At 36.4% G+C, this 72,089-nt stretch overlaps 2 protein-coding genes and 1 long non-coding RNA gene across 6 annotated transcripts; 1 reads left to right on the top strand and 2 right to left on the bottom strand.

Annotated features, from left to right (window-relative positions):
- Positions 1–24,526: 24,526 nt before the first annotated feature.
- On the bottom strand, positions 24,527–46,425 carry IntS6 (integrator complex subunit 6). 2 transcript variants are annotated; one of them, XM_074101498.1, is made up of 16 exons: positions 46,142–46,425; positions 45,971–46,048; positions 45,040–45,279; positions 36,988–37,168; positions 34,161–34,375; positions 33,620–33,802; positions 33,230–33,382; positions 32,257–32,487; positions 31,092–31,286; positions 30,698–30,907; positions 29,587–29,787; positions 29,002–29,325; positions 28,658–28,775; positions 27,975–28,213; positions 27,156–27,285; positions 24,527–27,047 (listed from the first exon to the last, which is right to left on the bottom strand). In XM_074101498.1, the coding sequence occupies exons 1-16, from the start codon at positions 46,256–46,258 to the stop codon at positions 26,818–26,820; spliced, it is 3,045 nt and encodes a 1,014-aa protein (XP_073957599.1). In that variant the 5' UTR covers positions 46,259–46,425; the 3' UTR covers positions 24,527–26,817. The 2 variants fall into 2 exon arrangements, with proteins under 2 accessions (XP_073957599.1, XP_073957600.1); XM_074101499.1 differs by lacking the exons at positions 45,040–45,279; positions 45,971–46,048; positions 46,142–46,425 and adding an exon at positions 43,473–45,019.
- A 3,473-nt stretch (positions 46,426–49,898) lies between these two features.
- LOC141437652 (snurportin-1-like) lies at positions 49,899–60,015 on the top strand. Of its 3 annotated transcripts, none has more exons than XM_074101103.1 (8): positions 49,899–50,269; positions 50,812–50,905; positions 53,130–53,300; positions 54,074–54,265; positions 54,832–54,962; positions 55,414–55,562; positions 56,509–56,660; positions 57,061–60,015. In XM_074101103.1, the coding sequence occupies exons 1-8, from the start codon at positions 50,118–50,120 to the stop codon at positions 57,481–57,483; spliced, it is 1,464 nt and encodes a 487-aa protein (XP_073957204.1). In that variant the 5' UTR covers positions 49,899–50,117; the 3' UTR covers positions 57,484–60,015. The 3 variants fall into 3 exon arrangements, with proteins under 3 accessions (XP_073957204.1, XP_073957206.1, XP_073957205.1); XM_074101105.1 differs by lacking the exon at positions 49,899–50,269 and adding an exon at positions 51,598–51,745 and having other exon boundaries at positions 50,823–50,905; XM_074101104.1 differs by lacking the exons at positions 49,899–50,269; positions 50,812–50,905 and adding an exon at positions 51,813–52,414.
- A 3,085-nt stretch (positions 60,016–63,100) lies between these two features.
- LOC141437653 (uncharacterized) lies at positions 63,101–65,251 on the bottom strand. Its single transcript, XR_012452405.1, has 4 exons — positions 65,174–65,251; positions 64,753–64,985; positions 63,371–63,525; positions 63,101–63,276 (listed from the first exon to the last, which is right to left on the bottom strand). It is a non-coding gene; the product is annotated as an uncharacterized lncRNA (long non-coding RNA).
- Positions 65,252–72,089: the final 6,838 nt, after the last annotated feature.

The raw sequence follows: 72,089 nt of genomic DNA, 5'->3' as shown, positions 1-72,089 counted from the left end.
TGCTTAATATACAAAATGTACACACCCAATATCATATTTTCTCAAGTTTTTCGCGATTCCTAAGGACAAAGAATCGAATTGCTTTAAAATTCCAGAGAAATTAAATGCTTTGTTTGGGAGAAACGTGTCAAAATGGTGTTGTAGAGCGCCATCCTGCTCTGTCTCGTTTTTTTCCGTTCTGGCGGTTCACTTTTATATAGTATATTTTATTATTCCTTTAGACATCTTCCCCGTAATCTGATTAGGTACAGACGGGTAAAAATAGATGCCAATGTAACAAATAGGTGAACCAGTCTTGCGAAAGAGTACTTTGTTTTGTTTTATCCATACTAATATTATAAATGCGAAAGTGAGTGTTTGTATGTTTGTCCGTCTTTCACTTCCAAACGGAGCAACGAGTCGACGTAATTTTTGCCATTGACATAGTTTATGGGCCAGAGAGTGACATAGATAACTTTTCATCCGGAAAAATGCACAGCGCGATAACCGAATTCCACGCGGGCAAAGCAGCGGGCAAAAGCTAGTTTAGTTTATAAATTAATCAATTTGATCGATTTTAATGAGTTACGGAAATGTCACTTAAATCGAATCGAAAGATGTTGTCACAACGCTTAAAAAAACGTAGTACGTAAATGTTTGTGTGTCATTTTTGTAGATTGATAAGAAAAACAAACATAAGTTTAATTGTACAATAAAAGTAACAGTATTTTACCTATAGATACTGTCAAAATCACTGCTTGTTTTTCCTTTTATTAATTTTTAACCGACTTCAAAAAAGGAGGAGGTTATCAATTCGGTTGCATTTTTTTATGTTTATAACATGTACCCTCAGATCTCTGTCATTTATGAAATGATTTGTTTTTTTTTTTGCGTTCGTCTAGGAATGTTTTTAATTAGGTCCCATAAGCACCAAATCAGGATCTGATGATGGAATCTTAAGGAAATCGGGGGAACTCTTTAAATATTGTAGGGACACCTATAATAAATTGGATATATTTAGTAGTAACTCGTGCATTTGCTCTTGAAAGTCATCATTTGGTGAAGGGGAACTGATGATGAAGATCACAGTTGACCATTGGTTGTTACATACTACTCAATAACAAGTATTTCACACGTTGCTAAGCAATTTATGCTCCTCGTAATGCATATGGTAAAACGGGTGGTGAAACACCAGACTCCTCAATAATGAACGTCTCTGCATCGGAAAAAGCAATCTTTCGTAAAAGGTGACGAGCAGTTGATATTAAACTATTGTATCTTAGATTATTTACATTAAAAAGCGTGAAAAAAAAATTATAGCAAAAAATTTAACCGACTACAAAAACCCATGAAAATTATTTTCTACCAGTCTGAAAAGTCGGTCGATGCCTCAGCACGAGCCAGCAGGAGTGATTGAAGCCCAATATAAAGTGCGTAGGTAAGGTAGATGACTATAGATCCACTCCTGCTGGCTCGTGCTGAGGCACCGACCGACTTCAAACTGGTAGAAAATTATTTTCATGCTTTTTGTAGTCGGTTCAATTTTTGTTCTAAATTTTTTATTAGACCGTAAATGGGTGTTGATGCGTCATTGCGTGAACTTACACAAATCCTAGTTTATCAATAGCATAAAGTCGTAACAACTCGATTCCCTCCGGGTTGCCTAAATCTGTTAAGTAACGTTAGTGACGATAAGTACAGAAAAGCTTACGTACATAGTACAAGAACTAAAAAACCCTGGCTGTATATTTTTGCAAATAAACACACAATCTAATAATACTAGACTAGATAACGTCGCAGTTAATATGACAAGAACAGCAGCTTCATAGCGTCCGATACCATTTTCGAAAGCCGAAAGCGTTCCAATTTTATTTTCACGCCTGCAGCTTTGCGATACGATGAAACTTTCAGCGCAGGCTTTCGCTATACGCGAGTACAACATAAATTGTAAACGCCACCCGCGACGGTGCCCTTATTCCCAACAATGTGCGCTCATTTTTCAGTGATCCTAAGTATCCCCAACAATGGACACAACTTCATGAAGACAGTTAATCTTGACACGATGCAAAAGATGATGGGAGCGGTTTAACGGGGTCGGCTAGAATGGCTATTCATTCGCGATACATGGTGCTTCTTGATTTAAAAATACAATTTATGGTATGAATTGTTTTTTTTATCAACAAATACCACCGATTTTTTAAATATTTTTTAAATAATAATAATAGTGAAGATTTCCATTGATCGGTGGTAAACTAATAAAGCGTTGCCAATTGAAAACAGTTCCATCGCTTTATAAAATAGCGTAAAAATTATAACATACCCAACTACTTCTTACTGTTGTAACCTGGGTAAGATAGAACAGCTGTGATCTTAGCCGTTAAGAATTTGAATTTATCTTAGATTAAGGTGCGTGCCAATATTTGATTTATTTATTAGATAACTTAAATATATAGGACAGACACCCCATTCGATAGTCAAGTAAATTACATTAATAATAATTTGACATAAAAAATCAAAATACATTGAAAATAACAACAGTAATAAAAAGCCTATATTGTTAAATTTAAAAATAAAATTAATAATAATAATCTATAAGATGTCACAAAAATAACAATAATGGCTAATAAAATAATAATTATACTCAGTGGCATAAAATTTAGCCCACTCTACGTACAAAATTTTCTATATACTTACTACTGCACTCGAGGGTCAGATTTTTTGCCGTTCAGTATAAAACCACTTATCACAAACTAACTATTACTTAATAATACCAACCGCATACGTTAAGTGAATAAAGTTAAATGAAAAAGTACAGCGACATAATCCCACGTCCAACAGGAACAGCAAACGCAATGAAATTATCTTCGCAGCTAGATTAATTGGAAATTCGATTACTAAAACACACACGAAACGAATTAAGCGGTCTGCTTATTTAACAACGAACATTATAACGATCATAATGCGTTCGCACTTCAACCATTCGTTTGAAGGGTTAAGAGCGAAATCGATTAATTATCTGCTCTTATAAAATTACTTCATTAAATTTTAATTTCATCTGCACTGCGCGTTGGAATTACGGTTCAAGCCCTCTCATTGTAAGAAGAGGCCTGTACCCAGACGTATATAGGTGGGAATGATGATGATTTTGAAATTTTAATCACTCTTTGGTTAGAATGTGTTTGAGTTGTCGGTTGGCTCAAATGTTTCTGTACGGAGGAAAAGAATACCTACTTCCTCCCTATATACCGGGTGTGGCCTGTAATATGAGCAAATAATTAAAACATAGTTCACACTCCTCAAACTGAACAACATTAGTTCAGCGACTTTTAAGAATAATTAGTTTTTTAATTTTTATTACACTTTTAAGTTTATTCGAAGAAGCAATGTAAAGCAAAATGCTTGATGTTTGTAGCGTGACAGGCGACGTCAGTTGTGTTCTAGAATGGCGTACATTGATAGCTTGATAGCAAGTATTTAATTTGCATGAAAAAATTAAAATTCAAAGACTCCATTATTTTTAAAAGTCGCTGAACTAATGTTGTTCAGTTTGACGAGGACAATCTATGTTTTAATTTTACCCAGTATACTGTAGTCTTTGACCTACTTACATTACATTTTTATACGAGTATTTATTGTTCCTGGGCATCTGGATCACACGGTTGCTTGTAATACCTGATGAGAGATTAGTAATAAGAACTTGTCGACTCTGCTGCAGCATCCATCCTGTAAAAGGCGCTGGAAAGCTTACTGGGAAAATGTAGAAAACAGCTAATAGCTTCACAATCGTAGTTTAGGACAGACATTCTATGGTGAAGTTTTTGTACAAAAATTTACATGCGTGGTTGGTCTCTAAATACTTTACTTTGTATTAACAAATAATGTACACATAAACACGTTACATGCATTTTTGACTAAGTATTTTGCAAAAGTCACAGTCACAGAAAACGAATGTTACGACTTTTCTCGAATAGGTACCTACTGACATATTTGTGCCTGTTAATAATAACACATTCTACACCATAACGAATTAGTAATACAGGTGCAGCACTAATTATTTCAAAGTTACACTTCTGAAATGAAATCCCTAGCAACTGCAATTCGGAATTTCTATTTTCTACAGCATTGTGCAACAGGGAAGTTTATTTAATGATCTCGCAATTCTCGCATTCTTCACCTTTGAACTTTTTTTAGGTAAATCGGGACTACCTACCGAAACTCACACAAATATCCAAATGAAGGCCCAAATTGAAAATGGCAGGACCTTGTGCAAGATCCGCCCGGATTGCTACCACCATCTTGGTCGCTAATCCTGCCGTGAAGCAGCAGTGCTTGCACTGTTGTGTTTCGGCGTGGAGAGTAAGATAGCCGGTGAAATGACTGGCACTTGAGGTATCCCATCTTAGGCCTCTAGGTTGGCAACGCATCTGCAATACCCCTGGCTTTGCAGATGTTTATGGGCGGTGGTGATCTCTTACCATCAGGAGACCCACTTGCTCGTTTGCCATACAGTCGAATAAAAAAAAAGATACAAAGAAATCCCTTAAAAAATCACCCTTTGTTATACAGGTAAGTACTTAAAATTATTGACAAAGAAATTAACTTCCATGCCTCTTTTTTTCAATTAATTAATTAATATTAATATTTCAATTAATTAATATTAGGACTTAATACCTAAAATTGCAACTGGGGACGTTTTCAGTCATAAATTTTATTTTATAATTCAAAAGGAATCACTACCTAGTATTTAGACTGATATCAAAGGAATTTTCTAAGTATATAGCTATTTAATGAAACATAATGTCAAGCTTGACTGTGTCCTAATGATATGGCGCGTTCAGTAAATAGCGATAGGAATTGATTCAAGCTCGTTTCCCCTAATTGAAACATGTCTCAAGTACACAACGTACGTATTTACATACAACGTAACCATAAATTTCACTTTGATATCCACGATTCTCTCATTACACGGGCTTTATAGCTGTTCCCAACAATAAAACTCTTGAATTTGCGCTGAATTGATGAGGTTCATATCGATTCACGTTCAATCCATCTGTTTCTCCGTCACTTCTAAGTTTAGATTCCACGTACATACAAAATAGGATACATTATTAATTTATAGCTGTAACACTCTTGACAATTGATCATATCGATTCACGTTCAATCCATCTGTACTTATATAACAGGCAGCTTAACAATCTAAAAAATAATAAAAAGCACAATTTCCGTATTGCTTAACACGTTGAAGTGAGCACCGTGATAATGGGCCAATTGACGGGATTCATGTTATGACATAGCTTATAATCACGCCCTAATTTTTTTGTCCATTTGGCGAGATGTAACTGGACCTCAATACAAAGTAGGTACAGTCACCAGCACCAATATCTGACACAACAAGCGCGCGACTCTATATCTAGGGCGGAAGGACGTGTCAGATATTTTCGCACGCTCCGCTGTGGCAGATATCAATGCTGGTGACTGTACTAGCTAAGTCAGACCGCCATATTACAACAGTTACTGCAGGCACCTACCGTCACTCGATGGAGATTTTATTTTGTTGAAGTCTGCTGCCTGTTCGGATCATCGTGTCAACTTCTCCTACTTAGTTACTTAATGTGAAGGTGACGTTTTGGAATCATAGTTACTACTAAAATCATTTTAACGGAACGGAATTTTGAATAAATTTAATTTTTTTATTTAAGTAGGTATACAACGCCATTAACAAGTTCCTTTAACTCTATGACCCAACTACGTTGAAAACAACTGTCATGTTAATAGTTAAAGTGTGCTGGTATATAATGAAGGCAGAGACTATGGAGCAGAGGCACTTGCGCCGATCTTGCCAGTGGCACTTGCAAATACATGCACTCTACATGCTCACAGCTAGACGGCTTTTGTAATTAGAGAGCTACGGAAAAATAGAAAGAGCCTCTTGGTCCTAAACTATGTTTTAGACTAAAATTAAGTTATGTGCTTAATTGTCACTTGTAAATATGTTCGACAATAGCATAAAGTGAACATTTTCTGTAAAACATTTCTAGACATAATGAAAACCTTAGGTACATATTTAACTTTATATTTTTCAAGGCCTCAAAATTATCCCTTTCATATCGACTTATCGTTTCCTTTTCTCCCAAAAAAACTATTTTAGCCGTTTTGCCTCTCCTACGCGCAAGTAGAAGACGAATAAATGTCTTCATAAATCAAAGGTGTAATACCTGATGAAAGCCTGACGAACTGTGCGCGGCTTCGCATTGAAGACGACTCCATTGAAGGGATAAAAGGATTATAGGGTTCGATCCGACGCCATTATTACTCCCGGTTGTATAAACAATGAACTTCCGTTCGCCGAGTTAACTCGTACCGCTTGCGATCAACTTGAGTGACCACTTAAACTTGCTTACAGCTACGTAACTGCCCGTCTTGTGCGTTAACTTAGAACGTGTGTTTGATCGTGTTAAGACCAGGTTGTTCAAAGCAGAAATAAATCAAGGAAAATCCTTTACACGTGAAGATTCATAGATTTTACAATTTTTAAAGATTATTAAAATTTTACGGAAATTTCTTTTAAAAATCAATTTTTCGAGACGGGGTTCCATAAACTTAAAGAAAATCCGCAGCGACTCTTCTCTCTCCATTCTTCTTCCTTATGTTTTTTTATCCTTCTTCTCTTTCTGTTGTTAACTGTTAGGTCCATGTGTTTTATGTAAGTATAATAAAGAGTTATTTATATAAGTATAGTAGTACAACACAATACAACTTATAATTTACCAGTTTTTATTAAGTGAAGTTTAATGTATACCTATCGTGTATTGAGCCATTAAATCAACCCAATAAAAAAAGCAGATTTGGATGAGTTAAATTAGAACAAAAATTGATTACTGTAAATAATTTCAGATAACCGGTCTTTAAAGTGTTGTTTTTCACACCCTTAAAAAATACTTATTAGTGTAAAAAAAAGGACCTCGTGTTTGAGGTGCTAATGCCCAATAGATGACACCCTACTGTCACATCTACTGCTAATAACATACAATAAAACATGGCAAATACTGGGACATTGGTAAGCGCTCACATGGAGGTAAATAGGTAAAGGTAGCTTAATGAGCATTGTACATATTTCACCATAAATTCCGATAAAGTATACAACTTCACTCTCTGTCAGATAATGTAGTAAACGCCAACTTTATGACCGAATCAAGTTATTATTAAGTCAAAAGTCTTTCGTGGGCTGGTGAATAATGTTGCGTCGACGAAAATAGCAGTTTGGGGTCGACTTCGAGGCAATATCGAATCTAACGGTCAATAAAACTGAGAGATATGATCGCCTTCAAATTTATCCGCGACCCATCAAATATCCCTTAAAAATTACACGGGTGACTGGCTTCCTAATATTATTTATAAAGGCATTTGGTGTCAGTGCTAATAGCGGGTACATTTTTGTACTACAAATCATGTTTATCAAATTATAACACAAAACCAGTAATGATTTTAGACCTTTTTACTTTTTTACAAGCCTTTATCGACCTCGTTTATTTGCTTGTTTATTTGTTTCAAATCTTGCAAGTTAATTCCGATCTACTTCCAGTGGTCGGATTAACTTGGAATTTGGTATACCTAACTAAATATGTAGGTTGTGTAGACGATGCGTGTACACAGTTTTAATAAAGAGTTTGTATACCAACGCTGTCTAGCAATTGGCGACTAATAAAATTGGAAAGCAAGCAGCGCGGAAAGAAAACATAAGAATAACGAGAGTCCTGTCATAGTCCTTGTCCGCGCTGCGTGTTTAATTTTGCATTATTATTAAAAAGTTGTTTTATTTTACTAATTTACACTCCAAAGATCAATATACAGTCTACAGGTTGAGTAGTAAAAGCTTATTAAATAGAGAATTTAGATTCAGCTGATCTATATCAGCTAGTTATTTTAAATAGGAAGGTACATAATATACTTAGGCCATGTTTTTGAACTGCAAAAGTATCCTACATCGAGGAAAGCTAGATTAGCTAGCACTTAATATTTAGTATTTAATACCTATAGGTATACTTCCTTATTAGGAAATTGGGCTCGCGTGGGATCCCAACCCTCTCAATCTGAAAGAAGACATGCCCAGCGGTTAGACATGTATGGGTTTTTATTAGATCTGGACGGGACGCCTAAGACTAACTCCGGGAAACCCGAACTAAACCCTCCTATGATTACATGACGCAAGACTTCAGTGCAGATCTTGCAATCGGACTTCCAAAACCAAGTTTGGATAAATTTGCTAGTCGCGCTCGCGCCTATGTAAAAACCCAGACCAACTCATCTTGACAGGGTGTCCCTATCAACAGATAAGTACGTCTGGAAAGACATCATTTTTGTAAGGACGGAAAATGTTTCATAATAATTCTTCACGTAGGTACATATTTCAAGTCAAAACATCAGCTTGCGTCCCTGGTGTCATGCCGGTTGAAGAACTGCTTATTCCGACCAGTGGGTTGTCGCAGAATTTCCCTATATTCCTTGATGACGTGTATGGATGTATAAGTTTAATTTTCTAAGTCAACAGGAAAGGTGCGTAAGTACGAGTACCTAAATAAACAAAAGAGTGAAGAAAAATGTAACGTCCCATTTTTTCGCTTGGTCTGAGTCGGTCACTAAGTGAGTGACGACTGCGTATCTCAGTTTCGAATCTGTGACGTCATTCCGTAGGCGTAGGGAGAGGATGACTATCTATCTTCAATGACAATTGCAGATACCATGACGCAAGAGCCTGACCGAGTGGTTGGAGAATCATCGTAGTGCATCTGTAAGTCTATGGTCTTTATTACATTCCAAGTAGTTATAGTGTAGAATAGAAAAAAATGCCTCATCCCTTTTCATTTTATGCGGATCGGATGTTCTCTATCCTCGTGAAAGTTCTGAATATTTTTAGCATCTCGTTGAATTATTTAAGTAACTAGTTTCACTGAATACCCCTATACATTTTTTATAATGATTGACATAATGTTTCCAAACAATGATCAAGATTCAACATGAATAATAAAGGCGCCATTCATTTTACGTAAGACGATTTTTGCTAGTTTTGCCCCTTCCTTCCCTATGTAAGAAAAATAAGAATCGGCCGACCTCCTCTCCCTTGTTTAATATTTATTATTATTTCGTTAAAATGTAATGGAAAACTGAATGCAATAATATTCAGTATAATTCACGGGCAACATAACGCGGGTAATTAAGTTAAACCATTTCAACTATTTGCAAAAATATTTGAAATTTTGTAAATAGTGAATTTATGTATTTTATGAAATACCTACTATTATAATACGCAAATAGCTATCCAATATATCCATACAATATTTTGGGGACACATCTGGAGACCCAGTTTTACAGTTCGGAATCATGGACTGAGTCTACCTCCCAAATGTTGAAATTGGAGAGATAACTCAGGGTACCACAGTAGATAGAAATGCCTATAGATGTGAAACTTAGTGAACAGGTTTTTCAGTTGATATTTAACCGCAGTTTGAAAGGATTTTTCGTAAATCCCATAGAATCTGATAATGTGGGACATTTACGTTTGTATGAGAAAATCTCATTAGGTACACTCGAACCAACTGTGTCATGTCGTGACCCATTATGAAACTTTTTCGTAGAAAAAGTCAAAGTGACATCGCATTGCTTGACAAGGGAATTAATTATGACACTTACTGTGAGAACGTTCTACGGTGGGTCAGGAAGGTCTCAAAGGTTTACTAATGTTTCGACGAAAAACTTTTGGCATCCTGATTCATTTCGCAACTTTTCATTTCCCAACTGTTCAATATTTCTGAAACTGTAAATATTTTAGGATTTTCATAAAACTAACCTAACCAAACCTAAAAGGTTCTACACGATGGTCCTGAAATAAATCCTGAAATATTTACAGTTTTAGACTTGCGAAATGAAAAGTTGCGAAAAGGCAGTATTTACCCGGGACTCGAATGGTTCGACTAAAGGTTCGACTGTACTATGAAGTATTGTGTAAATATTGAAATCTACGCAGACGAAGTCGCGGGCAGAAGCTAGTGTTAAAATAAATTGGGTTGAATGTAATTTAAATTATTTGTTTTCCCATCTATGCCACCGTACAAAGAGTAGAGCCTAAAAATAAACTAGTAAAATTTGTTATTTTCTTAGGCAGTTTTTCCAAAAGCAAGATACGTATAAGAAACGTACCTATATTTGAAACACATATGTCTTTGTAGCAAATTAGATAGGTAATATAATTCTAGTACGGTACCGTTAAATAGTAATCTCCCTTCTTCATTGAAGTAGCTGCCTTATTGACCTGCTTCACTCTTGTCATGGATAGCTAGCGCATAACCCGCAGTGGTTCACTTACATGGGTAACAGTAGAACAAAACAATGGTAAAATCTTGTAGGATCAATTTACCTAGCTTGAAAACTGAAAAAATATCTATCTATCACAGGGCTCAAACTATATATATTAATCCACCATATAGTAGTGAAACGTGAATTTATATTATTGCAATGCATACTCGCACATCGGCACATGTTGCTATACTTGAGTACTTCAACCAATTTGAATTCAAGGCTATGTAGGAACTGACATTGTTTAACTTTACGTTTTTCAATGAGTTGTAGTATAGACAAATAAAAATATTTACCACGATAAGGTTCTATGGTGTCCTAGTGAGTAATTAGTTGATTATAATATACTATAGTGATAGTGACTTTTTTAAACTTGAACAACTAGGTACTTTTAAGTTATCAAGAAATAAAAACAAGTAACAAATTTAAAAGTTTTTCCTTTTATAAAATACTTACAGATGCACATCAAATTATTAAACATAAAATTATTATCCATTTCGTCAATAAAAATATACCACAATACACAATTCAAGTAAGAAAACGAGAAATACTATCCGTTTAAACCATTAATAAATGCCCTCTTCTTTTATATTAGGCAGTAAAAGTTAGTATACAGAAATACTATTTCTTTTATAATCTGTGTCAATATTAGAAATAAAATAAAAACCTAGTGGAAACATTTGTTTTTTACATTTTGCATCACTGTCGTCACTGGTCTGTGAACGGCCCGTCTGTGCGGGGAGATAAAAGGACTAACCACTTTGTGTAGGTCGCAAGGCGAACCAGATTATTTTGATTGCTCCCTTATTAACAAGGCTTGTGACAACGAATATTGTCACCACTGAAAGCACCTCGTGCCGATCGAAATTGTGATGCTAAGGCCCCTTTTCGTTGAGACTGACGTCGTTTATAAACGTAGCTTCAGGACTTGGAAGTGGGCCATCAAAACACACATGGATGCAAAGTGATGTTCAAAGGTTTTCTACTTCTCAGGACGAACGGATAGCAAAGTGGTTAGAGAACCTGACTATGAAGCTTGAGATGCCGAGTTCGAGTCCCGATCGGGGCAGATATTTGTATGAATAATATGAATGTTAATGCTTGCTCTCGGTCTTGGACGTTTAATATGTACCTATTTAAAATATATAAATTATCTATATAATTACATATGTTTACCCATTCTATCTATATAATTATGTGTAAGTATCTGTTCCGTTTGTCTTAGTTCCCATAGTACAAGTCGGTATATTGCTTATTTTGGGACTAAGCCATACTGGTGTCAATTTATTATCCTATCATTATTTTTTTCACTGACGCTCTTAGATACCATATCATTAGATAATAAATTGGTGCCATAGAAACCGTTTGCTCTTTTTAGGGTCCGTAGTCAACTTATAGTTTCGCCATGTCTGTCCGTCTGTCTGTCTGTCTGTATGCGGCTAAGCTCAGAGACCGTTTAGTACCAGAAAGCTGGAATTTGGCATGAATTTACATATCAGACACGCCGACAAAATGGTAAAATGAAAAATATTTTTTTTTAAGGTACCTCCGTTAGACGTAAGGTGGGGGTGTTTTTTTTTCTCGACTAACCCTATAGTGTGGGGTATCGTTGGATAGGTCTTTTAAAACCATTGGGGTGTTGCTAAGATGATTTTTCTGATCTATTTGCGAAATATTGAACTTTAAAGTGCTAGTTTTCATTAAAATCCAGCGTTCCCCCCCCTCTAGAATCTAAACTGCCGGGTGGATAAATTTGAAAAAAATATAATGGTAGTAAATATACCATATTTGCAAGGAAAATTATAGCGACTAAGATTGCTTCAGAGTCATTAGTAGTTTAAGAGTAAATAGCAGCCAAAGGTATAAAACATACCTAAACCAATACGAAATCCTTAGAAAAATATTACTTATTTTTTTCGTAATGGCTACAGAACCCTATCCTGGTCGTGTCTGACACGCTCTTGGCCGGTTTTTTATACTTACCTCAAATTTGTGTATTTTTCTTTGGGTACTGATTTGGTACTTAAATCATCTGCTCGTATAAATGTAGGTTATATTACTATTTACCTACATGTTTATCAAACATTCTATTTGATGCTTTATGTTTATCTCGATAATTAGAAGCTTCAGTTCCAAAGCTCAGTTCATAAGGACCTCATTTCCTTTAATATTAAATACAAAAAGTTTCGCATAATTATTAGAGGGAGATGAATTATAATTTTTCTCATTGCTGTAGATCTGTTTTTTTCCTATTTTACAGTCGGTTAAAGTTAAAGCCAGTATCCCAAAAATTTATTTATGGCAGTATAAACATATATACGAGTAATTACAAGTAGAAACGTGAAAACAAAATCAAGACTAAACACAGTGTCAGTAATAGAGATAGATAAATGAAATAAAAAATGTTAATATATCGTCATCATCCCAGCCTATATATGTCCCACTGCTGGGCACAGGCCTCCTCTCAGAACAAGAGGGCTTGGGCCATAGTTCCCACGCGGATATTCCAATTTTACATCTATGTAGATTTATTATTAACTTACGGTATCAGTGGCATAATGCCGATGATACTAGCATGTCATCGTTATATAATAGCATTAAAAACGCGTTAAGATAAGGAGCTGCCAGCCTATTGGGTGCCAGGGGTGTTGACCAAACGCTTCGTTGGTTTCCATGAATAGAATGTAATGAATGTGATAGAATGCAGCTGGGAACTAACGACCACACCCAATCAATGTTAAAGGAGGTGCGCCCAGATAAGTGAAAAATAGAATGAATTTAAAAACCTCGCCAACCGAAAGATTTCTGAGTAAATAATAAAGTCAAAGTCAAAAGTCAACTTAAAATATCTTTGATGATTCATGTGGTTGCCTATTGCTAGAAATTTCACGCGCCCCCCAATTTCGAACTTTTTGAAGCACTCCGGATGGCCACGCTTGCAGTGGAATCATTATCCAGGGAATATTCTAGTCTACTAAAATATATATTCCGTACGGCATAGGTATGCAAATCGACAAGAGCATTTGCAGTTATTTTGCACAAGTTCGCTTAACACTCGGTTCGTAAAATGACAGGGTAATAATATTACGTTCCTATTTCAAACTGCCGGGGCTAGGACTATGTACAACCGGAGGCGCAGCGAGGGATTTCTCATTTCATTGCGCGGCCGATAGCTACGTTCACCGCGCAATATTTTCCTGGCAACACACGCAATGAACAGAGCAAACGCAAGTAGGTAGCCGTGGCCGCGTTAGACTAAAACTAAAGACAATACAAACATTTCTCCAATCCTAGTCAATATACCCAGCCAAAAAACATTTATGGTAGGATTATTTTTTCAAGAGAATCGAAGTGTAGGTTTGTTTGGATTGTGATTTGTGATACACAATTTGTGGAATAGGTGGCTATTATCAAGGACCCGGTTTAGGAGGCGTCCATTAATTTCGTGAAGCGTTTAGACTGGGAGGGGGTCGAACTGAATCTTACCCAATCTCACGTGGGCGTGGGGAAAAAGAAAGTATTTAAGTAAGTCGTTAATACGCGTACAACTAGTATCACAGAATAGGATCAAGGCGGCAACAGTCGGCCACATTTTTTCGAGCGATGTGCAGATGATTTTGACGTGTTAGAAAGATGTAAAACGATTAATATGATAGTGTAACTAATGTATATTGATTATTTTAAAAGATTTAGTTCAAAAAGGTAATATTTTAGAATATAAACAGCATTTAAAAACAAAAACAAATTTGAGCCACTGTGTAAGTGTGTACAGTGGGATACAGTGAATCGGCGTTCAGTTCTCAGTGAATCATCTATGGTAGAACCCAAATAATAATGCAAATTTTCGGCTTTTCATCAGTCCTTATTCATTGAGATAACCCTGTTAACCAATCAATAAATATCAAATTGAACGAATTGACTCTATTGTCTTAAAATTGAACGTGTATATTGTTGAATGTTCATATTTTTTCTTACTCTTCATGTCATGTCACCACCACCGGTCACTGCCATCACTGGTGCCGCCGCCAAGGCAGTCACTGCCGTTTTCAACTGGCACCACTTTAGACTCCAACCACGAAAGACCATCACCACCACCTCTTATACACAGGTTGAAGCCAATGTACTGTCTTCGTTAAACTTGCCTGTATCTCCTTCGGTATGACAGCAAAGAAATCTAGAATATTATTTCACCGGGGAAAAGACAAACACCACTCAACCACAGTCTGCGGGTCCCTCAGAGTCTCCTGAGCGTCATCTCCGCAACGGGCGGTGTCCTCGGAAGACGACCATTTTGAGGAGGCTAGAGAGGAACCTCCGGACCGGACGATGTCAAAAGCTATGATGAGCAGCCAATGTTATATACCCGCCCGAGGTTGCGCCCACGTCCCAAGGTCAATTATAAGGTTTAGAATTACCTATATGCCTAGTTTTAAGAGTTGTTCCATGTTTAGAGGGAAGAGATGTTATGTATGTGTGTGTGTGTGCCTGCGTCCACAACTCCTGTCAATATGTAATATATGTAAGTGCGAATAGAGCAGCTCGTGCATGGTTTCACTCCCATGGCCGAAGCTATCTTAAAAGAAGTAAGTATAACGAAAATTTTACATTTCGTAAAATTTTCTAAATTAATGTCCGGGTTCAGTAACATAGTATGAACCACTGTGTTCAAAACCGCCATTTAGGATTTAACTTATTCCACACATGATGGTTTTACGTAAATCAAAGTGCAGTATATATGGTTTAAGTTTAAGATATTTATTTCGCCTCCCCTTAAATTTTTTACGTAATTTTAGGACACACCCTTAATGAACATGAAGTAAAACATCTAGGGTACCTGTCAGTCACGTAACCTTTAGTAAAGCAGTATATTCCACTTAATGAGACCACCAGTTAATGTACCTATATCCATCATCGCCCTTTATTAAATTCAAAGAACAAAAACTCCCACTAAATTTAAATATAAAAACAATTTGCAACATATCCCAGTTCCCGCGGTATGATGGCTGTAAAAAGTGAAAAATATCTTTATAAGCATTTTCCAGCGCTGCAGTTAACACGAGCCGTAAAATTTTCATAGGCCCCATCCGTGAACTGCTCCCGAACATAAATTGTAGGCGTGTTAATACACTGGAGGCAGCGCTGTCCCTGAGTTATATGTGGCGCTGTGCCCGCTGTGACTCGCGGTCACTTTGCTGTGACTGCTTATTTACTGTGGTCATCGAGGATTGGACTCGGCCGGAAGGACTCGAGTAACTCTTAATAAACCACTTTATACACAGGTCGCAGTCCTGGGGGTAAGTAGGTGCCTAAGGTAATGTAGAAAACCTGTGCAAGCTAGGTCTAGGCTGCTAAACGCCATCTCTACAATATAGACCGTCCTATACTTGTGGGCACTTGACTAAACTCTCGTTATTTGAAGCTTAACTGTTAAGTGCCCATTAAATTTTTATCATTTTATTAATTTAAATGAAAACATATTTATGAAACCATTTCCTTTGTCACAAAGGTCAAAGAGGTGACAAAGGAAATGGTTTCATTAAAACATAATGATTTTTAGAGTTCCGTAGTCCTACAAAGAACCGTTATAGTTTTGTTATGTTTGTCCGCTTGTCCGTGCGTCCACAGCTTAATAAGCCTTAGTTAGAGACTTTTAGTGCATTAAATCTGTATTTTCCATGAAAATACTCAGCAGCACAAAATTTGGCCCACTCTTCATACAAAATTATCTATTATTGCATACATTTGAGGGTCAGATTTTTTGCCGCTCAGTATATGTTAATCACGCCGACACGTCTTAAAGTGAGAACTATGCAGTACCTATTTTACGAGAAAAGAAGTAGGTATCCCATGTTTTAATTTAGTTTATAATTGTTATGTGGGGAACGTATCTAAATATCTAAAATTAATATATGTAATGTCAAAAATCGACGGTCAAAATATCGAAAGTAAGTTAGGTTAGGTTCGATATTTTGGCCGTCGATATTTTAACCAGTTGCCCGTGCCCGTTCTGTGCGCCTTTCAATAAATGCTTAATTTTCAAATCCGTTGACCGAAAGAACATCGATCCACTAATTCGCGACACGGGTGGTATATTTCATAAGTATTTTCAGAGTCCCACATTCTTATTATGTATTTTCAGCTTAGTAATAAAACACGGATTCCATTTTGACCGCCAATTTTTTAGGCAATATTTTAAATACTCGAACCAGAAAACAACAATAACAGCTCTATGTAATTCTCTACTTACAACCTAAAACTCTTATACGTATTTATATGGATAAACCTAATAATGCACAATGTGAATTATCGGTTTCAACCATTTTTACGACATAATAATAATAAACAGAACAGGCAGATATGTACAAAAAGACAAGGGTTTAAAATGCTGTTGAGTGAGATACAATTAAGACTACAAAGTACAGTGAATCAGTAACAATATTTATCAACGTTAGTTAAGTATTTAAATAGAATTTCAATAGCTCGTTATTCTGAATTACATCTAATAACTTACCTTGCTACTCCGCTGGAACTTTATAAACATCTAGAAAATAACTGCCACATTTATGACGTAAATAATAATGAATATGGCAACAATTTTGTAAGGTATAGTTCAGTTCTTCATTCGGCTGTTCTACTTTTTGCCGTGGGATCTTGTTTGATTTTATACAGGTAAAGAAACCAGTAAGGGCCGCCAAGTACACTCGGAATTCCGTTTCGGAATTTCGATTCGAAATTTCCGATTCGGCATTTCGAACGCAGTAAATCCATACAAATCTATGGACCTACCACATAAGGACAGTACTTTTCCGCATAGTGGGGTGTGCCTTCAGATTTGAAATAAACATGTGTGTGATGTATTTACGGAATAGTGTATGTGGCGGCCGTTAATCCCTCCCCATTGCAGCGATTTAGGTTAGTGATGCACATGCGGTCATGCAACGATTAGGCTCTATGTTCATAAACTATTCTGTTGTTTTTTAGGTAAAGTAAACGTACGAGTGGTCGTCGCTGTCCCAATAGTTGGCATCTTTAATCTTATGTCATTAGCAATAGAGCATTAGCGTGTCGAGCACTGGGGAGTTTACCTTATCTTGTCTTTATATAAATTAAAAAGCGGCCAAGAGCATGTCGGACACGCCCCAGATAGAGTTCCGTAGCCTTGACGAAAAATACAAATATATTTTTTAATGATTTCAAATTGTGTACGGAATATTCCATTTTTAGATAGGTATATTTTATACCTTAGGCTGCTATTTACTCTTACACTACTAATAATTCTCAAACAATCTTAGCCGTTTATACCTACCAACCTGAATTTATTCAAATTTTTCCACCCAACAGTTTAATTTTAGAGGGAAGGGGGGCGCTCGACTTTTAAGAAAGTTTGCACTTTAAAGTTGAATATTTTGCAAACAAATCACTGAATCGAAAAACGTCTGACCAACCGCCCGGCGCAGCAATATAAAATATAGATCAGATACGAGTATCTGTGCAAAATTGCAGCTTTCTAGCATTGATAGTCTCGGAGCAAAGGCGCGGACGGACAGACGGAGGGGCGGACAGGCAGACAGACATGGCAATTATAGTTTCACCATTTTGACTACGGAACTTTTAGACCGGGTGAACATCCTCGTCGGCTTCAACGCACGCTCTATTGAAAAACAACACATGAGTGAATTGTATGGAAACCGGCGCTTTTGCTAGTTTTATGATGTCGATAATTGATAAATAACGCTCCTTTTTTCAACAGTAGATAAGTAGATATTCTTATAAAAAAAGCTTCTAGGCTTCTGCTTTATATAGAGAGACTAACTTTCCCAGAGAGCACGGATCAAGTCCAAGCACCCAACTTAAAACTTTCAGTACAATTTTGAAACATTAGGTACGGCGTTCGTTTTGTAGCTTTGTGAAGTCATAGCGCACATCTTTGTTGTGGACTTTCCTTTTGCTCTTTAATTCAAGCCCTTGGTGAATCATACCGGGCAGTAAAAATCGCATTAACCGGACAAGCGCGATAAAGCACGTCATTTAGATACTGAAATGGATACAAAATGTAAATAAATCACCCGACAGCAGTAAATAATGGCCGCCGTGGAATGAAAGCCTAATAATGAAATGTGCGTTCTAGGAACGCTGCCGGTTAGGTCCAGTACAGTTACCTGGAGCTAGACGTCATGCTGATTATCGTGTGCACTCTCAATTCCATTTAGCATGTCTTTCTAGCTTAATTTTAAACAGTATCTTAACCCTTAAACGCGTGGTGTTGAAGGCAGCTTACCAAACCAAATAAGTAGTCAAATTTGTTTTTTTTAAAGTAGGAATTAATTTATTGAATCAGGCGTTACTTTGCGGGGGTCCATATCAATGAACTGAAACAATTACTTTCCAGCCTTGCATAACAAATAACTATTGTTCACCCGCGACTGGCCGCGACCTTATGATAGCTACGTTTATACAAGAAATGTGAGTTCATGCAGTAAAGTAGAAATTTTTGAATATTACGGTTATACATTCATAAAGGTTTCTATATTTATTTATTTTTTGAAGGCTCTGTAATGTTGCATCATAGCTCCGAAACGGGTGGACAGATTTTGATGTGGGTTTTAATCGATAGCCGATTTAATCGACATGGTTCTTAGCTAAGTTTTATTAAAATCGGTCAAAACATTTTTGAGATATTGAACTTTGGAATGACGATAACAATAGTTTTCCAACTTTTTAGGTTTCCGTACCTAAAGGGTGCCAACGGAACCCTATTACTGAGACTCCGCTGTCTGTCGGTCGAGACTGTCGCTGTAGCCATTACGAAAAAATTAAGTAATATTTTTCTAAGAATTTCGTATTTTGTACGGAATATCCCAAGTTTAGGTATATTTTATACCTTAGGCTGCTATTTACTCTTAAACTACTAATAATTCTCAAGAAAACTTAACCGTTATAGTTTTTCTTGTAAGTTTGATATACTTACTACCATCCTGAATTTTTTCAAATTTTTCCACCGACCGGTTTAGATTTTAGAGGGGGGGGGGACGATCGATTTTAATGAGAATTTGCACTTTAAAGTTTAATACTCGTATTTTGCAAACAAATCACTGAATCGAACAATCGTTTTAGTTTAGCAAGCCCCTAATGGTTTTAAAAGACCTATCCAACGATACCTCACACTACAAGGATGGATGAGAAAAAAAATCACCCCCACTTTACGTCTATGGGAGGTACCTACTCTAAAAAAAATTGTTTTTCAATTTTTTATTGTACCATGCATTTTGTCGGCATAGTTTACTACGCAAAGCCGCGGACGGACAGACAGACAAACAGACAGACATGGCGAAAAATATAAAGGTTCCGTTTTTGCCATTTTGGCTACGGAACCCTAAAAAGTGTTTCCAAAAGCAGATGATTCAAATAGGCTAGCCTGTAGGCCTTCTTGTAGGCTAACCTATTTTACTTTTAAAAAACCGGCCAAGAGCGTGTCGGACACGCCCAAAATAGGGTTCCGTATCCATTACGAAAAAATTAAGTAATATTTTTCGAAGGATTTCGTATTTTATACGGAATTTTCCAAGTTTAGGCATATTTTATACCTTAGGCTGCTATTTACTTCTAAACTAGTAATAATTCTGAAGCAAACATAGCCGGTATAGATTTCCTTGAAAGTTTGATAGACTTAAACTACCATCCTGATTTAAAAAAAAAATCCACCCACCTTTTTAGATTTTAGAGCGGGGGGACGCTCAATTTTAATGAAAATTTGCACTTTAAAGTTAAATATTTCGCAAAAAAATAAATGAATCGAAAAATCGTTTAAGCAAACCCCTAATGGTTTTAAAATAATACCTATCCAACGATACCCCACACTATAGGGTTGGATGAGAAAAAAAATCACCCCCACTTTACGTCTATGGGAGGTACCCTAAAAATTTTTTTTTTTTTGGTTTTTTATTGTATCATTTTGTCGGCATAGTTTACATATATATTCGTGCAAAATTACAGCTTTCTAGCATTTATAGTCCCTGAGAAAAGCCGCGGACGGACGGACACACAGACAGACAGACATGGCGAAACTATAAGGGTTCCATTTTTGTCATTTTGGCTCCGGAACCCTAAAAAACGAATAGGGAACATTACTGCAATTTTCTGCCGTCAGAATGCAGCACTAGCACAAACCGTAAACAGTTTTTGAGTATCTAATATCATATTATTTCAATTCATCATCACAGCCATATATGCGTCCCATTGCTGGGCAAAGGCCTCCTCTCAGAATTTACTATTCTGACGATTACGATTAAGTCAAACATAGGTAGGTACTAATAGGTACTCTTTGCGTCAAACAAACAACCAAACCCAACACGCGCGCTCCAAATCGCGGGCAAAATCTGCCCAAATGGGGGATAATTTCGTTGAGGAAATAAACTGCATTATTAACTTTTTCTGTACGACGCTGTTCACCACACCGGCTTTAATGACGATAGGTACTATCAAAATAACACAATAATTTGGAGCACTAATAGAGTAGAATTCCATCGTGAAATTCTGCATCTGCTTAAAGATAGGTAATACTCTAAAATTAACAGACAGTGGTTATCAGGCATAGGGTTAGAAAATTAAATCTTTATTCATTTAGAACAAACAATTTAGCTCACTTCAAACGAGCTTACTTACACGGTCTTAATTTTAGTTTTTACCACGGACTTCATATTTTAACAATGTTTTTAATCATTGTATTTATCATGTCTGTGAGTTTAATAATGATTTGTTGCATTTTTAATTAAAATCATAATTACTTAATTAAAAAACCGGCCAAGAGCGTGTCGGACACGCCCAAAATAGGGTTCCGTATCCATTACGAAAAAATTAAGTAATATTTTTCTAAGGATTTCGTATTTTTACGGAATCTTCCAAGTTTAGGTATATTTTATACCTTAGGCTGCTATTTACTCTTAAACTACTAATAATTCTCAAGAAAACTTAACCGTTATAGTTTTCCTTGTAAGTTTGATATAGTTACTACCGTCTTTTTTTTTTTTTATAAAATCCACCCACCGGTTTAGATTTTAGAGGGGAGGGCAGCTCGATTTTAATGAAAATTTGCACTTTAAAGTTGAATATTTCGCAAACAAAGCACTGAATCGAAATCGTCTTAGCAATCCCTTAATGGTTTTAAAAGACCTATCAAACGATACCCCACACTATATAGGCACAGTATAACAAGTTTTCCCTACAGTAGGCCGATGCCTTTGAAGTTGAGCGATACCGCAGCCTGTATACTTACCTAGGTATTTACGCAAGTAATGAAGGGTTATCAGAAATTTAAAACTTAGAAGGTAGATAGATGTCTTTTACGAATCGGTACATATTGTTATTGCGAAATTATACAAAACGAAATGAATTAGGGTGACATAGGGGTAAGAAGTATCAAAATATACCATTTTTGAAATAAAAAACTTTTTTTTCCACAGAATATACTTTCATGGATTAGCAACCATCAAATAATTTCGGTTTTTAGACTTAACGGACTTAAATTTCCTGTTACCTACTGAATTTCATTATATATATAAAAAATATATATATTATTATATAAATAGATGAAATCTTAGTTCTTATTTATGCGAAATGAAGATTTGTTTGCACGCACTCACAGTACATGTCGTATGCCCCCCAATACACTTTATTATAAATGTAAATGTTAAAAAAACGCGATAGCCCTAGGAGACTTGTCCCCAGCTACTAATAACGGCGTAGTATGCCACTAGGGCTCCTCCCACCCGCGTCTCACCCCTCACGCCCCGCACGATTGCTCTGTCTAGACGTCTCCGTCGGATTACTGTAGGAAAACTTGTTATACTGTGCTATAGGGTAGGAAGTGAAAAAAAACACCCCTACTTTAGGTAAGTACGTCTAATATTTTTTGTTTTTTTATTGTACCTTTTTGTCGGCATAGTTTACATATATTATATTCGTGCAAAATTACAGCTTTCTAGCATTGATAGTCCCTGAGCAAAGCCGCGGACGGACAGACAGACAGACAGACATGGCGAAACTATAAGGGTTCCGTTTTTGCCACTTTGGCCCCGGAACCCTAAAAGCTATTCGGGGCACGATTTTACTAGATTTTATTAAGTTAGTAAGTCATATTTCGATAAAAAAAACAGGTGCAGAATGTACGATGAGATCTTAATATTACTATGAAAAAGTATACAAGTACCTACTTCATATATGTTTTATTTTAATGTTCTTGTTTCGCGTTCGGATTTTTTGCAACTGGATTTCCGATCAAGCGAAACGATAGAAAAAAAATAGAGTTCTGTCTCTGTCGTTCCCTTCAATTTGAATTATGATTATTATTACGGAATTGGTGGTAGTCAACTAATTTGATAATACTAGTCCACAATAGAACTTTATCACAATAAATATTATTTATTAAGTATTTGTGCAAAGCAATGCTTACCGAATAACAGGGTGCGGTCAGGTTGTAAGTACCTACATGTCGTTCATTATGGGTCGATGATTGATTACAGTGCCCTTAGTGTAAGTTTTCGGTTACAAAATACATCTCGATCGCAAAATGCAGCACTTGCATCCACTGTGAACCCGCGGCTTTAACCAGGTCATCCGTCCATCTCGTTGGTGGAAGTCCTACGCTGCGCTAATTAATAAAAATATAATGAACACTTTTAATTCATCTTTCATCCGTATTTTACTCTGTCGCATTGTAAGTACGCCTACATTTCAAAGAAATAATTAAATTACCAATCACATCACAATATAAAAAAACACTAAATAATGAATAAAGGATATTAATGTTGTGTCGTCCAAGATTAAAATTCACCAATAAAATGCGAGATTGTTAAATGAGACTTCTGCGCAGTGACTACTACTTATCTAACGACAGTGCAGAGGAGCTACTACGAAATTCGTAAATCGAAGTTCGTATCGTACGTCCCTCTCACTCTCGTGTTAAATAACATAGCGTCAGCGGGACGGCAAGATACGAAGTTCGAATTTTGCACTTCGTATAAGGATAGGACCAGCTTAGTTTGATGACACTTTTAGTTTAGAACAAAATAAGATAGAAATACATTTGTTTCGACACCCGCAGCGCCGTTAAGATAACGCCGGTACTGACCCAGTTAATGATTTTATAGTGCTATCTATCGCATAACTATAACTAGTGACTAGCTTTTGCCCGCGGCTCCGCCCGCGTGATTTTCGGTTATCGCGCGCTATTCCCTCGGGAACTATGCATTTTTCCAGGATAAAAAGTAGCCTATGTCACTCTCTGGCCCATAAACTATCTCTGTGCCAAAAATCACGTCGATTCGTGGCTCCGTTTCGACGTGAAAGACGGACAAACATACACACAAACACATACTTTCTCATATAATTTATAGTACTAGCTGTTGCCCGCGGCTTCGCCCCGTTGTACTTTTTCCAAATTTTCTTTCATAAAAACCTTTGTAACAAACACAACAAAAAAGAATTAGCGAAATCGGTCCAGCCATTCCAGAGTTTTGCGCTTAGCAACATATTTTACGATTAATTTTTATTTATGTAGATGTAGATATAGATATAGTATGGATTAGGTAGTAAAGAAAGGTAACATGTTTTCTGTGTGTGTGGTATGTGTGTACGTAGTTGGACTATGTAGGAAACTATGTAGACATTAGATTTCTATAATAGACATTCACACAACGAAGTCTGTCGAAACTACACCGATAAGATAATATTATGATTATGAGTTCCAAATTATGCTTTGATTGATTTGGCATAGGAGGAGGTATTTTTAGGGAAAATTTTAAATGGTTGATAATAAGAAATTCATTTTCTGGGAATAAACTTGCCTATTTTGTCGGTAACTACTAAAGTCGAACTGTACGAACCGAAAAGATTTATGCTATAAGCAATAACTGAAACAAAGTTATGCGCCTGCATCGGTCATAGTTAGACATTGTATGTACAGTGTATCTCTTTTTTAATCTAATTACTGTGGTCATAAAAAATGTATACGCCTGCCGTCAACTTTAAGAGGCGTCAATAGCCTGTAAGTACCCTTAATTTTAGCAAATTAATATAGTTGTTAAGTAGCAATTATATTCGTTCCAATATGTACCTATTCAGTTAATAATAAAGAACTTTGAAAAACAAAAAAACAAACTAAAGTCGAACTAAGAAACATTGTATAAATAAAACCATAAAATTTAAAAATCCAATAAGGATTATAATTTATTTAGAAAAATTATATACAATTTACAATTGACCAATGCGTTAAAGCATTCTAAACAGATATTATCATTGGTATAATACATGCTATTATATACAATATTTTTACAAATGTTTGAGACAACATGTTTGCCATTTTGTGTTCAGATGAAATTCTTTCAACGTAAACTTCCAAGCGTGATAAAGTAGGACACTTGAATTGAATCTGAACTAAGTACTTGTCCTAAAATACGGACTCCCTTAACACAAATAGTCTTACCACGACTCTTAAACACATCTACTGACCAACCTAGACACTTTCCATGAACGGTCGTGTGTGTCGTATCACACTGGTTGATGTATATGAAACTTGTTCAAGTCTTTAAAAAATGGTAGGTATAACATTAGCTCTAGTTGCTTTACAGAGAACACACATCGTTTAGCGATTTAGGTGACTTCCAATACGCGACGATACATGTGTTGACCACATGTAGCGATTGTCAAAGGGTCAGTTCACACAGAGACGCGATTAGAAATAAAATTACCCCGGTAAAATAATATGGTAAAATAATAATTTTACGTAAAATATATGGTAATATTCTGTAAAAGAATAAACGATGTCGTGTTAATATTACCCACTAACACTATAAATACTGAATATGTATAACAGGGAACAAAGAATTCAAAATAAAAAAAAAACATCGCAAGGAATACACGGTGACACGGTTTATGGACGAAAACAAAACATGGTGAATTTCATATTTTATACTCTGTTCAAACGGCAGGCGAAAAAACGAACATTGAAGAAATATAAAATTTGTCCGATGCACTTGTTTATCATTTGCTCTTAGTACAAACTTTCAGAGTATGGGCTGTAAGTGGTCACTCAAGAGAATAAAACTTGTTATTATTATTATTATTATTTTTCCCCTTATGGCGGCCTCAAGGCTTGGGTCAGTGTCAGTTACGATGACAGGGTTGCGGTTGATTCTGCAGAACGCCAACAGTTTGACAGGAGCAAGAAAATAATTTTGAAAAAAAAAAAACTTTTCTGCCGAACGCTGTTGTGTCGCAACTAGGACACTCACAAACGTATCTAAATAAATACAGGATAACAACAACGGTTCTAGCACGGAAAAAACCCCTAAATACTAAAATCGAAACACAATGCTTGCTACCACCAAAGATACTGACAGCAGAATCCCAATAAAACTTGTTGTATCATGTTTTAGAAGGACGTTGAGAGATACACGCAAAACGTTGTCCATAGTAAGTTTTTTCGCCTGCCGTTGAAACAGGGTATATCTGATAACATTACCAATTATCCAGACAAATTGTAGTTACTTTACAAACTTATCTTAGTTGTGCCGCAAAACGTCGCACTGCCCATACATTTTCACGAAGACGCGTCGCGTCGCGTCGTGTCTCGGTGTGAATCCCTAAGTTATTTGTATTGAAAATTACAGATACAATTAAGTACTACTACAAAGAAGAGCACACAAAATGACAAAAAATATGGCCCCTTTTGATCAAAACTCAGACTAAAACACATCAATTTCAATGCATGAATTTAAATAAATGCTTTGGACATCATGCTTAAGTTATAATTACTGTTGAAGACTAGGAAGACAAGGCACGCCTTCCAATGTACTGCAGTTGCTTCTATTAAGTAATTTAATTAATGATAGTGATACAAGGCGGAAACGACAGATACTAAGGACCTTAAACTAAACATCGATCAGTATTGTATAAAGATATACTGGCTTTTATTTTATCCACTAATTTCGAGACCTTAACCATTACACCAGCTCAATAAAGCAATTCGGGGATGAACCTGATAATATTGCTGCCCATGCACTTTTTCATGCAGAATAAAATTATAACTTGGTTTGGAATTACTGTTTGAAATCGACACCATTCATTTCGAGAATAATTAAGTATAGGGCACATTAGGATGTTTTGACCACAAGTCAAGTAATGAATAAATTGCAACTCCGCGGAATATTTTTAAGTAAACAACATTATTGCATATTTATCACATTTATTACATTCACACCTTGTCTCACTATGTAAGCGTTTTTCTTGTCGTTACACTTATCATTATTCAGTGCTGGGCAACTTAAGTTTGTATGGTGCGATAGAAGAGTTGTTACGATTCCAGAGATGATAGATTATGTATTTATTGCACTGTGATATCATATCAGGTCCTAATATACCCAGATTTTTGTTAAGTTATCTATTGCGGCATATTCCTAATAAGTCGCGAATGTCCGTCAGTTTCACGTAACACTAGCTATAGTTGTTAGTAGAGTTATTATACACAGAATTTGTTAATCTCTTCAAATTGACTGAGGCACTGTTACCGTTTTTCTCTAAGCCCGCTAAAAAGTCTTCCAAAAGTTTTGCGAGCGCTTTTCTTTTAAACCTTAAGGATTCGTTTATCACTTCACGTATAAGTTCTTTTTTAATGTCCACACTGCCCTTCAGTTGTTTCAATTGTTCGAACAGTTTTGCAAAATCTGAAACAAAAGAAAGCATGCTAATAAATAATAACTCTTGTTTATTAAGTTACGATAAAACAGTATTTTGTTTTGTTTTATAAACAGGGTAATCGAAGTTGTACTGACCTCTTCCTGGTCGCCGTACAGCGCGATAGGCCTCTGATCTGACGGCTAAGTTATGTTTTCTAATATCCGCGAGCTCCTTCCTTGACGGCTGCAAAGGCTGAGGCACAGGCGGCATAGGCGGCTTTTCGATCTGGAAAATTAGTAAGATTGTAATCTTGTAATTTCGCAATTATGGTGCAGATTCAAAATCTACACGCAAAAAAATTAAAAGGAGGTTTACAGCGTTCGGAAATTTAACCTCCTTTCGGTTAAGATAGTAGAGCTATTATTTCTTTAGTTTAAGTATACATCATTGGTACTGATCAACTTAAACGTGAACTAGTGACGAAGCCGTGTGACTGGGCACACTATAAATATACAAAATGTCTCAAATTCTCCCGGAGTTGGTGCTACACTATGAACAACGATCAATGTATGGAAACATTTATTATTCACCACGATTAACCCTTTAGCCGCCATTGTCTGAATTATAAGACAGAAATTATCCAGCTCATTTCGCCGCAGTCTTATAATTAAGACAAAATGTCATATAGTTTCGGTGTAGGTGGCGATACGAGCACGTACGAATGAAAACGTATTGGCGGCTAAAAGGTTAAAGAATCTCGAAAAACATTTGGCAACCCAACCATCTACTAAAACTGAGACTCTTTGTAATAATTAAGCAACAAAATTGAGTAGACTTAGGGCCTGTTTCACCACTCAAGGATAAATTTTATTTAACGGATAAATGTGATGATTCGGACAAAACAAACAGAGGACATCACAGATATCTATCACATAAAATTAATCAATGACAGGGGGCTAGTGTATTACAGTCACCTTTCGTTTCCTTTTCCTGCCCCTCGCATGAGAGTTGTTCTCTGCCGCGATGCCTTGTATGATCGCGTTGATCTGTAGCTCCTGGGAGTCGTGGAGTGGCAGCGATGGAAGCGCGGGCGCGGGCGGGGCAGGCGCGGGCGCAGGGGACGCGGGCGGGGGCGCAGGGGGCAGCGCCGCGGCCTCCGCGGCCGGCGGGGACGGCGAGCGGGGCAGCTTGCCGCCCATCGTTGTGTACGCATCTGTGAGATCAGTTGATAATGTTAAACATGAGGATCGTGCAGTTTTTTGTTTTTGCAATTTTTTCACCGATTATTAGACCTGGGCGACGGACTAAAACTCGATAACAAGCGATTTCCCAGAGATAAGACCAAGCTAAACCATTTCTCATCCCCGAAAACCCCTACATACCAAATTTCATCAAAATCGTGGGAGCCGTCTCCGAGATACTGATTATTTTAAGACTAAAAAAAATTTTGTCGACGCATATCAAACCTGTTTTTAATCTTTAAAAACGGTGACTTCATTCTGAGCTTCAAATGTCTTACAGAGAACCGATTACTATATTACCAATATGTAGGGATGAACTAATGCAACACAATGACTTGAATAGTAAACTTCGATGCAACAGCCGTGTAATTTGCTTGTGTTCGATGACTAAGCTACTAATAGCGTAGTGCACAAACCTCCATTGAGAAAGGGTTTAACGATAGGCGGCAGGTTGGGAGGTGCGATCGCAGGCGGCGAGGGCGAGGACGGCGGCGACGCGCCCGCCGGACCGCCCGTGTCCACGTGCGGGGGCTCCTGGAATCAAACGGTGGAGTTCGTTAATCATCTCAACATAGCTACAGTAGATAAGCCGAGCTTCAGACGAATAGGCTAAGCTATGTAACGTTTAAGCTACTTACGCACTATGCGGCCAACCGCGTTTTTAGCGCGCCGTCTCTTTCTCAAGCAATACTTTAAAGAGGGATGGCACTCTAAAACCGCACGGCTAACCGTATAGTGCGTATTTGCACTTAGTTTTTACCTCAGGCGGTCGTCCGGAGGGCAGATCCGAGGGCACGGGCGCGACCGGTGAGGTGGGACGACGCACGGCAGCGGGTGACGACGGCGCGGCGGGCGGCGGCGGCGGCGTGACCGGCGCCAGCGGCGACAGCGGTGCGTGCGGCGACGACGCCGGCGACGGCGTAGACGGCCGTCGGACCTTGATATGCGGCGGGAGCGGACCCGCTTTACGCTTCGGAGGCATTGAGCGAGGGGACTCCGAACCGCGCTTGCCACCCGGCCCGCCGCCGGCGCCCGCACGCACGCTGCCTAACGGATCTATGTCCGCTTCGTCAACCATCATGCGCTGAAAATTTAAAATAAAGTCAATTTGAAAAAAAAAAAGAAGAAAAACAAGATAAGCAACAACATTTGACGACCGGAAGGCCAAGTGGTTAGAGAACCTGACTACGAGGCTTGAGATCCCGGGTCCGATTCCCGGCCTGGGCAGATATTTGTATGAATAATACGAATGTTTGTTCTCGGGTCATAAATGTTTAGTATCTGTAGGTAATATTTCACTGATATTATCTCACTAAATTTTTAACAAATGATTAATCGTAAATACCTTATCTATCTTAAACGGGTTGCCAAACATGTGTTGCCTGACAGGCTGCGTCTCTATCTCCCTCAGTTGCGGAGTCATTCGCTTGAGATATTCCTGATAGTTGCCCATCTGGGCGACCGGCATCGAATGTAAGCTGTCCTCGTCCACTAAGCGCGTGTGCGCTAACGATGGTTGAAGGAAATTCGCACGCATTCGGACCACCTGAAATCACATGCGTTCAGATTTAGTAAGACAACGGCAGAAGAACGCTGCACTGATCTTTCTCCTTGATTAGTCACAACCTAATTGTAGTTATTTCACAACCTAATTGTAGTTAAGAAATATCTAGTCAGGTACAAGACGGAAGTTAAACTGTCAGACACGTCGTATCTATTAGCAAGTAACGTCCCTTGGGAAAATCCAAGTAAATTCTGCCCTATTAATGAACGGGGATGATCAATCAGCGCAAAATCTCGTCATTAATTTAATAGTGTCAAAAGGTCGTCTTTTTCAACACGCCATTTCCAGAACAGCAAAACAGACGGTGGAGACTCTGGATGCTAATTATCAATTTAAATAAGTCAAAACCTGCCTACCAAAAATCTTGAACTAAAAACTAAAAAAGAAAAAACAGGTATAGTAGTCTAGAACTGTCATTTCAAATTTTGATCAGGTCAAAAATCTCCTATGATGAGTCCCGACTGATGGAAACAAACCACTACCAGAGTTATAGACTACTAGACTTGTTTTTCTTTTTTAATTTTTATTTTAAGTTTTTCTAAGGCTTTTTTAATTTAAAACTTTTTAGATGTTCCTGTGAAAGAAGTAGCTAATATGTAAATATGGGCTAATTATTAGCTATCATTTAATAATGATTACCTATATTGTTACAATAAAAAATATGTTTTTTAATCCCCCTCCATATTGTTTCGGACCTACAGTTATGAACTTATGACGAAATTGATTATACCTCATATATTGAAAAAAAAAAGAGGCTGCCAAAGAAGCATACATACATACGCGCGATAAACATAACCCTCCTTAGGGCAGTCGGGTAAAAAATAGGTGGTAAGTCAGATTGCTGGAAACAAAAACGATAAATTATGCTGTAGGAACAAATCATGCCACATACCTGATCCAATAAATCCCTCCTCTGTATGTCGAACGGGTTTCTGTAAGCGTGCGTCTGTGTCTTGTTTCGACCGCGGGAGAGGCCGACCACAAAGCCACCAAATTCGTTAAGCTGGTCTCTCAGGGCCGAGAACTTGTCCTGGAGACACGGGTGCGTGGTCAAATCCTTCTTGAGCGGCGAGCGGGGCATCACTCGGACGCTTTCTGCTACCTACAAAAGAGTAATATTAAGCATAAATAGAAACGAAACAAAGCAGACTGAAAAGGAGCTGGACACATTTCCCTCTCGACAGTGACGAGTGGTGGAAGACGGAGAGGTAATCCCCAGCTGTGTGACACTGTAATATATTAAAATAGTGGTTATAAAAAATGTATCTAAGCTACGATGTAAATACCTTTTGATTATTACTGGATGATGCCTTATTAATGACATCTGCGCAGAGCTTTTCAAATTCTATTTTAGCTTGATTCTTCAGTCTTTTCAGATAGTTGAGTACGGAGAAGCTAAGTGAGTTGTCCTGCGTGTCCGGAATGAGACTCTGGACCAGTGGCGCTGATGCACCCATCTTGGTCAGAGCTCTTCGTAGTGGCTGAAAGATGTTTAAAATATGTTTACATATCGATAACCATGTACTATACCCCTAATTAACATATTAACAGTAACATAACACAAGCAATCGTTACGCCCTGCGACATGTGACGTACGTAATTGTGTAAATAGCAAGTAAGCAATATTAATCTACTGTATGCTTAGGTAAACCAATGTTCTTATACTTAATCTACCGAGAATATAACATCTTCGGTGAAACTATGTCTGGTTTTACTTAGCACCTCCAATTCACTCCTCTACGATCTCAACATATCTCATGGCATACCCTGCCTACCGAATCATCCAATTCACTCCTCTACGATCTCAACATATCTCAACCAATAATAGCAATAAAATGCCCAAGTTTATTTTATAAAATGTTTACGATACATAAAAAGTGTAGTTTTTCGCCGCCGACGGTCGCGGCGAGTTCACAGTTACTTTTCCGTTCGAGCTTACCTTGAACAGGAGCCACGGATTGGCTCGAAACATGTAGAACATATCTCGACTATAATACGGGAATGACCCGTGTATCAATTCTAATAATTGTCTGCATCTCACGGTAGTTTTAATTCAAACAGTTATAGTTTAGTATGGCTTTCTATCAGTGAGTTTTCAAGTTAAACATCATTAAGCTTTTTTTACTGACTGTACTTGCATGGTCAAATACCAGTGCCTTTTACTCTATTCAGTTACTCTAACAGCACAAATAAACTGGGTAGCAGAGTAGTGTAGAGGTAACAGGGTGTTCCACAGTCCACAGGGAATCAAATATGACGTGATATGCAGTAGGGACCAGAGACCGTATTGTCTGACGCGCTAACGTTCGTGATCGCATTCACCATCTCTTTCTACCTTCGCCTTATACCGTGTGACAAAAAGAAGTGGTGAATCGATTGTGATTCGAAGTGTGTTAGACAATAAGGCCTCTGTTCAATTAAACGGTAGACTAGTAAAACATGGACACTTACCGTGACATAATAAGACGGCATCCTATCCAAATATTGCTGGAACGCCAGCTTCCATTCAGGAGTGGGCTTGCAGCGGTGCACTTTGAACAAGTCGTCGAGCAGCGGCAGAAGTACCGGGTAGTTGTATGGCAGCACGAACAGATTCACGCAGGTCAGATTCGTGGACGCCTTCAGGTAACCAAAGGGGTGGCTCACTTCTGAATTCTTGCAACCACTGTTAGCTACAAACACCTGGAATGAAGACATATATTTTTTTTAGTTCTATCTGTAAAACTGGAGATTTCTATAATGACGCTTGGTCTACTAGCTAGATTATACTAATCGGCCCTAGTTGTTAAAGCATTGATTTTCATTTGCGGGTGAATATTACTCGGGAGTACATTTACCGCACTCAAGTATATCATCTAAATAGTGTACTTGCACAAGATTAGGCTCAATTTCATTCAATGCTTAATCCAATTAATGCAATTGCTGATTAGAGCGTGGGAAGTGTTTAGGGCGTTTGTAGGGGGAGCTATTTATTTTACGTGGCTATGGATTTATAAATGAACGAAAATCAACGGCAATGTATTTCTTTTCTTGCACCTCGCATTCAAGCTTAGTGGGATGGTTGAATACGCGAAACCGTTTTGTTTAATTTATTTCAGTACCACTACGGATTTCTGACGAGTAGTGTGGTGTGGTTTTGATTTTCTGCATTCGCCCAGTCGACATTAAATGAAGTTAATCGCTACGTACGTCACTACTTAAAAAATCATCAAGTCATTACTAAAAAGAACACAAAAACATCGCATTACCAACCGCGATCCAAAGGCAGCAATTTACATTTTTAAAAATCAGTCACTGAAAAAGGTCGCTAATGCGTGTGTTTGTATAGCTTTCTTATTTTTTGTTGTGTTTACAGACCTACGATTAAACGCGTGAGTTTAGTCATAGTACATGCTAAGCTCTGTTAGTGATTGTACCTACTAACCTGCCAGCAAGTTGTGGGCTGTTTCCTGGCGAGTATGAACTGTGTGAGAGGGCTCGGCTCCAGCTCATACTTGTCGAACGGCAGGTTGTCAATCACCATGGGCTCCTGACTGGAGCAAGTGAACTTGACTGCTGGATGCGCTGACCGTGGTGGCTGCAAGTTGAAATACCATCAAGTTTAAACCTCTTTGTTTTTAAACATTAAAAACTACTGATTAAGCTGTTTGAATGAATATAGCTAATAAATAAAATGTAATAAATAATTACATATTTGTCAAACATGTTCTAAAATGTTAAATCATGGGGTATTTCATAAGAAACAACATCACGTAGATAAATTCAGTTAGACCACTGATGAGGTGTACCAACCAAAATATATTATTATATTTACCAAGGTAGGTGCGTTAGGGTCAGGTCGGAAAGACTCCGGTATCGGCCAGAAGCCGACAGCGAAGCCCTTCTGCGAGACCGTTCGCGGCACGTAGATTAGACGGCGGCAAGCGTGCCAGGCTTGCGGCGCACTCGGCCCTTGGTTCGTGGTCATGCTGCTTTGGTAAGGCCCGCCGTTCCAGCGCTAAGAAAAAAACCATTTAGTCAAGCGTGGTTAACATTAAGTTAGTAGTTTGTGAGAAATTACCGATTAATGTGGCAATGACACTGATCGTTTAAAACAATTTAAAATAAAATTGAATACGCAAATTATGAATGGGTTGTTACGAATAAATTTGCAAATACTTGCGAATGTGCACCACATTGAAAGTTTTTGCTAATCGACATTAATAATAATAATAAAACCCTTCAGTGCATTGCGGCGAGGAGTTTTATCCTTAGAGTAGTAAAAAAAAAACGTTTTAATAGACATCACTTGAGGGCTCAATTCGTCAAATAACACCCTTAAAAATACACTAACAGAATCTAAACGTTCAACTCACCCCATTCCTATCACTGTCTCCTTCCACAACCTCCTTTTCTTCCGGGGGTGCCTCCTCAGCCGGTTCGGTTCCGTCCTTGCTCGTTCCGCCATCTATAGACGGTGGATCAGGCCCAATCTTCTCGAAATTGATAACCACTCCACTCTGAACCTTCTGCACCAAACTGTCGATGCACTGCATCAACATGCGGTGTGAGGTGATGCAATAGGAGCGACCTGTTAGAAATATTAAATCACGATGTTGAATTTATATCAAAACCTCGCGTTCGCTCGATATGGCAACTAACAACTATGCGAGGACATTTTTGACAGCATATTTAAGTTTTTTGTCATGATCATGAAGTTAGTATTTGGCATATCGAATAGAATAGAATAGAATATTTATATTCGAATGAAATAAAGAAATTTCATCCCAGCCTTTATACGTCCCACTGCTAGGCACAGGCCTTCTCTCAGAACAAGAGGGCTTGGGCCATAGTTCCCACGCGGGCCCAGTGCGGATTGGGAACTTCACACGCACCACTGAATTGCTTCGCAGGTTTGTGCAGGTTTCCTCACGATGTTTTCCTTCACCGCAAAGCTCGTGGTAAATTTCAAATGTAATTCCGCACATGAATTTCGAAAAACTCAGAGGTGCGAGAGCCGGGGTTTGAACCCACGACCCTCTGTTTGGGAGGCGATAGGTCAAACCACTAGGCCACCACGGCTTTTTAATAAAGAGATTAAAAAAAAAAGCGAATTTATTTTTATTTTTAAGATACAACTGTGCCATCAAAAATCATCTTCAAGAAACTACAACAGGGTTCGTTACACTTTGCATCTATCTTTTCCTACTATTCCTACTTTCCTACTAATATTATAAATGCGAAAGTTTGTAAGTCTGTTTGTTTGTTTGTTACTTCATTACGTCTTAACCATTGAACCGATTTAGATGAAATTCGGTGTACATGTAATTTGAGCCCCGGAGAAGGACATAGGATAGCTTTTATACCGAAAAATTGTGTTCCCGCGGGATAGCGATAAACGAATTTTACGCGGACGGAGTTCTGAACATAAAATACAAATAAATGTAAGTACAACCGGTTTTACTTAGTTTATGACATTTTTACAAGTAGGTAAGTGTTCTTTACTTTGGAGCCAACGACTTTGATGTGTAGGTTTATTGTTACGTAATATGTAATGGCTTAGTCTTAGCAGATTTAATTTAAACTTAATCCCACAAATATTCTAAATGCGAAACTTTCTAAATCTGTTTGTTTGTTTGTTACTTCATCACGTCTAAACCGTTTAACCGATTTAGATGAAATTCGGTATACAGATAGTTTGAGTCCCGGAGAAGGACATGGGACAGTTTTTATTCCCGCGGGATAGCGATAACCGAATTCTACGCAGATGGAGTCGCGGGTACCGTAAAACGGGGTGAGAAGGGACTGCGGGGGGAGTAGGAAGGGATAGAACTAATATTTTGTGTTTTCACTTGCTACTCAAAATTTCTGGCTCAGCTTGCTGTAAAAGTAGTTTAGTTATATTTTTAGACATATTTTATCTCCTTTTTTAATTTCTGGTAATTTGCTATCGTCATTTTTCTTATTGTTCTTGTCCCTTCTGACCCCACTACGGGATGATCTGGGATTTGCCTATATTTTACAAAAGACAATTTATTGAACGGTAACAACGCAATATCCGCAACAGGCTAGTCCTATATTTTAGTGACATTATTTAAAGTTTAAAATTTAAACTATGAAACTAAACTACAGATAATCATTATTAAACTAAAATACATACCACCGGAACATTTTTATGTATAAAAATCAACAACTTCAATTTTGTCCCTACTCGCCCCGTTTTACGGTAACGGCTATACTACATTCTAATTATTATCAAAAAAAAACAACTTTAATTAGCGTCAAATTAAAATAAAACAAAAAGCTTTAAGTTTATGCATATGAGGTCACCTTGACACTAAGTGAACCATCTAGGTACACAACACACCTACAACCTACATTCACAAAAACTAGTTAGACGAGTTTAGTAAAGGGCTCTCACTCTCCCTATTATCGCACGGAACACTTTTGTTTTGCATAATTGACGTGTAAATCACGCTTAATTACTAATTATTATTAGCTTTTAATCCCGTGACCGCCTATTCATATCGTATCACGAATTTAAAACCATCCTATGAGATTTTTTTGCGTCATAGATAAACTATTTTTTAATATTCATCTCGGCCTATATAAGAATCTCTCAGAATGAGCGGGCTTGGGCCGTACTTCCCACGCGGGTCCAGTGCGGATTGAGAACTTAACACACACCATTGTATTTCTTCGTAGGTATGTACAGGGTCTCGGATGATATTTTCCTTCAACATGAAGCTCATGCATGATATACATTATTTCAAAAGTTAACACCTATTAAAAAGTTAATATCATAAACACAGTTCAATAAAATGTTCAGCTACCAACCAAGAAAATCGGAGCTAAGACTGTAGTGTAAGCAATCAAATATATAGATATATAGGTAGGCTTCCACCTATGACCCCGTTGCGATGGGCCAGAAGTAATACCAGGTTTTTATCGATGGTTGTAAAACACAAGTAGGTACGTACTTCCTGTGCTAACATCATTATAAAAGTCTCAGGCAACTGGGTGTAATAGACAAAATATTTGTAGTTAGGTAGTAGTTTTTTAAGTATTCGGTTGTCGCCATCCTGCGGGAAGCACATAATTTTCCCGGATATAAGTATCCTGTGTCCATCCTAGTGTGATGGTACGCCTCCTTTAAGTCAGAGCTGTGGCAAAAAAGCAGGCAGCAAGTAAACATTTACTCACCTCCTGTAACTTCACACATAGCGTCAATCGGCGACGTGTCTGAAGGGACGAGGCCAGTGTCCCGCTCCACCGCTGGTGTACCGGCCAATCTGAGCACCAAGGAGAACAGTCTCTGGTCCCAGCGAAACGGTTCCCTAGTCAGTTCGGATCCCGGTATAGGGCAGTTCATTGGTAAGTTGAACTGCAAAGAAAAATACACATAAAATGGCATTGGATCCAACATAAATTGAGAGGGTGAGGCCTAACTCACGCAAGGTTGAACAAAATCATTATTATTGTACTCATTTTACAATGTTCCTTATGACTGTGGTAAGACTTCGTCGAAAAACAACACGGGTACTATTGTAAAATTACTCTAACCAAGTTCCTTTAACGAAATAAGTGCTTGTGATTACACGATGTAATTTTTAGCTCGAACGATAACCCACCAATCCCACCAACTATGCCACTATATATGTGAATAATGTTTTGCCATCGTATTTTGACAGATAAGTGCACATATTTCTTGCGTAAACAGTCAGGTGGAATGGCAATCTACTGGAAATCGAAATGTTAATTGCTAGCTTATATAGCATAGATAATCACTAAATAATATTTTCATCAGTTTATTTTCTTCCTAAAAATTGGCTGTCCGTCTATATTTTCATAATAATAAAATATATAGTCTGTTCAATACAGGAATGGACAGAAGGAAAATAGGCTCTATATAGTGCACGCTTTAGGAAGTCATTTGATAAATCGGATTTTTTTAGTGTACGGTCTAAACTTAATTCTAATTAAATTATCGATGACATCAATATTAGTTTCATCTATTCATTAACTAGCTGTTGCCCGCGACTTCGTTCACGTAGAATTCGTTTATTGCTATCCCGCGGAACTAAGCAATTTTCCGGGATAAAAACTATTCTATGTCCTTCCCCGGGACTTGTACCTACTATCTGCATACCAAATTTCACCTAAATCGGTTCAGCGGTTAAGCCGTAGAGAGAAGAGATAGGTAACAAACAAACATACAGACTTACAAACCTACGCATTTAGAATAAATATTAGTGAGATTAACTTTGTTATTTTTCACATCATAATTGAAAAACAATAAAAAAACTTGTCCTATTTTGCTAAAAACAGAATCGTTTTCCTATAAAATACCTAATGAGGCAGAGGTAAGCAACATTCTGCAAGAAACGGAACGTTTATAATATTGGTAACTCAAGAAATATTCTGTATATTTATAGTTTTTAATCGTCAGTTTGAATCTAAATGAATCTTAATCATATACAAATATAATAATAATAATAAATATATTTATTGACCATAAAAAATACAGACAAGAGAAGCAGTGATCCACACACTCGGCACAGCCTGTGTCGTGGAGATCCAGATCTTAGAGAATTTACAGAAAGTGCGGCTCTTAATTCAGTATGTAATATCTATCCTGATCTTACATTTTATTTATTTTATACAGGTTATACATATATATAGTTAACTTTTCACAACTAAAGCACTGCACCAAATTTTACGACATTTGGAATGGAAAAAGCTTTAACGTCATAGCAGGAACTACGAGTAGGTAGAATATTTAAACAGGGAATGAGGGCGGATGAGTCCACGAAACACAATTATTAAATGTATACATATAAATTTAATTAATATTATGTAGCAAATTACGAAACACGAAACGGGCTACGAAATAGCCCGAAACATGTCGAGCTAAACTCGGTTTAAGACGTGAGTTATCCGTTACAATATCATTTAATATGAGCAAATTACGTATTAATATTGTGTTATTTTCTAAGTGCCTACATCTGGTACGTATTAATCTACTTACAAAGTAAAGAAAATTATGACTTCATCTTATTACTTCTTTTATTCACCATCATCATATCATCATCATTATTACGACTTCACAAAAAATGTTTAGAACCACTTCTTCTGTGACCTTGAGTCCAATGTTATCCTGAATGGAGTATAGTATGTGTGGCAAATCCAAGAGTTGTCAAATAGGTACCGTAGTAACGAAGTTATCGGCAAGTGTTAACGTCGGTTTAAAAAAATCACAAGCATTTCGAGTGTGCTAAAACAAATTACGTATTACTTACATTATTTATTAAAGCTCTAACTTTTTGCAACGAAAATAATTACTAATCAATTAAATTATGAATGACGACATTTTTAGCATCCACAAATACCTACACAATAATCAGCTTACACCACAGCTATATCATAACTGCAATTCAGTGCCTATAATATCCTTATGTGGTCGCACCATTCGTAAAAACATTTTCTGATAAGATATGGAGTTACTGACTTATTGTAGAACCATAGGCATTTCACTATTTACAATCGTAACATTATATTTTCACTGAATTAAATAGCTCATTCAAACTGTTTAATTTATTCTAATCCCATTTAATTCTTAATTTTATTTATTTATTGATTGTGTACCTATGGACTAATGTCTGGAATAAAGGGTTATACCTAAGCCAGGTAAGCATAGTAAAACTGCCTTTAGCGAAAAAATGATTTTCCTTTTACCGGATTATTAACCTTAATATATGCAGTGCTTTCATCAAAAATTAGGACTCAAATGCTTCTGTTTTTAAGAAAAATGTTTAAAAAGAAAAATAATTTTATTTTATTTTAGCAAAATTTTTCTTTGTAATTTGGATATGTTGTATATTTAATTAAGGTCGCTTTTTGAAAAAAAATATGATTGATTTATCTTTTGAAAAAATGATTAATATTTGAGTTGAAATTTATCAAAAAATAAAAATAAATACTTGAGAGATGGCGATAGTTACCAAATTTACATATTTCATGTAAATTGAATGATGTTTAACATATATTTAACATAAATGTATATATCGAGGTGGATGCGGAAAGCACAAGACCGGTCTGAGTGGAGAAAATAGGCAGTCTTTCGGCTGACATGATATTTTTTTCAAAATAAAAAAATTGGATTGACAGTGTGAAAAGATCGAATTTGTATCATCACATATATTAAGGTTAATAATCAGGTAAAAGGAAAATCATTTTTCGCTAAGGGCAGTTTTACTATGCTTACCCGGCTATACCCTTTCATTTCAAACCAAAAGCTTAGTAGGTCAAACCAATTAAAGCGTTCATCCGCGCATTCAATAAATATTAATAAGTCTCCTTTGCGAGTTTAACGTTATTCATTTTTATTGTGTCGTTTATGTAAATTAAAATCACTCATGCGACACATTGGTGACACTGACAGGTCGCATAGTTAATATGCTGGCTCTTTAATATTGTCTAATATAAGTTAGTTCTTTTTGTTTCTCGTTGTTCAAATATTAGGTACGTGTGTTAACACACGACGAAACAATATATTCCCTAAATTGGTATTAACATTTTTTGCTAAAAATGTAGTCTTTAATACAAGTATTTTTGCTGACGGTACTTTCAATGCGGCAAAGAAGCTGTACAATCCCTTGCATTAATATCTGCCACAGCGGAGCGTCCAAAAATATCTGACACGCCCTACCGGACCGGACCTAGAAATAGAGCTATATCCGATATTTTTATGCACGCTTGTTGCGTCTGATATTGGTGCTTGCACTGAATTACTAAATTATTTATATTTAATCAGACCGCTGGAAATGGGACAAAACAAAAACATGATGATGCCAACAAATTAATATTATTTTTAAGAAAAAACACACCATAAGTAGAGGGTAACATTAGCCTTGGCCCAGACGAAAACCACATGAAGAATCGTCCAACCAATCTTACTAATATCACAAATGTGAAAGTTTGTGAAGATGTTTGGAAGTTTCCTGGATGTTTGCTACTCAACCACGTCTACCCCGCTGAACCGATTTAGATGAAATTCGGTATACAGATAGTTTGCCTCCCAGGAAATGACATAGGACGAAGTCGCAGGTAACTACTTTAAAAACATAAAAACTTGATTGATCAATTAACACCAACCACATGGCAAAGAGTCATATTCTCAAAGCAATAACAAAACCAGAGGCCGTATTGCTTAACGTTTGTGACCCGCGCGATCGCAATGAAATGACAGTTTTTGTATGCGAAATCTGTCATTTGATTGCGATCGCGAGCGTCAGAAACGTTAGACAATACGGCCTCAGGACGGAGTTAAATCCCAAGGGCCTGTACGCAGTAGTCAAATAAAAACTTGTTATGATAGAACGTACGAAATGCTAAAAAACATCTGCTATCACTGATCTATTGACTGTATTGAACTTGCGCGCTTAGTGAGTTAGGGGGTCAAATACGCTATTTTCTCAGTTGCAGCTCAGTAGGTATCTATGTCTTATCTACAGAGTTAGTGGAAAGGAATACGCTAAGACTTTTTTTTTATTCGACTGGATGGCAAACGAGCAAGTGGGTTTCCTGATGGTAAGAGTTTTCTCGTGCAACACACTCACTCAAACAATTGATTAAATTTATGATCTTGAGCGGCTCTAACTTGGTGCACAGTGCCAACGTCATGAAAGGCTAGCAAAGCCATAAAATATGCAAATTTCAAATATGGGCTACTTTTCCGATATTTAATTCAGTAATACGCCTATGATTGCTGTTTACTCATACACACACCTCCTGTAATATGTTATTAAATTAAAAATAAATGCTACAGACAGGCTTAAATGTTACAGAAACCTAATTTAATAATTTTATATCTGCAAAGAATCATCAGATGATATAATAAAGAGGTATTTCCAATGCATATTATATACAACTTATTTATTACATTGAAAATACAAACTGAGACATGGATGCACAGAAAAACCAGAAAAAGAGACCAGCACTGGGAATCGAACCCAGGTCCTCAGCAATCCGTGCTGCGTGCTATATCCCCTACACCACTGCTGGACAGGAATCTAGACACGACGGGATCACGGGATACGCGTAAAAGTAAGAAATTTGGAGTTGAAATAAAAAATACAAAAAGACTCCAAAAAACCAATCCTAATTATTTATTACACTCTAATAAAATTACTTACAAGTTAAAAAAAAAGTTTATTAAGTTTTTTTATCTAAAAATAATAATTATTGCATGATAATAAACATGTAAAGTTAACACACCCTAACAGAAGCTGATAATTAACCTTGCTAGAGGAATAGTCCTTTAGTTTATTATAGTTCACAATGAAGTTACAGATCAAAGTGGAGATTTAACTCCAGTTAGTTGTACCATCAGAATCAATCCCCAATTTGTTAAATTATTAGGTAAAAAAAGTTTAGCTCTCATAGAGTAAGAAGCAAATATCTTTAATCAACTTATGATCTTCTGAACTTGTGATGTGAGTTTATTTGTGATCATGGGCACTGTAATGTGGTTGAAACGTCGAGGTAAATAATACTCGTGTGTTTAGCGTGATATCTTGATAAGTCTCGTTTATGGTATTAAATAATGAACTTAATCATATGACAGAAGAGGAATAAGGTGCAAGTTTCCTTTAATGAGCTGGTAGAAATGTCGAAAATACAAACTGAAACATAGATGCACAGAAAAACCAGAAAAATAGACCAACGCTGGGAATCTCGGAAATCTCGAAATCTCGAAAAATCACGATTTTCGATTTCGATATGGGTTTTAAGGAATGATCGTAAAAGTAACAAAATTTGGAGTTGAAATAAAAAATACAAAAAGACTCCAAAAACCAATCTTAATTTGATTGCTTAATAACGACATCTCTTGTCCAGGTGAGCGGTTAGTTCCAATGGAATGCTGAAAGTTTCTCGATGTGGGCTACAGCATAGATGTCGCTAGCGTCGCTTCTTAAGTGACTAAATAAGAAACAAATAAGCTGAGATATGTGGTGCATAGGAGAAATTCGTGTCTGTACCCGTCCAGTGGTGGTGTAGCGGTATAGCACGTGGCACGGAATGCCGATGACCTGGGTTCGATTCCCAGCTGGAGCTGGTAGAAATGCTTTACTATTGTAACACATGATTCCTGACCATTTGATTTTAACATTCACAGTAAGTGTCATAGTGAGTTTCCTTGTTAAGGTATGTAATGATACTTTAAAAAATTCTGTTAAAAGTTCCACCCTGGTAAGAGATTTAGTGTTTTCGCCTGTACATATTTAATTGTATACTTACATCGCAGCATCCCCTAGGAAATAAGGTAGTGCAAAGATAAGCTAAAAGAAACCCCTGAAGTTTTCTATCCACATGCGAGTAGAATTTTAAGCTATGTAAAGGTTTGGTGTAAACAAATGCAACTTCATTTTACTAATGAGTCATGACACAGGAAGTTTAGGGAGTGTTTTTCTCAAAAGGGGTAGGGAGTTATTAGTGCCAATTAGAAATTACTTATAGGAATTTGTAATCTTATAAACAACCCTCTGGTCTGGTTCCTGATATTTTTAATACCCTTTTTTTATAAAACCGACCAGCGAGACCTCTTTCTCAGTGGTTCATTAAGATCAATTCACTCTGGCCTTAAATAGCACAATAGCAATTCTACTTATCCAGAAACATAAGCGTACATTGGGTCAGATCCAGGGTAGGCAGCTGCTAGATTTCGCCGCAGCACCGCGCCACCCCACCACACCAGGTAGGCAGCCTACCCTGCTGCGTACTCAGTGCACGCCAATGTCCAGAAAAACAGATGAAAGATTTCCTTTTTCCTTTGCTGTCAGAATAAACCAAGATAATATCAGAGAGTGGTGACAGGTTATAAAAGAACAGCATAATTTAAGCATTTGAGGCTTCTTCTACATTATTTATGGCCAGAATGGTCCAGTACAGTAGGAATCTATGGTACAGTCAAGGGAATTATGTATGTAACCAGGGCATCAAAAACTAGTTACATGGTTAATGGCATTATATACTCGTATGATGCTCTAGCTGTATATACATATATTATTTATACCTTCTACTTTACAGCAAGAACACATCTAATGTACGATTAGCAGCAGAGAAAAAACCCATGGGGCAGTGCAATAGGTTAGTTAAGGGTAGATGACATCAGTAGACCCCGGATTTTTATGGATTTTTATGACGTCACAATAGGTTTAGTTTGGGGAGTAAATGGAACGGTGTTTATTAATACGGCTGTGTAAATGATTAGGATCATGTACACACATGTGTGTATGTGAAGATGGTCCCAAGGACCATCACACCATCTAAAAATATCTACATTCATAAAAACACCAACAACAAGCGAGCGGGCACAAAAACCAAGACAGGTTTAACTTAAACCTAACAATTTTTTTGATTTATAGTAATTTATTTTTTATATATTAAATTTTAATTTAAAGAAAGAAAACATTAATTTGTGACAACATGAGAAGATGGGTAAAAATAAAAATAATAACACAACACAATAAAAAGATGCATTCAAGAAATGGTTCCAAATCAGAAATCTGCTGGCCTTCCTTTGGGACCACCTTTTACACATCATCATCATCATCATCATCATCATCATCATCATTTACACACAGCCATATTAATTAACACCATTCCATTTACTCCCCAAACTACCCTATTGTGACGTCATTGTGACTAAAATCCGGGGTCTAGCCTCCTGACGACCAACGTCCTTTATAAAGGACACTGGGCTTTTGAACATTAAACTTCACTCAAAAATTTGACTGTCATCAGGAGGCTAGACATCAGCAATCAATTAGGTTTTTATGAACTGTAAACACATGATTCTGCCATGTATGGAAATAACTAAATATGACGTAACTAATTTGCAAACTCATTTCACTATTTAGGTATTTGTTTTCAAAAGAAATTTTTATTAGGGCTGCTTTTCGGAATTATTGCTTTATAGTGTCAGTCAACTACCCTATCTTTATTATGATCTTAAGAGTTGTATTCTATGTGCATTTCATGCACCAAGCTGCAGGATGCACAAGCTACTAGACTAGGGTTTTGGTGAAAAAACTAAAAACAGCTACTATGGGACTAAAGATCTGATTAGGTATAGTGGTAGAGCTCTGAATGTGATGAAAAGATGCTCTTTAAGTTATACTGAAACAGTTATTCACCCTTGTAATATTGCTAAGTAATCAAACTAACCATATGCATTGAAAAATAAATACTAACTTCTTCCTGAATTCCTGCATTGCTTGAAAGTTTCCCTCCATCAGTAATGACAACTATCACAGAAGGCTCCAAGTAAAAGGGGCACCTGCCTTGACCATATGTGTCTATGCCTGTCTGCATACGGTTTATGTTTAGAACATCAAATGCATGTTTCAGAGCAGCACCCATTGTTGTCAAGCCAAGACATTGGAGATTCTTTAGCTCATTAATAAATGTTGCTAAATTTTCCTTCCATCCGGCCTGGAACATAAAAGAAATAACCAATTGAGTTATGTAAAAAATACACACATTTGTCCAATAAGATTGAGTACATACTCGTAATCACAATCACATTTGCCCTCACTTTCTACTGCCATCTTATATGATTAGAGAAAAAAAACGGTGACTGTGATTGCGACCGTGCAACACCTTAGATTACTTAGACAATATTATGGCCTCTGACTGATCAACTTACTCAGTTACATCTACTGTATAGTTCAGATCCTTGTTACTCATTCAAAATATTATACAGATTTATTATGTATGTAGCTAATCATTAAAATTGTAGTTAAATCCGTAAGTAAATAAGTACAAATCAAAATCATATTACGCTATAATATGTTTAAAATGGTTGTCAGCATTAGTAACACACATTCATATTTCCCCCTCACATCGCCATTTTCGTTGTGTACCAGCCCGGCCAATAGGAGCAAGCGACGAGAGCGCAGTCGCGAGCGCTATCGCGGAGGCAGCAACGGTGGCGGTGGCGGCTTGTCCTGTTTACGTCGTTCTGTCTATTTCAGTAAAATTCGCACTTCAAAGTACGGACATGTACAGGATTGCTGACTACAGTGATTCAACTAAGGATGCTACTAAACCGGCGTTAATATGATTCTATATGCACATGATACATAAAATAATTGGAAAACGTGTTTACTTCGATAATACTAACCTTGATGTTCGCGGGTGGCTCTTCGAAAGTTAGAAGCATATACCTGTCACCTCTGCTTTCAGGGGAACGTTGACGTACCTATGAAACAAAATTATGCAGTTTTAACAAACACGCGATAAACAAATAAATCACAAAACGAGGCGGTTGACGAGTCGATGACACTGCACGTACCTTTACGAACGTTTCCACAGCGCCCTTGGCTACATCGAGCAATGTTGGGCGTCCGCCCAAATAAGCTCTTTGGTTCATAGAGGCTGATGTATCTATTAGAAAAACTATTATAGTCATCGTGAGAATTGCCTAAATATCCCTCTAAATACATTAAAATATGCGCACTGTAATGAACTAAGAACAAAAATGGCCGCTACATCGTACGCAGACTCGCTGAGAGGCGACCGTCCGACAGCCGCTTCGACGAGCAGCTGAACAAGCTACGCCACGAAGACTCCAAAAGTACCACGTGACCTAATCATACGTTCGGTTATTTTCGCCTTCCAATAGAAAAACGTTCGGCTTTGCTCGGAAATACGGCAGCGCAGCAATAATGTTGCCAGAACAACTACTACAACTTCCTCAGTCAGACTGAAATTAATTAAACTATAACTAAAATGAATGTGCATGAGCATGACTTAGATAGATTAGCATCAAAGTAAAAAACCTCATTGTGACTTACTTAGGACACACGTTAGCACAACAGCGTTTTTAAGATGAACATCATAACAAGTTATAATTACATTTAATCTTTAAAAGTGTGAAATAGGAATTTTACGTGTATAAAAGTTCTCTCGTTTCTAAATTGTAAATGATAAAAACTTGTGGTTCAGGTTATTGAATTTTTGTTATCTTTGCTAACTGTACTTGCTTTGTCATCCAAATTTCGTTATCATACCGAATTTCGAGCTGATAGGTATTAACTTTTGAAGTTTCCTCCAGCTGAGATGATCCTGGGTGGACTACCACGATTTCACTACCATATTATTACATTTGTCCAACTTACATATCCACACTATATTCCAAGTCCATTCTTCTTTTTCTTCTTCCGGTGCCCTCTCCTATCGGAGGTCGGCGATCATTAGAGACCTTACTTTACAGACTGCCGCTCGAAAGAAGGATCTGGTACTCATTCTGAAACAGTCTCTAAGGTTTCTTAACCAGGAGGCACATCCACGGACAGGTGGTCTGCGGCCTTGTATCTTTCCCTGGATATTAAGCTAAAGCAGACCATATATATATATATATATAAATACAACAGCTTCCTCTATTTTATAATACGTATCACTTCCAAGATTTAATTAATTACCTGCAATACCGCTTCGTTCCTCGGTACACCCACATCTCGAAAGTTTCCAACCTCTTGCACAGAGGAGGAGGTCGGTGCCCAGCAGTAGAGCTGAGATGATGAAGATGATTGGTGCCAAAAGTGCATAATAGAATAGAATAGAATGCATAATATCGTTTGTCCTCATTTTTAATTCCATAATAACTTTGGTCATAATGATCGTTTGCCATAATAAAGTTTGTCCTAACGTTTATGCCATAACATTGTTAATCCTAATATTGAACGCTTATTTTGACTATTTTATTGAGTCCTAATGATCATTTGTGTTATATTCCATAGTATAATATAATGATTATATTATAGGGAAGCATAATATAAATAAGTTAAAAAATGTATAGTAGACAGTAAGTAAGAAATAGATGTAAGAACTGTTAGTATAAGACAATTTAGAAATAAATAGTGTAAATAATCGAGAATGTCTCGAACCCTAACGATATGATAAGCAATAAAGGTCCCGTCTTCTGTTTCGTTTTCCCTGTTGTCCTAATAAATGGAACTAGAGCTGTAAATGGGAATCCCACCCACAAAAAGAACAACAGATATGATGTATGAAAGAAAGATACAGTGTGAAGAATGAAAGTACGAGAAGTAGCAAAAGCGAGAACTGGTATGAATGAAATTAAGATTAGTACAGGCCCATATTGAAAATACAAACTGAGACATGGATGCACAGAAAAACCAAAAAAAGAGACCAGCACTGGGGATCGAACCCAGGTCCTCAGCAATCCGTGCTGTGTGCTATAACCCTGCTTAAGCAGCATAGTAGAAATAAGCAACCTGAGATACGTATGCATAGGAAAAAATAGTGTCTAGGTTCCTGTCCAGCAGTGGTGTAGGGGATATAGCACGCAGCACGGATTGCTGAGGACCTGGATTCGATTCCCAGTGCTGGTCTCTTTTTCTGGTTTTTCTGTGCATCCATGTCTCAGTTTGTATTTTCGATATAGTTTCACGGGATACCCGTAAAAGTAACAAATTTGGCGATGAAATAAAAGGACAAAAAGACTCCAAAAAACCAATCATAATTAGTACAGGCCTCGACGACATGTAGGGGGTAGGATGAGAAAAAAAATACTAGTTGCCATAATTATCTATGTACTTAATATTGTTTGTGTTGAATGTATAATAATCCTACTTATATTATAAATGCGAGTTTGTATGTACCTAACCTAACCTAACTGTGCTCTATATATTCAAAGGCGCAAAATAGTGGTAATAAATTAGTAATTATTGGTTCTGGCAGAATATCAGCGCTGCGGTTTCCGCAGCATTATTGCTGAGTCAGCGCCCTTTCTTCCCACAGCACATGGCCTGCTTGTTGTATATGTTTACATGTTTATATAGGTTTATGTAAGTATGTACGTACACACACTCGTTTACATATGTGTGGGCGTGTGTGGGTATGTGCATGCTGCATATATATATATATATATCTCAATGAATTTTATATAATTTCTCATTAAATACTACTTTCACTTCTTCTCTTCGAAACATTTTGATTTGTAGTGTCAATAGTTTTTTAGTTAATTAAATTAACTTTGTAGTTCACCTTTAATGAATGATATAAGTATATTTTTAAATCTTGTTATGCCATTCTGTGTTGTGGATGAATAAAGTTAGTTCTATTCTATTCTATTCTATAATTGTTATGTTATGGATTACGAACAAGTCCCAGTTCGTATCTGTAGGGGTCACAGTTAGAACCTAACCTAACATACTTTTCTGGCAGCGGTTCGTTTCTGTGTAGGGGTCGGAGTTCTAACCTAACCTAACCTACGTTTCTCACTCGCAAGCTGCGGATTGCCGACGCCTGCTCTATTATGGTACTTAATATTATGGTTTTCTATATTATGACTTAAGTTTGATGTCTTACTATGTTAGTATAAAAAATATTAGGAATTTCTATATTATGTTTAACTCGTAAGTTTTATGTCTTACTATATTAGTACAAAACATATTAGGGGTTTAGAGCATTAGGTAATGTAGTATTATGGATTATGATAATGACGTAAGACAATTATGGCAAATGAATGTCATGTCAAATATGTACATGGCAAACGTGTTATGACCTTTGATTTTAGGTCAAACGATATTATGCATTTCGAAGGAGACCCTTCAAGCACATTTCAATCTCATTTACATGTAATAAATATCTATTCAATCAGTTCCTAGGTGTACCCTTGTTTTCCTGGATATAGAGGTAGTTTTTTAATTTAGCAACATTTTTAAGTTACCCCAGATCAGTTCAAGTAAACTTTAATGTTGTATAATAAAAGTCGATAAATTATTAAAAACTTGAAACTATGGCATTTTAATTAGTTATCCTCACATTATTATTATTTTCATCAAGTCGATTAACTATTAATAAAGGACTACGTAAGAACTTATTCTGCTAAATCTATGATATTTTTACAACTCAACCAAAACGTTTTATGTCATAACGTGGTATAATAAAAGTTAGCTTATACTAGAAATAAAAATGTCGTATTTTTAATTCAAGTTTAATTATAATTTAAGTCCAATTTAAGCAAGATATGGAATGATTCATTTAAATAAGTTTTCAATAGTTGCAACACCGTGAACTGTCACTGTCAAGTCAACTGTCGAATTTATTTATCATATTCCATTGCATTACCTGAGTTCGTCGTTAAGGGGAATAATAATAATAACTGAGTTCGTTCTTTACCCATAAATTAATATTTCATTGCATTGCACGTTATTCACGCAACGTACTAAACAAGAGTGGTTTTCCTTCATTACCTCCATCGTTTAAATAGAACTTCACGTTAATTATAACAAAGTACCAAAATGGACGAAGTTTTGAATAAATTGGGATCCGCTTTAATAACCCCACAATCTTCAGAGGACAAGACTAGTGGCCACCAGGCTTGTTACAAAAATTGGGGAAGATTGAAGAATCAAGAAGAACGAAGAAGGGAAACTCTCGAAATCCAAAAAACGTAAGTAAACAATAGTCAAAACATGATAATTTGTGTTCATGGTCCCCATGTTTGCTCCAAGCTTATAAGTGACAAACAAAATGTAGGTACTACTGCATTTGTATTGTTAATACTGTAGCAGATTGTACAGTGAAATTTGACGATTAGGTGTTTAATAATAAATTAGTAATATTATGAGCTTAGGTGGATATTTCTCCAGAAAGTAATTTGTTAAATTAGTAATGGAAGTAGTTGGGTGAAGGGAACAGGTACTAGCAAGTTTTATTAGTTTTATTCAACATCATGTTCCCCATCTCTTTCTACCCTCATCATAAGAGCTTGACAGTAAGAAATGATGATTCTGATTGCGTAAGACAAAATTATGGCCTGTTACTTTGATTATGGACTAAGTCATTAGCATGAACCTGTTTGATCATCAACAAAATGCTTTTTAAACACTTCCAAAGTATATAACATGTGATTCCTTCCATTTGAAAGAATATAAGCTACATAGTAGTACAATTTTGTGTCATGGCTGATTATTTTTCCAAATTTAATTCCAGAAATAGAAATGATAAAATTGATGCATTCCGTGGCATTTTACGGCTTGTGAATAAAATTGAAGCGAAAGATAATTTATTCAGGTCAAACAATAGGGTAAGTACCTATAATTTTGTTGTTTTAATATGTGATTAAGTCAATTGTGTATTGAAAGTACACATCCATTGCAGAGCTTGTATATTTTCGTACCTGAGAATCATAACACCACACCGCAAGTGCCACTTTATAAAGTAGCACTTGCAGTGTTATGCTTCTCAGGTACAGATTTTATGCTAGTTTGACAATATCTATCAAAACATGAAACAAGAGATTGTTTTTTTTCTTTCTCCTATGAATATCCAGGAAAAAGAAGAAGACTGACAAGTCCCAAGCGACATTAGTGTGTTTTAAAAAAAAGTGTAACCAACTTTTCAAAACATATTGAATTTTTTCATTAAATAAATTCTGAGTCAGTTTTGTGATGCCCCATATATAGTGTATGAAACTGTATTTTTTGGGACATTTTTTTTAAACTATCTGACTCGATTGTGAATTTAAATTCTGAGTATGGTCTATTTCGGAAACCTTGATACTAAAATGACAGTCTGAAATGTCAAATATAAAAATAAGGTGGCCAGCATAAAACAAACAGTGCTGCTCCATGATTTCGGTTTCCGATATAATTGTAAATAATCGGTAAAACATATATTTTATGATAGCAAAAATAACCTTAAAACATTCAATATTCTACTTTCTATTTTGAAAATATAAATGCACTTTTACGCTAAAGTAATAAAATCTATTCACAGGTAAGAATCAGTGTTCATCACTTAGTAACATAAAAAATCATAACACAGAGGGGCTACTACAAAACTGGGAAGATGAAGTGCGTGTCGCGCCGTCCCTTTCATTTGCGTATTAAGTGAGATAGGCGTCAGCGTAATGGCAACGTACGAGGTTTGAGTTTTGCATTTCGTAGTATAGGGCCAGCAAGGCTACTATGAAAGTCGAAACTCGAAGTTCGTATTGTACCATCCCTCTCTCTCTCGTATTAAACAGTATAAGTGTCAGAGGGACCGCACGACACGAACTTCGAGTTTCGTAGTAGCCCTGCAGTAGGGCTACTGCGAGGTTCGAGAGTCGAGGTTCGTGTTGTGCCGTGCCGCTGACGCTAACATTATTTCATGTCAGAGTGGAAAGGACAATGCGATGCGAGCTTCGATTTGCGAATTTCGTAGTAGCCCTACAGATATCACACAACGTCATTCATGTTTTTCGCATTCGATCGACATTCGTTACTTTACTTGTATTGTGATCGGATGTGTTCAGTGCGTTTTCTCGTGTTATGGTATGTGCGTTTTTATGGTAAGCATTGAGGGGGATCGTACTTAGAATGGAATTGAAACTTAAATATCAACATCTATAAAAAGTAGAAATATCTCCAAAACGGTCGCATTTTTATTAGACCCATTTTACCTTTTCTATTATGTCCTAAGTGCCCTACATGTTAGTATGTCACGGATCCGTTCATATCTTAATATTTTGAACATATAACATAGGTACCTACAAAATCTTTCGGTGATAACCGGTTGCAGCACATCACTATTTATGAGACGCAAAAAACAGGTAACACATGAAACATCATTTTAGTATCTCGAATTAAGAAACAGACCATAGGAAAAACCATGTTTTTTCCAAAATTGAAAAAAAATAAGAAAAGGTACACTTTTTTGTGTAAATGCCCATTAACCATTAACATTCTAGTTGTACCTACTGTAAGATAGCCAAGCCATTGTGTGAAAAAAAAAACTCAATGGTAAAGTTGACCACCTGAGAATATAATATTAATTGATGGATTTTTTCCTAGCTCAATTAGCTACCACAAAGAGCTCTGGTCAATGTGCAGCTTTAGTAAGATAGTACATGTAAACATTACTATCTGTTGTGAAGCTTACAATTATTGATAAATCATTCATATTATGGTTGATGCTGTATCCATACTTATATTATATCATACTAGTTTTATGCCAGAGAAGTTTACACATAACATAAAATAGGCATGGTATTGATATGGGACAAGACATACAAAGGGTACAATGCTACAACCCTTTTTTAATTGACTACAATAAGATAAATGGCCATAATTTCAAAAATATGTATTTATTTATGAGACTTTATTGACTTTATTAAGATTGTTCATACATATTTTTGTAACTTTGGCCATAATATATATATCTTTATAGTTGACTATACAAGAAAATTTAATTAGTGTTGCAATATAATGCTACATGCAGATTTTTTTCGTTAATTAGCCTTTATGTATTTTTAATGTTTCTTACAGGCGCATTATAGACCTAATATATATGTCGCTGGATTCCATAAGGCCCCTGCCACATACAACAATGTTCTCATGTTATCAGAATGGATTATAGAAAAACCTATTGACTTCAATGAGGACTGGTATGTGGTGCCCTGCCCTAAAGGTGTTAGGGTGCTGCTTGTTGCATATGGGGTAAGAATTAATTAACCAACTGCAGAACTTCTTCACAATTAATGCGATAATAATGTGACATTACTTGTTAAGCAAATTCTCAAAAAGCGCTATTCACCCTCCGACAGGGCGACAGCCAAAGAGGATGAGAATTTAAAATTGTTCTTTATTCAAAATACTTGCACCTAGTGCTTACATTTTGGTGATAATATGTTTTTATTAACTTGTAATGTAATGTAACATGTTTGTTCGGGTGGAAATAATATTTCAACTTAAATTTGAAGTGGATATCTTCGACCGATTGAGCTGAAATTTTGCATGCATGTATAAATCCGATGACAATGCAATATCATTATGACGTAGAGCATCTGATGATGAAGTTAGATGTTGGCCATAGGAACTCTGTAATAAAACGACACAACCGCATCGATTTTGGTCTCACTTGATTTGTCTTGACGACTACCTACTTTGGTAACCAGGGGGTAAAAGTACGGCCAACAAAAAAGCTTATATTAGATTTTTTTACAAAATAATATTACTGAGCTATTTGTTTTTAAAACATTGTATGGAGGTGCGGAACCCTTCATGCGCGAGTCGCTCGCACTCGCACTTGACCGATTTTATTACTAGTTGTTGGAGACTAAATGCCACACCCAGAGAAGTTAAGTAAATACATAAGTTTGTACTTTTTATGATTAACTATTAATTTAAATTTCTGGGTGCAGCATTAAATGTCAGTTAATATTGTAACTGCTATAGCAAAAACTCAACAACAGTATTCATATTGATTTCAGGGTACAACTAAAACTTACACAAAATATGGACACTTTAGACAAGAGTTCAGATCAGCACTGCCTGGTGGCAATCCTTGCGACCCTACCAAGAACCGCTGCTGTGTCCTTGACTGTTTTTACTCCGACCAGAACAAAATTATGTATGTACTGGACTTGTTGGCTTGGAACAATCAGCCTATGACTGACGGAGAGGTAATTATTGCCTTGCAATTAGCAATTTTCTTAGTAAGTGTATGTAAAAGTTAATGCAGTAGGTACTTAGTTTATACTGTGTTTTCATTTTAATTTGTCTTGTTTTTATTTTCTCTCATGCATTACAAAATACGTAGGTATCCACAAAGTAAGGCCTGTTTCAATAAATTACATAGTTACCAATGGTTCTCTTGACTCATACTTGTATACATTTCATATGACGGTGGAAGCAGTCTACACTTCCACTGAACGTAGATAATAGTTAGTGATTAGTTTTGTAACTAAGGGACCCCATACATCGCTGTATTATTATTATTATTTTAATGTAATTTTTTTTTATTTAATTGTATACTGTAGTTTTTAAGTATTTTATTTGTAATTATTTTATGTTGAAAAAATGACTTTCTGCCAAGTTTCTTGCGGCGCATTCTTCTTGGCAATGATGGTCTTTCCGAAAGCGCTGGTAGTTTAAAAAATGACGTGTAAAAGTGCCCATTGCGGCCTATTTACTGAATAAATGATTTGAATTTGAATTTGAGTATCAAATATCTTGTTTTGATTTACAGATGGAATTTAGACAGTACTGGTTAAAATCTCAACTTACGGATATGCCAGAACTGACTACAATAAATAAAAAGAACAAAATGGTATTTCAATTGCTGCCAATGGTCCCTTGCACTCCAGAATCGTTCAATAAGTAAGTTGCTTATTCGTAAATCACACTATTCCTAAGTAACAACAGTCAACATAATTATATGGACTGCTATAAAATTGAAGTTCCAAATTTCGTTTGTCATGGTGCTTTATTTCTGAAACAGCCTAGTCCAGTGTAGTGCTGTGCAGTTTCACGCTTCTGTTGAATGTCATTTCCTTAAAATTCTGAATTCCGCATGGCGTCAGTTTTTTATAACAAACAGAAATATTACTTTAATTTTTTTTCTTAGTTTTATGGATAACAGGTTGATCCAAACTAAGGAATTTGCAATGTTTTTACTTATTATTATTATTTTTATATTAACGTAAGTAAATTTTTAACTGACAAAAAAAGGAGGTTGGTTCTTTACTATAAAATGCCTTTAAAACTTATCGACTTTTAAATAGTCATTATTCATATAAACCCATTTTTACAAGCATTAAAATTATTTCAGGTTCATGATGACGTGCCCGCAATTCGAGGGTGACGTCCCCAAGCTGGATGGTCTCCTGTTCTACCACAAAAAGGCGCATTACGTGTCGGGCGAGACTCCGCTGGTCGGTTGGCTGTTCCCTTACATGGTACCCGAAGTGCTGGGATCTGGTAAGCATCACATCACATCATCAGCATGTAGAGCTTGTCTAAGCTAAAAGGACAGATATGGTTAGACAGATAGGGAACTAAATCCCTAAATTAGACTCAGGCGGTTATTGTAAGATTTGCTGTCTAACTAGTCATAATTAACTGATTTAGTTGAGTGAGGGACGCGTCCTTTTAGCTTAGACAAGCTCTATCAGTCCACTGCAAATAGGCGTCCTCAATGGCGCGCCACTGGGATCTTCAGCTTTCCTCTAAGGCTACATACCTACGCGATATGCGGCTAACGTGCGGTTTGAGCGCGCCGTCCCTTTCTCAAGTGATACTTTGAAGAAAGACGGTACGCTAAAACCGCGCAGCTAACCGCAGTTAGCCGCGCGGTATTAAGCTATGTATGAACTATGCTATAGTGCATACATATGCCTGCCCGCTGCCTTACAAATATCATCGCCCCAGCTAGCTACAGGACGCCCTAAACTACGTTTGCGTTTATGTTACGTGATCTCCACTCCAGCTTTACAAATGTTATAAAAGCGAAATACTTACATAAACTAGTAAGTGAAATTCCAAAACTCTAGTCTCTCTGTTACCTCGTCACGGCAAATCCGCTGCAAAGATCTGGTACCGATCTTGATCAAACTCGGCATGGAAATAGTTTGATCATTGAGGACGAACATTACTTTTATACGGAAAAATGCGATTTACTGGCGAGATACAAATGTAGGTATAGTATAGATATAGCCACCTTAGTGACGAGTTTTCCCAAGTAACTAGAACGTCAAAGGCGCAAACTGTTTTTAAGTGATGATGGTCGGTCACTTATGGAGAAACGGAAAAATTTAATTACTTTGTTCATTGGCGAATGTCTTATGGTTACAATTGTTAAAATGTACTAAATATGTATGTATTGGTATTTTAAAAATATTTAACGATTTATATTTTTTTACTGCAGAAATAACTGTTCACGAGCAGTACATGAGTGCAAAACCAACTGGTTACGTGAACCAGGCTGAGTTCATACAAGCCTTTGAGGCAATGCTGGATAAGAAGAGGCCCAAAAGTCGGCGAGCGAGCAGTGCGATGGACACCAGTGATAGCAAAGAGGTATGATATTTTAATTTCTTTCATAGGTAATAGTGGAAAAAATATGTGACCCTAAAAAAACTATTGTATAAATGACGCCTATGGGCTGTGATATGGCTGGCTAGGCCGAATTTACATTTAAACAGAGTTGCCCAGCTGCGACAAAATATAAAGTGTGGGAGACGTTACCTATGCCTGGTCAGGGTGAGAACCCTATCCTGCACAATTAATATATATATATCGTATACCTATACCGAATTTCGGTTTAATCGGTTCAATGGTTTAGACGTGATGAAGTAACAAACAAACAAACAGACTTACAAACTTTTGCATTTATAATATTAATAATTCTTTTAGTTCATTGATATGGACCTTTGCAAAGTAAATTAAATGTAATATTAGTGGGATGTATTTATTGCAGACTGAAAAAAACAACATGAACGAACAACAAACAGCTCAAGAGCACCAAACTGATAATCCTTCAGTAGTCCCAGAACTTATGGAAGCTGAAGAAAGAAATTGCATGGAGACTGTTAAAGGAAATGGAGAGCTAGATAAGGAACATGTGGAGTCTGTTGAAGAAAGTATGGAAGCAGACAAGGAACATATGGAGTCTGTTGAAGAAAGTATGGAAGCAGACAAGGAACATGTGGAGTCTGTTAAAGAAAGTATGGAAGCAGACAAAGAACATGTGGATTCTGTTAAAGAAGGTATGGAAGCAGACAAAGAACATGTGGAGTCTGTTAAAGAAAGTGTGGAAGTAGACAAAGAACATGTGAAGCCAATAAAAGAGTCTTGTATGGAACCTGCCAAAGAACATACAAACCAACAACTGACCCACTAAAACAAGAAAATTAAATTAATATTTTTTTCCCAGATCATTATTTTTATTCACAAAAATACTTTTATGAATATTAATAATTTTGATCAGTAATCCAAAGTCAGACTGAATCTTTAGTAAACTGTGTAGATTAATTGTTAAATTGCGAAAATGTCAATGAATGATGAATCTATTTATATAGCTAGTTGTATTTGAATATATTGATGTTTCTGTATGAATAAGTCGTACGCATTTGCAGCTACTCATATATGGAGCTTTTATACGACACTAGCTAACTTATAATTGCAAAAATATATAAAATATTGTGTCTTCAAAAGACAAAACAGGGCGTTTTGGCTGTATGGTGAATTGAACTTATGCGCCCGGGATGTGGCCCGGGTTTGGTTTTAGTTGATTTCTAAAGGAAATTGACACTTTAATTTGGTTCTACTTTAAATATTACCAACAGACTCCTACAAAATAATGGTCTAAGATCCAAATTTAAATCGATCTTCACCGGTCTGATAGTAGAATGAAACGTATTTTATAATAAATTTAGTATATTACAAAATATATTAGAAATAGATTTGCTAAAAAAATCCTGGACAGGCTATTTTTAATTATAAGTTTTTCGTAAAAATTTCATTTTCAATACAATCTTTTTTTTCGTGACTGTACTTTTTGTTGACTGTAATTGTACCTATTGTCACCCAAACTACATTTGATTGAATACCAAATTTCAAGTCGATGCCATTAATCGTTGAAGAGTTTCCGTCCTGTGGATGATCCGATCCTGGCCGGACTACCACAATATCACTATCAGATTATTGTATTGTCACCAGATTTACATAAGTTTACCAAATTTCAAGTCAATCGGACTACTGGAAGTGGGTCAAATTAAACTTGCAATATTTAACCCAAATATACCGGGTGGGCCCTGTAACAAGAGCAAAAAATTAAAACCCAGGTTCTGTTACTCAAATGGAACTACTTTAGTTCTGGAACATTTTATCATTATGTTTATTCCAAACAAATTAAATTGTATTTTCAATGTACGGCATCCAATAGCCTAAATGACATCGCTTGTCACGTAACAAAATGACGGATTTCGCAATACATTGCCTGTCGAATTAAACTTTAAACTATAATAAAAATTATAATACAAGTTATTTTCTAATTTTGTAGAACTAAATAAGCTCAAGCTGAAGAGTGAAAGCTGTGGTTTAATTTTTAGCTCCTGTTACAGGGCCCACCTTGTATAAAAGCAATCGAACAGGACAAGTTAAATAAAAGCTTGTAAAAATGATTTTATTAAATTCTTGATGCATCATCAAGATGATAAGAACATTTTATACTGACAAAGTATAAAACCTTTAGATTATGCAGACGTTAGGTTTGCTATTGTTTACCTGGACGAACTACTGGGTTGCCAGTTGCCAGATATAAACTTAAACAAGTATGTTGATGCCCACTGATGTATTAAACTGTTGATGCCAGTTACTTTCACTTGATTAGAATATAGAATTGTTATACAAATTGTTTTTATAAGTTTTTTATTGAAAAAGCTTTCGCGGACCTTATGCCCAAGTAAAGCTATTAGTACTAAAGTATTTAATTTGTGAGAAATGTTTTAATGTCTCTCTATGTTTAAGAAAAGTTTTGTTAGCACTTGAATATTTTTAGAATAACGTATTGTACGCGCATACTAAAATCACTAAGGCAAAAAGCAGAAAATTTCATCAGTTTTATTAACGAGTTAATTTTAATATAATTTTTGTTGTTATTCCATCAACAAAAAAATTGTCTTCGTGTACTCTTACTTTATAATTGAACTCTTTTCACTAAAACCTGATTAGAAAATGGCACGACACCACCGCTACTGCCTCAATTTTACCCTTTGTATTGGGGACAGGAAACATATTAACTCCAGACTGAACTCAGTCAAAGAAATTGTTAAAGTAAACACTATACTCTTTTATTAATAAGTGTTTTATGTCATATTTTATGTCAGTGTCTGGCATAGGCAAATGTCAAGAGTAGCATCAAAGAGTATAAGTACCTATGTAGAGTAACATTGAGGCGAATGTTAATTTTGCAGAAGCTTATCAAGTGTTTAAAAATAAGGTGTGTGAGTGAACCTGCTATTGTATTTGTTTCTTCTGTAACATCATACTTGTTATGGGTAATTTTATCGAATCTTCGACTATTGATAGTTCTTTTATCTATTTTGTACTTAGTTGGTAGATTAGAATCCAACCGCCATAACTTACTTGTCAATACAGCTTATAATGTGTCCTTGTAGGCATACCTACCTAGCTACACTTGAAAAAACTGAATCGCGAACCACTCTAGAACCGTGTCGCATTTAATATTAATTAAATATTTATGCTTGCCAACATTTTGTCATAAAATTGAATAAGTATGGTAAAAGTCTTCAGTTGCACGTAATTTAGTTTTTTTACATTAATTGTTATTTTTCGGTTTGTTCCATTAATAGTTGGAGACTTATTTTTATTTAACTTTAAATAAATATTATTGTCAAGTTCTCTACTTTTATTCCGTTGTTATGCATACAAATATATCGAGGGTACAAATATTTTTATTACAAGCTTTTTTGCTACCTGTAATTTTTATTGATTGTACTTGTACTGTCATCCAAACCATAGGTATTTCCGTACCAAATTTCAAGTCGATGCTATTAACCGTTGAGGAGTTCCGTCCTGCCCTGCCCTGCGGAGACGATACTGGCCGGAACACCAGAATTTCACTTCCAGATTAATGTATTGTCACCGGACTTGCATAAGTACCTATGCCAAATTTCAAGTCAATCCGATCAATGGAAGTAGGTCAAGCACTTGCACCCAACAACACGCAAGAGTGGTAGGTGTAGTATAACTACGTTTGAATTGAACTGTAGCTACGTATACGTATACTTACCTAGTTTGCAAGATCGAGTTCACCCTATCCTATAAGTGAGCTTTCATGGCACTCGTTAAGTGCGTCAAAAGCAATAAAATCTCGCAAGATTATTTGCTGACCGTAAGGCATCATCGTAAAATTATTAATGGTACAAACAAATATCAAATTTATTACGAACAAATAAACATAATCCTTAAGAATCTTTATATGCTAGTAAATAAACTGAAGTACTTACCTTGCTATCAAAGAATTTCTATTCTAATAGGTCGCAAGATTTTGTACTAAATCTAGGAACTGTGAGTAATTCTAAATGTCTAGGTAAGCACCTATACTTTCGAGCATCGAGTCCAAAGTTAAGTATTCCGCACAGCATTGGAGCAATGTAAGAATTCAGAATTTTCCAAGCTGAAGCACAGAATAGATCAGGGTTTCTCAAACTTATGGCTCCACATACCCCTGTTAAAGTTTCTAGACGACAGCGAACCCCTACCTCCCCCCCAAAGAAAGTAATAAAACTGGCTGTTGGAGATAGGTAAGTTTATTTTTATTCCAATCATCATGATAATATAATGTATATTATTTATTTCAATAAAAGGTAACAAATATAGGTAAGAATCATCATGCCAACGAAAATAGGTACAAACTGAAACAAACAACAACAAATAACAAACAAATAAGTAACAAATTTGGAGTTAAAAATACAAAAATACTCCAAAAACCAATCTTAATCATCTTGCCAGTCTTGCAGCCACCATCACGTAAACCTTGTCGCGAACCCCCTACCGTCGAATAGCGAACCCCTAGGGGTCGCCTACCCCACTTTGAGAAACCCTGGAATAGATAATACCTAGTACGTTGAAGTAGGTACATACAGACAGTGCAGGTACTTGTGTCAAAACCGATGTAGAGGTTCAAAAGGCTCGACACACGAGTCGACTCTATTGTTAATATACCTACTAAGAGTTTGGATCTTTTTAATTCATTAATGTAGGTTATTAGTACCTACCACAGAATAAGTGTAGTACTCTTGTTTTAGGTAAGTATGTGTTGTAACAGCTCGCAACACAAAGTTTTGTCTAGTATTTTATGGAAGCCTTGCCTAGATAAAATACGGGGTCTCTTGCGAACGCAAGCCCTGAAAATATACGAACGAATTGGTATGTGCTTATTTATTTAAATTAAGGACCTTAATTAACTGTCGATTATCTTTTAAGCAGTAAGAGTAAGGATACTAGTGCTTAGGAGCAACTTCATTTGACCTGTTGAATGTTCCTTTAAAATTAACGAAATTCAAAAATAATACGTTATACGTTGTAATACAAAGCAGCAAAGTAAAAACGTTGAAAAAGATGGGATTGGGAGTCAAAAATGAATCACACACTAAAACAACATAGTATGAAACTAAATTTTAGAATAGTTAAATACCTATATACTAGATATTTTGCTCTTAGAAGCAAAAACCGGCGACAATATCTTCATGGGTAATTTATTCAACCCATGTCTGAATTTTTGATTTAATTCCTGCGTGGGATTCTATTGAGAATCGAACCGTGAAGCTGTGATAAATTTTCCGGCAATAAATTATCATGACAACTATTTTGTAGATAGGCAGGTTGAAAAGAAACGGTTGACAGAGCAGTATAAATGTTGGTGGGAAAATATTTTTACTATTTCAGTAGGTACCTACATACAAATGAGTGGGTACATATACTCACGTGCTGTATTGAAGGAACATATATACATAATGAAAGTACCTATACCTCATAATGTCTTGTCAGATAGGTACGCGGAATACATGGATGTTAATACTAATTTTGATTATAAATAGATATAGGTACCTAAGTTTTTTTGCTGACTGTACAGTGTAGGTACTTGCATGTTCATCCTATTTACATAATTATAGATACCTACCGAATTTCAAGTCAATCCCACAAAGTGGCTTAAGAACTTGCAGGATTTAACCCCAAAGCAACAACAGACCGACTTGAACTTTAAGTTAGCTACTTAACAGAGTTTTAGAGCACTAGACTTGTTTTCTTCTTTTTAGTATTTTTTAAGGCAGTCGGGTTTTTTTTTCATACTTTTTTGATATTTCTGTGGAAATGGATGATAAAAACTATTATAACCCGTATATATTTAGTATGGGCTAATTATTAGCTTTCATTTGATACCCATATTGTTACAATACAAAATATTATTTTTAATTTCCCCGCCATATTGAAATATTACATACCCTATGTCAATCGCGTCATCAAGACGAATCCAATGACGTATCATTTCTCAAAATCAGTTGAGCCGTTGAGATGTTACGAGAGGAAATAGGAATAGACATACATAATTATCTACATTCATACGGGTCAAACACATAACCCTCCTTCTTCGCAGTCGGGTAAAAATGATCATCCTTACATACGAAGGTCGCTGACCGATCACCGGAAGTGATATATTTTACACATCTACGAGGTACCTAGTAGGTACCTACCACAGATTTGGTCAGGGTCAGTGCTCAACCTTTACCGACCTCTGAAACCTATATGAATCGGCAATATGGTACCGGAAAAGTATAGTTCCACTAGTTTTGTTATGTTATAGTAGCAACTTATTTTGGCGGGTGGCCAGGCGATGTCGGAGGTAGTTTTGATCCCTCCGGACTGGAATTTCAACGGAAATGACAAATTACCTCAGTGAAAAGAGCTACGAACTTTAGTGGAGAGATATTTGAACGCTTTAAGGGTTAGACGAGTTTTCATCAATAGCGAATTAGCCAATTCGTTTACTGTGGGAACTGTAGTTCCGTTCTCGTCAATATTTAGGGTTTTGTAGTTCTACAAGGGACCCTCAGTTTCGTTACGTCCGTCCGCCCTCAGCGTAGTTTAGAAACTACTAAGTGTTAGAAACCTGCAATTTAAAATGAGTATGTGTGTGAACTACGACGATAGTGTTAAAATAAAATTTTAATTCGAAAAAAAAACTATGTTACCTACTTACCTACCTCCCGTAGACGTAAAATGGGGTATGATTTTTTTTATCTTGTGTGAAATCCATATCGGGTATCGTTGGATAAGTATTTCAAAAAGATTAACAAGTTTGCTTGTCTCATTTTTCAATTTAGAGGTCCGTTTAGATACGCAAGTTGCCTAGAAGAATCTGGAAAAAATCATAAGTATACTGAATAATATTTGCTGTATTATGGTTAGGTAATTTCCATGTTTGTGTCATTACAACTAAAACTATAGATATAATCAGGTAGAAGTGGCGTATTCGGGTTCCAGTCACTGATGTAGTTCCAGTCATTTAGAAAATCACCGTTTCGTTTAGTAAGTTTCGTAGTCGTTTAGTAAACCACAAAAACGAAATAATTGCGATTTTCATAGTAATAACTAAGTTTCACAAGGATAGGGGTGAGGGATCTAAGAATGATCAAAATTAGTGTCACCTGATTTGTTGATAGCCACTTGTTCAACTAAAGAGCATTTTGGTGCATATGTTATGGACCAAGTGATTAATAAGGGCATTATTTATAATTCCTTTAATTAATCAAAGCAATCATTTGGCAACAAACGTTTCACCAAATATTCATTTAACAAACAACGTTTCACAAACTTTTGTTTCACAAATTAAACGTTTTATAACACCACATTTCACAAACTCTTTATTTGACAAACCATCATATAACTTATAACAAATCATTATTTGGCAAACCATTCATTTATTATTTTCGTCAGCTGGCAAAACCACGTTTGTCATATCAACGTTTGGCAAAAGAACCTTCAATAAAATGCCTGTAGCTTAGGTTAACTTGGTTAAGAAATAGGTTAGGCAATGAGACCCAGAACAAGAGGGCTTGGGCCATAGTTCCCACGCGGGCCCAGTGCGGATTGGGAACTTCACACGCACCATTGAATTGCTTCGCAGGTTTGTGCAGTTTTCCTCACCATGTTTGTTAATTTCGAAAAACTCAGAGGTGCGAGCCGGGGTTTGAACCCACGACCCTCTGCTTGAGAGGCGATAGGTCAAACCACTAGGCCACCACGGCCCTCTTGTTCTGAGAGGAGGCCTGTGCCCAGCAGTGGGACGTATATAGGCTGGGATGGAATGAGACCCTAAGAAAAACTAACTGCTGCCAGTACCACAATTAATTTTGTTAACTTTCTAGTAAGCTGGAAAAATGTAACTTGAATAGTACCTAATTTGTACATTTGTTTACGTAAAAATATTAAAATGTTGACCCTAAGTAAGCTGTTTTAGTTATAGCATCAATTTAGAAAAAAAAGGAAAATTGTCACAACCGGCCCCACCCCAAGGACGGTTGTGACAGTGGTTGTAGGTCTGTATTGACAGACATAAACATACACAGAAATGGTTTATAATTACTTTCATTGTTCGAAATATGTAACATAACTCAACATAATTTTCTTCTATCGTGATTCCATTCGCACCGGCTTCTTCATTTTTACGAATGTATCGCAACAACGGCATGCGATTAATTTCATGCATTTCCGAAGCTCTCCGTAAAGAAGTCCCGCGTTTCTCTTTTTCATAAGTATCTTTACATTTACTAATGTCAGACCGCGCTTTTCCGGTATTTCGCAAACGTTTTTGGGCATCTAAAAGTAAAAATAAAAAAATGTAACTATATCACAACCGTACCCAACGTACACTTTCGAAAACAAATCACTCTACGTCAAAAAGTAATCACTACTTATTAACTAGCAATATTCAACTTACAACAAAAAAAAGATATATTCTATCTGTATAACAGTAAATATTGCAAGAAATTGAACAAAAAACTTACTTTTGACTGATTTCAACACGGACGAAGTCGCGGGCAACTGCTAGTTATCTATTATTCAAATTAAAATCACAATTAGAATTAAAATTATCGTTTTCATTTGATATATTAATTTAAAAATTGAACTTGCCTGGCATTTATGTAGATCACAGACAGTGTGTAGAGACAGTGTAGAGTAGAACATAGACAATTAGAGTGGAAACCTAGAGCAAGTTTTCTTTTTTACTTTTTTCATTGAAATAATACCTCCGTAATAGTACATTGTGTCTTATGGGCGGTGAATAAGGAATTTCGAACGAGAGTCTATTAGAAGCCCGAAGTCGAAGACTGAGGGCTTTAATGAGTCGATGTTCGTAATTCTAGTACCGCTCGTACGACATATAATTTTTTTTTATCACATTTGCGAGTAAAATTGTATATTTGTAAAAGATTTTTTTGATAAATTTCCGATACCGCTGACTACTACGCTCTTGGCAGCGCCAGGCCCCCGCCGCCCTCCCCCCGCAGCATGTGCCCGACCAGCACGCCAGCACGAGCAGCACGCCATGCAGTAACAAACTCATTTACCGACCTTGCTTCATAATCATGACAAGAAAATGAGTACGGGCAATGACTCATATTTACCGACCACGGGTTTCATGACAAGCACATTAAGGTCGAGAGTTTTATTTGGGGGGTTGCAACCAAGGTAGCCTGCATGTAAAGACACTGTTTACGAGCAAGTGTCAGGAAAAATAATTTACAATCCCTTATCTGGTACTATAGCGGGACCTCCTGAGTTTCACAAAGATGCACAGCAATATTTTTGTCCTGCCGCAGGTGTGTGTTTTTAACCTAATTTCATTTTATGTCCACAGTACCTACGAGTATTGTGATTGTGCGTATGAAAGTGAAATTTTGCCTCGCAAATTGGTAGTTTCTTTTTGAAACGAATGGGGTAAAGGCAATGTTATAACCTGACCTTTTTTTGTAGTACGTACCTCTACTTAAACTTCTCTGTTTTAAACTTGAACCTAGCTTGAACCGAATTAATTTTTATTCTCAGTTTTTTACCATGATTATGAACGTGACTTCGAATTTAAAATGCGATTATCCGAATAGGATTGAGATTGCGGTTTAAATTAGGTCGTAAAATTGCAGTTGTATGGTGCGAATTGATCCATACATAAAAGGGCAAGGAGCTCACCCTTCTTACAGCGAAGCGAGGAGCATTATTCATGGCCCTTCTCGCGTTATTACCATAATAAAATCTGCGGAAATAAAAAGTGTAATTTGAGACAAGCGTCTTGTAGCGTACCCAACACTTAGCCACACTATATGGTTACGATAAAAGTACACTTGATTTTTATTATTTTAGCATAGCCATGATATTTTTTATGATTGCCCAGTAATAGAGTTTATCGATAGGTAAGTACATGTATGATTAGAGTTTTTAAATGCTGATTTCTGATGAGGAAGCTTCCCGTACAGGGAACGTGAAATTATAGGTAGAATTACAAAAAAACAGGCCAAGAGCGTGTCGGACACGTCCGAAATAAGGTTCCGTAGCAATTACAAAAAAAAGTAATATTTTTCTAAGGATTTCGTATTTTGTACAATATTCCAAGTTTAGGTATATATATTTTATACCTAAGGCTGCTATTTACTCTTAAACTACTAATAATTCTCAAGAAAACTTAACCGTTATAGTTTTTCTTGTAAGTTTGATATACTTACTACCATTCTGATTTTTTTTTTAATTTTTCCACCCACCGGTTTAAATTTTAGAGGGGGGAAGACGCTCGATTTTAATGAAAATTTGCACTTTAAAGTTGAATATTTTGCAAACAAATCACTAAATCGAAAAATCGTTTTAGAAACCCCTAATGGTTTTAAAAGACCTATCCAACGATACCCCACACTACAAAATTGGATGAGAAAAAAAAATCACCCCCACTTTAATAAGTACCTACCACTTTAATAAGGACCTAATGGTCTATGGGAAGTACTTACTGTAATTTTTTTTTTTTTGAAATTTTTATTGTACCATTTTGTCGGCATAGTTTACATAATAATATATATTCGTGCAAAATTACAGCTTTCTAGCATTGATAGTCCCTGAGCAAAGCCGCGGACGGACAGACAGACAAACAGACAGACAGACATGGCGAAACTATAAGGGTTCCGTTTTTGCCATTTTGGCTACGGAACCCTAAAAATTAGGGTCGATATCTATTTATGATTACAAAGGGGAGGGGATTACTATTTATCATTTAAAGAAAACACTAGTAAGTAAGTCAGTACATGGTTAACTTTATGTCGCAAGAAAATAGTACAAAACGTCTTGGCATCCATCAAAAAGTTAGCGAAATGTAACAAAATGTTAAGAGTTACGCGGAAGCTGTAGGCGTTGTGGTGTTATCAAAGTTTGGTCGTTCCCTTTTTGTTTTAGTAGGATATTTTACCTTTGTCTCGTTTACAATCAACATACTTACTTTAAGACTTTAGACAAATGCCATGTAGACAAAAAACTGTAGATAGTATATATATATGTACATCACGGATTCAAGGCAGGATGCGAAGGTGGAGGGTGGGCGACTGGGCGTGCGAAAGTGTTTGGCAAATATTTGTCAGCTTCTCTGGGAGATTTTTTGTCCACAAAATAAATACGTGGTGACTTTTTTTACGTCGGCTTTCTCTAAAGATGCGCTTTGTGCCTATTTGTTAGGGTCAGATAAAAAAAAAGTTAGTATGAGGAGTGCTTATTAATTGTATTATGTTCGAACTGCCGCCGTCGTCGTACTCGTAGATCTGGGCTAATGACGTAGGGACTTATACATTCCTAGGGGACGACACGGAAAAGTAAATTAGAACTTTCGCAATGTGATCAAAATAACGGTCTACCTACAGGACAAAGAATTATATAAACACCATAGGATCAGACTCATACTTTTTTTCAGGCATCCTAGGTATATGTATAATTCCTGGGTATATATAAAGTACCTGGGCGACCGAACTTTGCTTGGGCTAAAACTCGATAATAATCGTTTTCCCAGAGATAAGACCAAATTACCACATACCAAATTTCATCGAAATCGTTGGGGCCTTTTCCGAGATTTTTTTGTATATATAGGTATACATACAAGAATTGCTCGTTTCAAGGTATTAATAGATTTTAATACTGTACTCGTATAGTAATTGCAAATTTTTCATTTTTTTCCAATCTTAGTAGGTACTTTAATATTTATCCATCTAAAAATAAAAAAATAAAATAAAGATATAGGGAACGCAGTGAGTGGATAGATAGCCACATAACTTATACGGTTTTCTCTTGCCAAGCGGGAGGTGTGGTTAAGCAATAGTATTTAATCTTGCCGAAGCAGCCTTGAAAAGTGATTTTTATACGATGGAGCGTCTCCTGTCTGGATGTAACGAATGGCGTAATTTTCTTCCAGCCAACACTCTAGTTGGAACCCATTTTTCAGGATACAACTTATCGTGCTCCACAAACTTGCCGAGAGCACCATTTGCATTAAGTTATTTTTACACTGCGACGGAATGTGAACTGACAACGCTGGCACGATGAAATGATGGATGGCGCATAATATGCAACCCATATACCAATTTGTTTAAACAGGAATTCTTGTTTAGTTAAGCGGCTATTTAGTTTTTGTGTTATATTTATATGTAAGTTTTTCAAAAATCAGTTAAGTACTCGTAGTCATGGTCACGGGTCGGTATAAGAATAAGTTAGCGGTGCCTATGGTTTGGGAGCGACGATTTGGGAGATTAGCTAGAAATTGGAGAACAGTCGTAATTCGGTGAGAGTCACTCGTGTTATTCTGTCACCGATAAGCATAGGTGCACCCAAATAATACATCCACTAAGTGACTTACCTACTAATACGAGTTTCTATTATCTGACTTAAGTAGCTGTTGTCTGTGACTCCGTCTGCGAAGAATTCTTTTATCACTACTCCTCAGACACTATGAATTTTTCGGTTTAAAAAGTATCCTACTTATAAATCTATATCCTTCCCAGGGTCTCAAACTATCTTCATATCAAATTTTATCTAAATTGGTTCAGCAGTTTAAGCGTGAAGAGGTAACAGACAGACAAATTTACTTTAACACTTTTATGTAAAGAATAATTTATAGTAGGTAATGTAGCTTTTCGAATTTAGGTATCATATCATTATAATGTATCAATATTAAGTGGGTCCATAATTACGAGTACGCACATAGAAATGATATTTATTCGTTTGGTGTAGTTTTAGCTCACTCACTTAACTTGCCCGTTCCTATCTGTATAAGGCATAGGTTAGTCCGTGCTATCGAGTGTTCAGAAACTCAATCGAACAAGTAGTTCCCATAGGAAATTCTGTCCTGTATGCATACGAATACCATCAATGCCGCGCAAGCAATGCCTGCGGGAAGCCTGAAAGTTTTGGTGCTATTAATACGAAAATAGCGGGGATACGAGTAGATACGTGATCTATGACATTATCCACAGCATCATCCAATGTCGCCGAAATTTGTACATAACATTCTATTTGCAGTTTTAATTATTTGCTGACTATTTCAGATTAATTTTAAAACACTTTGTATAAAATCGGTATGAAAAAGTCTCTATATTTTTTTATAAAAGGAATAAGAAATCGCTGAAGTATCTACAATAAGCTTGACGACTAAAAAAACTGTTAAGTCCGTCAGTTAGATAATTAAAAAATATTCTACACGTATTTTTTCTTTTGTTTGACAAACCAAAAATGACGAGGATACATAGTGCTTAGAAGTTTCGAGTGAAGTCACTATATGGTACGATTTTTACCTAATAGTGACGTCACAAGCCCCCACTCCGGAAGTTTGATGATCTTTTTTTTCTTTTTCTTTTATTTGTACAAATGTCACGAATAAATGTTTTCCTTTCTTTCTTTTTTCTTTCTTTTATACCTTTGTCGATTTTTAATAATTTGATAAACCAATAAATACGTCTCCCATATTTTTCCATAATCTAACTGTCGGACTAAATAGAATCATATATTTTTACCCAGTCGTCATCCCTATTATCTAGACAAATAGAGAACCTCCTTATAAGGCTCAGTATGTTTCAATTGTGTCGTCGCTTACGTGCCTGACCGTCTTTCACAAAGGTGTTACACCCAAACGGTTGGAGCTACAGTCTTCGTGTTCACAGTACCTATACCTAAGCATCTTTTTGACTCAAAAAAATAAATGAAGCAAAAACATTTAGACTTAATTTAAGCAGGTGTTAGAAACCCTAATCGTACGTGGTAGAAAATCCTTTTAATTACTTTGATATTCACAGTTTAAAAGTAATAGTAAACATAAAAGATCTAATAGATACTCGCTGTTGTATACCTAACCGACTCAGGCTCTCTAAAACCAAAGATTATTCGTAACCCTTAAAACAACATTCCCTCAACTCAATTAAACTAAGAGTAAATCTAAATGCACGAAGATTTTCTTTGCAATCCTGATGAGGATAGCGTTCTGTGCTGAGTTTTTTTTAACTGCGATTTAAATATGTATTTAATATTCGTTATTCTACTAAATCTGAAAGAAATTTCCTTAGAAAACTGCGACTGTCTGGATTTAGGGATTTATGTGGGATAAGAAACGAACGACGTGCAGTGTCTGGAATTCAGTCAGTTTCAGCGATTTTTATTTCTATTAGTTTGCATTCTAACAAAGATATAAGGGGTAGGTACTTAATAACTTGTAGTTGTTTTGTTTTACAAGCTCTTTCTTGACGTATTTATGTCTTCATTGTTTGTGGTATCTAGCTCTTACAGTGCGTACCTTTTAGCGCACTTCATAGATATTTTTGGCATAGTAACTACAAAAAAAACCCGGCCAAGAGCGTGTCGGATACGCCCAAAAAGGGTTCCGTAGCCATTATAAAAAAATTAAGTAATATTTTTCTAAGGATTTCGTATTTTATACGGAATCTTCCAAGTTTAGGTATATTTTATACCTTAACCCCCTTATTCATAAACGACAATCAAACCTATTTTAGTTAAAATGCCGCTAAAATTCGTTTGTCCTTATCTGTCACTTCGACATTTGTATTTGTTAGAAAGGGACAAAGCATTTGTTAGTTAACATAGGCTTGTTAAGTTTTATGAATAAGGGGGTAGGCTGCTATTTACTCATAAACTACTAATATTTCTCTAGCAAACTTAGCCGTTATAGTTTTCCTTGAAAGTTTGATATACTTACTACCATCCTGAATTTTTTCAAATTTTTCCACCCACTGGTTTAGATTTTAGAGCCCAGCGCTGGTCTCTTTTTCTGGTTTTTCTGTGCGTCTATGTTTCAGTTTGTATTTTCGATATATGTTAAAAACATTCAAATTATGACCCGTGTGGTGTCGGGTTAGAATTACACTTCTCCATTTCTTTTGTAGATGTCGTAAGAGGCGACTGAGGATATCATCCTCCTTATATCCTTATATAGGTTAAGGTATACTGTAGGCGACAGACTAGCAACCTGTCACTATTGTACCGTTTTTGTCAAACTTAAAACCTAAAATTGCTAAAAGTGGCTCCGAAGCGGTAACGTTTCGTGTGCTCTGCCTACCTCATTTGGGAATACAGGCATGATGTTTGTGTGTATGTAAATTTATAACCAGTTGCTTTTGCACCGTGTCAAAGAAGTCTTGGTTAGGTAAACTAAGTACTATAATATCTTATTCAACAGCGGACATTAGCTTTCGGGTGATGAATGGCGATCATATCTTAAGATTAGTTGTTAAAAATAGTTAGTTAAAAGAACATGGTAAAACGGTATATTTATTTAGTTACTTATTAAGAGCTGTGAGAGTTGTTTCATGGACTAGGTAGGTAATTTTTATTTGAGTAATAAAATAAAAAGCACCGAAATAGTCCATGAAACCACTTTATGTTTATTTCTCATGT

This window comes from Choristoneura fumiferana, chromosome 18 (assembly GCF_025370935.1).
Source record: "Choristoneura fumiferana chromosome 18, NRCan_CFum_1, whole genome shotgun sequence".
Classification (NCBI taxonomy): Eukaryota; Metazoa; Arthropoda; class Insecta; order Lepidoptera; family Tortricidae; genus Choristoneura; species Choristoneura fumiferana.
This window is presented reverse-complemented; position numbering and strand designations above follow the sequence as displayed.

Bases quoted from the DNA above. Each gene is read 5' to 3' on its own strand.
- IntS6 (XM_074101498.1), bottom strand. From the start codon at position 46,258: ATGACTATAATAGTTTTTCTAATAGATACATCAGCCTCTATGAACCAA. The intron at 28,214-28,657 runs GTTTGTGCACTA...CTGATCTCACAG, and splicing joins TAAACCCTTTCTCAATGGAG to ATGCGTACACAACGATGGGC. The intron at 27,286-27,974 runs GTGACTGTAATA...CTAATTTTCCAG, and splicing joins GCAGGAAAAGGAAACGAAAG to ATCGAAAAGCCGCCTATGCC.
- LOC141437652 (XM_074101103.1), top strand. From the start codon at position 50,118: ATGGACGAAGTTTTGAATAAATTGGGATCCGCTTTAATAACCCCACAA. The intron at 54,266-54,831 runs GTAATTATTGCC...TTTGATTTACAG, and splicing joins AGCCTATGACTGACGGAGAG to ATGGAATTTAGACAGTACTG. The intron at 54,963-55,413 runs GTAAGTTGCTTA...AAATTATTTCAG, and splicing joins ACTCCAGAATCGTTCAATAA to GTTCATGATGACGTGCCCGC.